Here is a 53,486-nt window from a genome sequence, read left to right as displayed (position 1 = left end):
CTAATAAACAATTTCTTCGTGTGTGCTGTAAAAAGATGTGTTTTACTATAACACAGCCTTAGTCCTAGGATCTACAATGCTTTCTTTAGCTCAATATTACAAGGATCTAAATGAGAAATCAGTATTTTCCCCACAGTTCAATACATGTCCTGGTTCTTTATGGTCAGAATGATAATGTGGATGCTTTGTCAGTACATCAGTTACACAGAGTGGTACAGAAATCTCCCTGGACTTTTGGAAGTCCTTTGGCATGGTCCCACATCACTTCCTTATCTCTGTGGAGAGATGTGTGAGATGGATTTGAAGGGCAGAGTGTTCATTGGATAAGAAATTGGTTGGAAGGTCGCAGCCAAAGGACTGTGGTAAATGGCTCTCTGGGAAATCGGCTCCACCAGGTGGAGGCTGATCACAAGTTATGTCCACAGGGGTCAGCCTTGGGACCAGAGCTGTTCAACGTCTATCAGAGGCATGGATGATGAGACAGAGAGCACCCTCAGCAAGTGTGCTGATGTCACCAAGCTGTGTGGTGCAGTTGGCATGACAGAATGAAGGGGTGCCATCCAGAGGGACCTGGCCAGGCTTGAAAAGTGGGCCCAAAGAAACAGCATGAGGTTCAACAAGATCAAATGCCAGTTTTTGCACTTGTGTCGGGACAATCCCAGGCATGAGGGTTGAATTCCTAGAGAGCAGCCCTGAGGGGAAGGACTTCAAGATGGTAGATGAAAACCTTAACAGGAGCCAGCAGTGTGTGCTTGCAGCCTGAGAGGCCAACTGCACCCTGGGCTGCATCAACAGAGAGGTGGTCATCAGAGCAAGGGAGGGCACTGTCCTTCTCTACTCAGCCCTCAGAAGGCCCCATCTGGAGCATGATTTAAAGCTTTTAGAGAAGGTCCAGAGGAAAGCCACGAGGGTGATCAGAGGGCTGGAGGACCTCTCCTGGAAAGACAGGCTGAGGGAGATGGGAGAAGAAACAGCCTGGAGGAGAACACATTGCAGCCTTCCAGTACTCACCGAGAGCTCAGAAACAAGATGGAAATCAACTTTTAACATGGGCACATATCACAAGGTACAAATGTTTTAAATTACAAGAGTTGAGATTTAGATTAGAGACTGGGAGGATCTTTTCAGAGAGAGGGTGGTGAGGTCCTGGCTGTTGTGGTGTTGTGATTTTTTTTTATGTCAGTATTCCACACCAAAACATCATGTGAAGCAGTGGGAGTTAAAGAGTTAGCGTTCTGGTTCCACTTGCTGCCTTTTATGGGCATTTTGAGCATTCTGATGGGAGGGGAGGGGCAGAATTCCCTGGAGCACATGGTGTGAAGAGGAAGAGAGGTGGAGATCTGGACCGCACCACAGTGGCTCTCCCTCAGGCCCCACTCAGTTTGCAGCAGACAAGGGCATGTGCTTCCCTTGTACTATCGTGGGGACTCACACTTTGGGCACGCTTTGGTTCAGTAGGATTTAGTAAATTACCATTCCTCCTCAGATTGTTGCTGTTGTGATCCATTTGTTAAACCCATCTACTAGCTCTTTCCCCTTCCACCTCTCCCAGAGTGCGTGGCCTCCCTGGGGCCTCCCTGCACCACCAGCATCACCAGAAAAGTCCCAGGTCTGGTTTGCTCCTCTGATTACTACCCATTCTTGATAGTTCAGGTAAGCAGTGATGAAATTGTTCAGGGAAGCCTGCGACCTATGCAAAAGGATTTCAGGGGTTAGGGCGAATGGCTGAGAGAGTGGCTTCACAAGTGGTATTTTTCTCTCTCCTTCTTCTGGGGTGGTGAGGGATGCAGAGCAGTCTAGGAAATGGCAGGCTTTGAATAAGTGGCAGAAAGGTTGGTGCCACCACAGAACTATGGGTTCTTTGACCATGGGGAGGACGGAAGAGAAAACTGGATGTGAATTGAGAGCAAATCTAAAGAAATGTGTGTGTAAAAACCAGAGTGAAGTATGGGTAAAGCACGTAGAGAAGTGTGAATAAAGCTGGACTAAAGTGTGAATAAACTTGAAGTGTGAGAAAGACCAGGAGCAAAGTGTGGGTAGACCAGGAGTAGAGCGTGAGTACACCCGGAGCAGGGTGTCAGTAAAAATCGGAGAAAAGTTTGAGTAAACCCAGAGTGAAGTGTGAGTAAACTTGAAGAAATGTTTCAGTAAACGCTGAGGAAATGTGAGTAAAACACACACACACACAAAATGTGAATAAACTCAGAGTAATGTGTGAGAGAACTTGGAGTAAAGAGTGAGGTGGGCATTTCAAGGATCCCTGCATTACATTTGTGATACTGTTGTGTGGGGAGGTGCAGCAGAAGTCATCTTCACAAAAGGAGAGCAAATAATCCAACTTCTTCTGCAAGCTGGTTTTGCTATTAAGCGAGGCAAAGTGAATGGACCTGCCCAGGAGATTCAGTTCCTAGGTATAAAGTGGCAAGATGGGCGTCATCACATTCCAGCAGATGTGACCAACAACATCACTGCTATGTCTCCACCCACTAGCAAGAGAGAGACACAGTCTTTTCTGGGTGTAGTGGGCTTTTGGAGACTGCATGTTCCAAACTATAGCCTTATTGTGCACTTCCTTCATCAGGTGACGCGGATGAAAAATGACTTTACATTTCAGAAGCAGCAGGCTTCTGAACAGATTGAAGAGGACATAGCCCGTGCCATGGCCCTAGGGCCAGTATGGCTGGGACAGGATGTAAAGAACATCCTGTACACTGCTGCTGGAGAGAAAGGTCCCACTTGGAGTTTGTGGTAAAGATCCTCAGGAGAGACCCGAGGATGCTGCCTGGGATTTTGGAGGCGAGTATAAAGAGGGTCCAAAGAGTGCTACACTGCAACTGAGAAGGAGATCTTAGCTGCATATGAGGGGATTCGGGCTGCTTCTGAAGTGGTCGGTACTGAAACACAGCTCCTCTGGCACCTCGACTGCCAGTGCTGAACTGGATGTTTAAACGAAAGGTTCCCTCCACCCATCATGCAACTGATGCCACTTAAAGTAAGTGGGTTGCACTGATTACACAACGAGCGCGGATGGGGAACCTCAGCTGATTTGCAACCCCTGGTTGGATAACAGTGAAACTGACACTCAGTGTCCAGACACAGGCATCAGTTTAATGTGAATCTGTGCACTACAGTTATCTGTAAGGTACTGGCACTTCTACACTTATTTCCATGTGCAGCTACACTTTGTGATGTTATAAGAAATCAAAGTAAGCCTTGTGTTACTTGACAACTTTGTGAGAGGAAAAGAAAGAAAAGGGAGTGACAGAGTTGGGGGTGGGGGGGGGTGGGGCGGGGGGAAGAAAGAGAAAGAGATCACAGGTCCTGGTTCCCGCTTTGATCCAGCAGAGAGAGGTGGGGGGTCCTTGACTTGTAAGCGTGCTTGTCTCATAGTTTTGAAGCAGGAAAGTCTCCAAACAGGACCTCAAGGATCTCTCTGGCGTCCTTCACTGGCTCCTAGGTTTACAGGTGCACCATCCAGGGCTGTGAGTGAGGTGGCAATAAACAAGCCCATCAAAAACAAGTTTGCAGTCAGAACTTCATACAGCACAATGGGAACGTTTTGGGCAGAGCAAGGCTGTCTCATTTTTCACAGGATTCCCTCCTCCACAAGTGTCCAGCCTTCAGTCTGTTGACATGGCAATGCTCTTCCAAGCCGTTAAAACAACTCCAGGCACACCGCAGGCAAAGCGTCCTTTTTTTGTTGGTCTGCTACGTAATGCAGGACCTGAGGGCTGACACAAGTGCAAGGAGAAAGGAGAACAGCGTGCAAAGGTGGTGCAAGGAGAGCAGCACTGAAAAGAGCACGTCCTGCTGCTGCCCATGGCCGTGGCTCCAGGGAAGCAGCAGCACAACTCCAAGGCAGCAGAGAGGGAGCGCCCAGCGGGCGGTGAGGGGCAGCCCCACAGACACCAGGGCTGCTGCAACGTGTGGCATTGGGCTCTTGGTTCCTGCAGCCCTCTGTGTGCAGGGCTGCTCTCTGAGATACAGATGATAATCTAAATTTTATTTTTATTATTATTTTTTTTAAATGTACTCAAACAGCCTAGTGCTTGAAGAATAGTAAAGATTTAAGGAGTAAGAAAAAAAAAAATGTACATGGGTAATATCAATTAATAATATTATTTAAGTGGAGTAAAAACTATTGCAAGAATTAAAAAAATTAACAGCAAAAAAAAAAAAAAAAGAAATATTACCTGATGCCATTCCCAGCTTTTCTTGAGTTTGTGGTAATCATGTGAAGATGATGAAGATATAATTAATGCTGAAAAAACATACACAGAAATAGTTTCTTGAGGGCATCGTTGAGCTCCCGGTTCCTCATGCTGTAGATGAGGGGATTCACTGCTGGAGGGACCACTGTGTATGACACTGCCAGCACCAGGTCAAGAAATGTGGAGGAAAGTGATGGGGGTTTCAGGTAGGCGAATGTGGCAGTGCTGAGAAACAGGGAGACCACGGCCAGGTGAGGGAGGCACGTGGAGAAGGCTTTGTGCCGTCCCTGCTCAGAGGGCTTCCTCAGCACGGCCCTTAAGATCTGCACATAGGAGAAAAGAATGAAAGCAAAGCACCCAGATGCTAAAGATATACTAAGAAGCAGAAGTGAATTTTCTTTGAGGTAGGACCGTGAACAGGAGAGCTTGAGGATGTGGGGGATTTCACAGAAGAACTGATTGATGGCATTGCCTTGGCAGAGAGGCAGTGAAAATGTATTGGCAGTGTGCAGCAGGGAATAGAGAACCCCAGTGCCCCAGGCAGCTGCTGCCATGGTGGCACAAGCTCTGCTGTCCATCAAGGTCGCGTAGTGCAGGGGCTTGCAGATGGCAACGTAGCGGTCATAGGACATGATGGTGAGAATGCAATACTCTGCCGATATCAGAAAGACAAACAGGAAGGTCTGGGCAACACATCCTGCATAGGAGATGTGCCTGGTGTCCCAGAGGGCATTGGCCATGGCTTTGGGGAGAGTGGTGGAGATGCAGCCCAGGTCGAGGAGGGCGAGGTTGAGGAGGAAGAAGTACATGGGGGTGTGCAGGCGGTGGTGGCAGGCTACGGCTGTGCTGATGAGGCCGTTGCCCAGGAGGGCAGCCAGGTAGATGCCCAGCAAGAGCCAGAAGTGCAGGAGCTGCAGCTGCCGCGTGTCTGCCAACGCCAGCAGGAGGAACTCGCTGATGGAGCTGCTGTTGGGCATCTGCTGCCTTTTGCCACAAGAACCTGTCCAAGGAGTACAAAAGTTAAAGACAGAGGTTTCAGTGTGGAAAATGTTCATTCAACCTCAATGATGTGAGCTACATTTCTTGACGTCGAGTTTGCCTTGAGGGCTTCTGCACTTTTTCTCTCCAGGGAACAGTCTTGTCCCCATAGGGACAGGAAAATGTGGTCATGTAGGGAATGGTTTTCATTTCAAAATGTGTCACATGAAGTCAATTCCAATAGGGAGGTGCTTGTCAGCATCTGTGGACTCAGTGCCAGAAATATGTGGGTTACAAATGGAAGTTGCAGTGATAGTTTTTTCTGCACTCAGTGTGTCCATGGAGTGTTTGCGGAATTGAGAAATTCGGAGCACTTCTGCTGTACTCAATATGCATGCCTATGAGACCTGAGAGGCAAAGGGATTCACCTCTGCTTAGTGTGGAGAAAGGGGAGTTGGTTGGGCTTGTTACTAATTGCTCTGAGATTGTCAGTTTTGAAGAGGAATAATGATTACACTCCCAAAACATTGTGAAAAGAAGGCAGACGGAGCTGAGAGCAGAGGAATCCACTGCCCATCACTGAATATTCATCATTTCTCAACGTACTTCAGCAGTGCCTCATCACCACGCGTATTGCAAAGGAAACCTAACATTCATTTCACCAGCCCCACAGCATTTCCTTGCATATTGCATCTCTCTGCAACTTCCCTCAAATTTGTTGTCCAGGCTATGGGAAAGATTTGCATTCTGAAGGTTGGGTCACGGCTCTGAAGGGCACCTCAGGGAGATGTGTCCTAATGATGGCATCTCATTAAGGGAAAGCCAGCTCCTTCCCAGCCTCACAGACTGCATTGCCCACAGCCCCAGGCAGTGGCTCTCAGCCCCTGTGCACTGCAGAGGGTGATGGACACGTGCCTGGGGAGATGCTGCTCTGCTCTGCTGGAGCTCTGCCTGCACAGGAGGTGGTTCACGCATCGGACCCCATGGTCATGTGGGCAGAAACGTTTCTAGGTGGGAGCTTGCTCAGAGGCAGGTCCCTGCAATGAAGGGGGTAATTCCCTGATCATATCTCTGTGGTCTGCAGATTTTCATCATGGGGGCTGTTTTCCTGCCATTTCCCAGACTGAGCATACAGACACCAGCCCAAACGCTCTGCATTCCTATTTACTGTCCAGAACCCACCCTGTTTGCAAGGCACTGTCTAAGTGCATGTTTATTTTTTCAAGTGAAAAAGGGATCCTAAGAGAACTCCCATGGCTTTATTGAAAGAATATATACGTTAAAGGAAAGCAGAGAGGTAAAATGCACTTTAGGGTTCTCTCTTGATGCGCCCTCCAGGCTGTGCGCTGATGCTGCAGCAGGGAAGCCCTCAGCTGTAACAACTCTTATTCCATGATAAAGAAACAAAGAGTATATGCAGCTTGATCTCTACTGGGAAGTGCCAGATTTGGTGATCCCTGTTGGAAAAGTGTTTGCATTACCTATGGTGAGAGACTTACCGTGTCAATGCTCCTGCAGTGAGGTCGCAGCCCGCTCACACCCCTTATATCCTGTAATCCCTCTCTCCTTTCTCTTCTATCTTCATGTCACCTGCAGAATGTGCCCCTAGTACTGATGCACAGTACACGGGAGCTGCTCTTAGTCAGAGCTGTGTCTCTGCAGCACTGCCCACTTGTAGGAGCTCCCTGTGTCCCAGGAGCTCAGAACAGCTCAGCAGCGGAGGATGTGATTTCTATCCTCCCAATGATCTCCCTGGAGATGTGCCTGGGTCTCCGTGGCCAAAAGCTCCTGAAAGACAACAGTGTCATGATTGTACTCTGAAATATGCTGAATTAACCACCAAATGCCCACTGGACAAGGACTAATTCCAGACATACTGTTAGTCCTTCATTGAGTGTTGCTGTAATGAAAAGAGCACACAGGCAAGGACAGGGATGGGTAGACTTGCCCTTAGCAGGGCAGTGATCCAGCTGAGGCAGTGCTGGCATCTCATCCCTAGATGGAATCCCTATGGTGGAAATAGGTTTGAGATTTCTCTGATTCAGTTCAGATGTGCACAAGGAGTTGCCTGCATGTGAGCTCTTGCTCTGAGTCCTTGGTCCTCCAGAGGAGTGTCAGTTGCTCACACACAGAGCCTGGGTGATGACCAAGGTGCCTGGGGTGCTCCCGGATGTGTGCTAGTGCTTGGGAAGTGCTTGGGAAATCCCTGAGATGGACACCTCCTTCCTGAGCATCAGATGAGGGCCAGAGATGGAACAGAGGTATTCTTGGCCATCCTAAATGACAGCAGACCACTATGTTTAGGGCACTGGAGTATGTCTTTTTTACTCATCTCCAAGGAGCATGCAGAGTTATTCAGCTGACTAAATGGATGAGCTCACAAAAGAAGAGGCAGATCTTCCTGTGTTCTCCATCTGCTGCCTATTCTGGGGCTCAAGGCACTACAGAGCTGACACACATCTGTGTTCTTCACCTGAAGAAGCCTCAGTTTTCTATGTGCTCTCATGTGAATGACATCAGAAGCAGCCTAGTGTCATACCCGTTCCCTGGGCTGTCCAGCACACTCACATGCAGCTGCAAATGCAGCACAGGGCCTTCAGGAAAGCCATGCCCAGGAGTGTCCATGCTGCTTGGACAACTTGGCGCCCCACAGTGGGTCCCATGATTATGTGCCGCCTTCATAGATACCATGGATGCACTGAATCCAATAATGCCTCCTGAACAGGATGTTTTCTTATGTGGTTTTACACGAATGAGAACAGCAATATGTGCTGGGCTAGAAAGCTTTGTACACTTGCAGGTCTGAGTTCTTGCTTGGATCACAGGGACGTGGTTTAATGGCTTCCACGACTGGACTGTAGCACAAGTCTTTATGATAGATGGATGAGGAGACAAGGAAGGGCAACTGCTCTCTGTGGGAGTGCACTGAGCTCTTCCTGGGGATGGCAGAGCAGCCAGGTCAGAGTGAATGGCAATGGCAAACCGAGGAGACCAGCAGTGTCTGCTCCTGGCTTCCTGATCAGGAAGAGCAAGTGGAAGGTGCCCTCTGCAGACAGATGGGAGCCTGATGTTGTCAGGCCCTTGTCCCCTTTGGGGGCCTTTTTCACTCCAGTATCTGCTGCAGGGACGGCACAGCAGGGCATACAAGATCCAGGATATCCTTGGACAGCGCAGCTGACAGTTTCTTCGCCAAACCTCAGAGGAACCAAAGAGGAGAGGTGCTCTGCTGCATCTCATACTCACCGGCAAGGAAGGGCTGGTGGAGAAGTTGAAGGTCAAAGTGAACCTGGTCTGCAGTGGCCATGGGATGGTGGAGCAGAGGAGTCTGAAGGGAGGGCAAAAGTCAACCTCACACCTTTGGGTTTCAGGAGAGCACACCTTGGCTTCTTCAAGTGTCTGTGGTGTACGGTACAGAAAGAAAGCAGATATAGGAATTGGAAACAAGAAGTGGTCAGCTGGGAGCAATGCAGTGTTTGTCCTAGTGCACCTGCTGAGATTAATTTAGAAAGTCTAAAGCTCACACAGAATTGAACCTGCCCAGACATATCAAAGACAGAAGGGCTTTCAGAAATTTATACACAGCAAAAGGAAAGCTAGGGTGAATGTGAGCTCACAGTGAAATGGGGCATGCTACCTGGCATGAAGGGCGTGAAGCGTCCTGTGCTGCATGTGACCTTCTAAAACAAGGTCTGAGAACGTGAGAAGATCTCAGTACCACAGTGTGACCCAGATAGTGGGAACACTGAGAGCTGCCATGGACAATTCTCGGCAGGGAAGTTCTGGGGAGCGCCAGGCTCTGTTCAAAACACAGATGGATTTTCTTTTATTTTTGAAGCTGTAAGTCTGAAAGATGTTCATGTCAATAAAACTGAAGCAATTGAACTGAATTGAATGGATTGAAGACCAAGACAGAAATCAGTGAAAATGAGTTAACACACCTCTCAAGTTCTGAAATACTCATGAGATCTGTTTTTTTTTTAAGTTGAAAATTCAAGTCTTTCAGGGGATTTTTGTCCTTTCTATCTTATTCCAAAAAGAACAGCATTTTGCAGAACTGTGTTAGCAGGAAACACAAGCCTTCAGGTACAGGGACACAGACTGTGTTTCATTGTTCATCATGAAGGAATTCTGTTTGTTGGAAAAAAGAGAAATCTTTCATTGCCCATGTGCAGCTGGTTCTCTGAGGAATTGGTGCCAGTGCCAATGCCCTGTGACCAATGCCCAGCATCCACCGCTGCTCTACCCTGCTGTGTATTTGATGTCCCTCATCCTCCAGGTGTCTCCAGCTCTCCGAAATCAATGACCATGGTTCAGGGCAAGTTTACTGCAAGCCAGCTGGACACATGCTCTTCCCACTGCTCTACAAATTTTTCCTTCCCTTGCTCTTTGTTCACTCAGATACCTCCCAGTTATCTGGCTGATCTGTGAACTTCAGGGAGATTATTGGAACTTGCTCCATCTCTGCAAAGTCTGATGGACTCTTTGATCAACTCCTTAACTGTCTATCTATGTCTTCCTATCTCTGCCTAACATATTTCTTGTACAGATATTCCCAGTAAAAGACAAACCTCATTAGGTGTGGCTTGGACAAGGCATGCAGTTGATTACATTGTTCTACTGTTCATTCAATTGCATGATGTTTACAGCTGATGGCAAAAAAAAAAAAAAAAAAAAAAAATCTGTCATTTCCCATGTGCAGCTGGTTCACTGAGGAAAGCCAGTGGGAGTTGGTGCAAATGAGGTTTAACACCGAGTGGAGGAATGCAGAGAAGTGTGATGTGAGAAAAACTGATGCAAGTCCCATGGGGCCAATGGGAGTAGAAATGGGGTGGAGTAGCTGGGGAGGACATTTGTCCACACAGTGATGGGGCAAAGCTCATTAGGGGACATCCTGGGTCAATATAACTTACAAAGTGCTGCTGCAACTTCTTGTTTAAACCCAACTATAAATAAATAAATAAATAGTCTTCATAAATGCCCATCATTGTCTTCCTCTTTAAGCACTTTCGAGATACCTCTCCAATTTGCTGTACAAGTTCTGAACACCTGAAGAAGATGACAGGAAGGCACAAGGCACAGGAGGGCTCTTCAGGTTGTAATGGGCCCCACGGGACTTTTGCTGCTGAGTCCATCCACCTCCAGTGCTGAGAGAAGATTGCACGAAGTGCTCAAGAAGCCAAAATCAGAAGGAACAGTGAAGTTTCCTGGAGTATTAATGGGCCCCACTGAGGGCCATGGACAATGCCACAGATGGAACAGAGAGGAAGATTTGGCTCTTCTGTTCTGAGAAGACATTTTTTTACACACGGGCACTGGAAAATGTTGCCAAAAGAAGCTGTGGATGACCCATCTTTGGAGGCATTCAAGGTCAGAATGGATGAGATTCTGGGCAGCCTGACCTGGTGTTTGGCAACTCTGGCCATGGCTAGGGACGAGAACTGGGTGATCTTCAAAGTCCCCTCCAGCCAAAACTTTTCTATGGTTCTGTAATGTTACGACTGCATTTACAAGTCATGAATGGAGCATTTCCAGATTTGCCATTTGTTTCTCTCATGATAAAATTTCTTCTTGTAGGAACAACTGTGCTTTCGGAATCCAGTGGATGTGTTGATTAATTGAGCTGACTTTGAAGTACATTCTGTAGCTATGACCCTACTGCGTTGCAGGAGCTCTCAGTTCAGGAGGGCCATGGATACCTCGAGGGAGAGAAGGAAATCACATTCTCTGCTGCTGAGCTGGGTTAGGCTCCTGGGACACAGGGAGCTTATAGAAGTGGGCAGCACAGCAGAGAGACAGCTGTGCCCAGGAGCAGCTCCTGTGCAGCACACAGCAGTGCTGGGAGCATGATCTGCAGGTGACTGGGACAGAAGGAAAGAGCTTACAGGCTGTGAGGTACGTTTGCAGGCTGTGAGATCACTGAAGGAGCATTGCTCACAACCCTTGACAAGGTAATTTCTCATTGCAGGCAATGTTGTGGCTTTTTCTGCAGGGATCACTATGCTGGTGACATCCCATTGCAGATCAGGCTGCAAACTCTGTTTCTTTATCATGGAAAAAGACCTGCTCCAGCTGAGGGCTTCTGTGCTGCAGCATCAGAGCACAGCCCTGAGGGCTGCGTGTCCCAGGACGGCTGCAGGCTGTGCAGCCGGGGCTGCAGCCGGGTGCCCAGGGCTGTCCTGCAGAGCAGGTCCCTGCTGTGCCCCAGGGGCTGTGTGCCAGGCCAGGGACTCTGCCGCCTGCCAGGCTCAGCACTCAGCACTCAGCACTCAGCACTCAGCACTCAGCACTCAGTTCTCAGCCTGCCCAGGGAGCTGCCCAGGGCACTGCGGGGAGACCTGTGGGGGAAGGAGCCCCCCGGCAGGGCAGGGCAGGGCAGGGGCCTTCTGCTGCCACAGCTGCTGCCTGGGCAGGGGGATCACAGCTACACTGCACTGTAGGCTGTTTCCAAAGGCACTTTGCAAGAGGAGTGAGAAGGCAGGGATTTTCCATTTTCTGTACATAGGAAAGGGGAAGTGTTTTAGACAGAAATCTGAAAGGAGCTGTGGAATATGAGCACTGAGAATCCTGAATTGTACATTTCTCATTCTGCTGTTATATGAATCATGTCCTCAAGTGCTTTCAGTTTCTCCTCTCCCAAAGGACAGCACCAGCTGAAATTATCGTAATTCTCTGCAGACGAGAACAATGCACTTTGTCTGCAAACAGGCAGCTTTCTCTAAGAGAACTTTGAATGCACAAAAGTTGAGATGGGAACTCTGTGTGCAGACAGGTAAAGACATGAGACATGGAAATGGCTTGTAAAATATCCAGGCAGCTGAGATATGATCAGAGAATGACAGGAAATAAGAGCCCCATAAACTTCTACTTATTAAGGTACGGTGAAGCTCATTAATATAAACTCCCATAATGGACTTAAATGAACATTATCCATAGACATAGAAAAACTTCTGTATAGCAGTGGGAAGAGTGTTTGTGCGAATGGTCTTGACTCGTCATTATCTTCTGCACTCTGCACAGGACTCCATGCCCAGGAACTGCAGATGCCCAACAGCAGCTCCGTCAGCGAGTTCCTCCTGCTGGCGTTGGCAGACACGCGGCAGCTGCAGCTCCTGCACTTCTGGCTCTTGCTGGGCATCTACCTGGCTGCCCTCCTGGGCAACGGCCTCATCAGCACAGCCGTAGCCTGCCACCACCGCCTGCACACCCCCATGTACTTCTTCCTCCTCAACCTCGCCCTCCTCGACCTGGGCTGCATCTCCACCACTCTCCCCAAAGCCATGGCCAATGCCCTCTGGGACACCAGGCACATCTCCTACTCAGGATGTGCTGCACAGGTCTTTTGCTTTTTGCTTTTGTTATCAGCAGAGTATTGCATTCTCACCATCATGTCCTATGACCGCTACGTTGCCATCTGCAAGCCCCTGCACTATGGGACCTTGATGGACAGCAGAGCTTGTGCCACCATGGCAGCAGCTGCCTGGGGCACTGGGGTTCTCAATGCTCTGCTGCACACTGCCAATACATTTTCTCTGCCTCTCTGCCAAGGCAATGCCATCAATCAGTTCTTCTGTGAAGTCCCCCAGATCCTCAAGCTCTCCTGCTCACAGTCCTACCTCAGGGAAGTTGGACTTATTATGTGTAGTGTCCTTGTCTTATTTGGATGCTTTGTTTTCATTCTTTTCTCCTATGTGCAGATCTTCAGGGCCGTGCTGAGGATGCCCTCTGAGCAGGGACGGCACAAAGCCTTCTCCACGTGCCTCCCTCACCTGGCCGTGGTCTCCCTGTTTCTCAGCACAGGCATGGTTGCCTATTTGAAGCCACCCTCCATTTCCTTCCCATCCCTGGACCTGGTGGTGTCATTTCTGTACTCGGTGCTGCCTCCAGCAGTGAACCCCCTCATCTACAGCATGAGGAACCAGGAGCTCAAAGATGCTCTTCAGAAACTGATGACCAAAAGTGTTTCGAAAGCAGTGAACTGCCCACCTTTTTCTATCTAAGAGTTGTAATACAGATTTTAACAGAATCAAACTGTCTTACTTGGTTTATATATTAGTTTTCTAAGTGTAATTTATTGATTGTTTTATTCCGTGTTTTATTTATTGTAATGTTTTTCACTTAAATGTCATTATCCACATCAATTACTACTCAGTTTGTACCTATGCAGTGTTGCCCAGTCACAGGGTACATAAGGAACCAGGATCTCTGTGAATCTTATCAAAACAAAAGGCATGCAATGAGTTTGTCTGTCTTCCTTCTTATGGAACATTTACGGAGCTGCCAGGGTCAGCTGTTCTCAGCACCCCATAATCCAGCACGAAGCATACAGCTGTTAATCAAACTGTGCAGTGACTGCAGCCTGCAATAGCTGACGGGCCATCCCTTGGTGCCTGGCTGGGGTCTGTGCTTTCAGGCTGACATCTGTCAGTGCCTCTGACAGGCCAGCAGCAGCACCTGGTTTGCACGCTGGTTGTCAGATCCCCTCTTCCTCAGTCTCTGTGAGACCTTGTGTAAGAAAATGTCTTGGATATGGGTTTTCATCTCAGAAGCTTAAACTTTTCCCTAAAGTCTCCCTTGAGTCTTCTTTCCATCTGCCACACAGAGGTGGGCACTGCCTCCACGATGACCTAGGGTAGCTGAAGCACACATGAGAGCCAGGGAAAGATTGCCCAGGACTCTCAGGAGACATTCTGGAGCATGAATTTGTAGGTAGGAAGTGCAACTGTGGGGTAGCACAGAGCTGCTGGGCAGGTGGTGCAGGTCCTCCTGCAGAGCTCTGTGTCCTTCTCCTTCCTGAGTCAGGTGCCACTTCCATCTCAGGAATGGAACAGCCAACAGAGGTGAGACAGAAACTTTTCAAGAAAAGGCTCAGGGTTGCATGAGAGACAGAATTCAGTGGTGTGGTGGCAGTGTTGTTGCTGCCAAGAACATTAACAAGTAATGGACTGCACAGATTCCCACACTTACTCTCCCGCTCATTCTAAAACCAAGCATTAGTTGCTAGCATTGTAATATTGTATTTAGAGCCTCTGAGATGAGAACCCATATCCAAACACTAATCTGTAATGTTTCCCTGTACCCTAACACTGTCCTGAAAAGCTTAGCAGAACACCAAGCCCTCTCACCAAACCTTTGCTTAATCTCTGCCCCTAAAGGCGACTTCTAATCTTTAATCCCAATTCTGAACACCCAACACCCACAGACCCTGCTCCTGCGCTCTGCCCTCTTGAACATCAACCCCTCCCCTAACCCTAAACTTTTGGTTCTTGGCTCTGCAGGGCAGAGCAGGACTGGTGGAGTCTTAGAGCAAATCCATGTAATGCAGTGATGAATGTGAGGCGATGTCTGTACAGGAGGTGACGCGTGACTGATCGGCTTGAGGCCATAAGGAGGAGGTGGGTAGGAATGCTGCCATGAGCTCAGCTCTACCTCAGGCCCTCATGGGCCTGCAGGTGGCACGAGGCTGTGAAGGTGGCTGTGAGGTCACTTCTGTGTGTGCAGTTGACAGGCCAGCCCCAGGAGCGTGTCCCAGAAAGGAATGGTGTGCTGCCTTCTGCCTGAAGCAGCTGGTGGTCAGCCCTTGACTTCTGGCTGGGATCTGTGCACACAGGATCACATCTGCAGTGTCCCTGAGAGGCCGACAGAAAGTGCCAGGTTGCCGTGTTGCCAGTGGGATCCTCTCTGCCTGAGCACCTGGCAGGGCCCATGGAGGAAGAAGGAGGTTTGTGTAAGGGATTGTGATGGCTCTTCTGTGTGAGGACACAACTCGATAGCAGGAGGGACGTGACTTGGTCGTGTCTGTCCATGAAGCTGGCACGTGCCTTGGAAGATGATGGTGAGGTTCCTTCTTCTCAACGGCTGACAGGCCACAAGAAAGCTGATGGGTGGCGTTTCCATGAGGAAGTGATTTCCAACATGATGGAGTTGACCTTGGTAGTGGAAATGAGCAAAGGGGGGAAAAAACTCCCTCAAAGTGCAGCTTGAAAGCTCGAGACTGGGCATGAGGAGGAGGAAATGTCACTGGAAGGATTATGATGTGGGGCCATGCTGAGGGATTACTCCATGGCTTTGTGTTTCAAGGGACGTTCAGAGGGGCTTGAGAGACATCAGTGACATGACTGCAGTGCCAGGGTCAGAGTGGGGCAGAGAGGAGAGGTGGGTGTCTGCAGACCACAGGGAAATAGGGGCTGGGCTGGAGCAGCATTGGAAATCCTGCAGAGAAGGCAGTGGGTGCTGGTGAGGATGGAGGGCCCAAAAGCAATGAAATCTTTGTCCCCTTGGCCATGGTTTGTGAGGAGATTTGCTATGGTTATGGTAATGGGGCCTCAATGCCTCCTTGCATCCCTGTGCAGAGGCTGGGAGGTGTCACACTGCTGTCCTTCACATGGAGTACAATCTGCCCCACCACACCAACCCCAGGATGAGCCCTGAGCTCATTCCCTCACATACGATGGATCTCCCCTCCGGGGTCTGGATGTCAGGCCTTGTCTTTCTTCATCAAACAAACCAGAAGATTTCTCAGCACAAGGCTTTACCTAACTATAATCATTACCTCCAATTCCCTGCTCTAACAAGTCCAAGGGAGGCTGTGTTGGTAATGTCCCTCAGTGGGCCCCATTAGTACGCCAAGATCCCTCCTCTTTTTCTTCCAACTTTACTTTCTCAAGTGCTTACAGCATTCTCCTCTCAGTACCTGAAGTTGATAGACCTGGCATCAAATGTACCACGCGTCTCTCTGCAGTGCAGAAAGTTGCAGTGAGCCATGTCTGTTTCATAATATGCTTAAAGTCAAGATTTATACAGCTAGGTGGAGAGGTTTCATAATGTAGTAAAGGAAGAAGATTTCAAAGGGCACCCAATATATATATATATTTTTTTTCTGATTTAAAGTAGTGCATCTTGTTGCTTTTGGAGCATCATTCACCAACTGATGTTGATCCAGAGAGTCTCCTAAGGAGAGCTGCATAGGCAGGAAAAGCAATTGCTTCAGGTCTGACACAGTACGGACAACCTGACTGCTCACCTCCCCAGGCCTGACGTGTCTGCTGTATGCCACCTGGCACTTGCATCACTTTTCCCGACAGCAGAATTCTCCACTGAAGTCTGCAGCTGGATGTTACAGTTCCTTCAGACCACTCCTTTACCTGCTTTCCTTAGAGAACTGTCTCCGCACGGGCACAGGACAGGTTTCCAACTTTAAAACAAGCAACAATAAAATACAATACAACTTCCCTAAAAACAGAGCATGCTCCTCAGCCATATCCCACCAGCGTGGTTCAGCTTCCCAATAGGAGAAGTACTTTACATAGGTAGATAGGAAATGATAAATGTTAATAGGAAACACATTAATTAAAGGATAAATGATAAGGAGCAAAACCCCACTGTGTGATCACAAGCATCCCACGCCATCTCCAGAGGCCTCAGAGGTCCTGTCTGGGACAGGCAGCTTTCCGATAGGACCTGCAGGAGACCAGAGCCCCCTCGAAACTGCAGCAGGAGGGCAAGCAGAGCATGTTCCTTCTCATCCATCCTCTAACTCAGAGCAATTCTCCATAGCCCTTCTTCACAGAGTCACAGAATCACAGAGTCGTAGGGGTTGGAAGGGACCTCCAGAGATCATGGAGTCAACCCCCCTCCCAAAGCAGGTTCCCTACACCAGGTCGCACAAGTAGATGTCCAGGCAGGTCTTGAATATCTCCAGAGAAGGAGACTCCACCACCTCCCTGGGCAGCCTGTTCCAGTGCTCCGTCACCTCACCGTAAAGAAGTCCTTGTGCACATTGGTGCGGAACTTCCTATGCTCCAGTTTCTGGCCGTTTCCCCTCGTCCTGTCTCCACATACTACTGAAAAGAGTCTGGCCTTGACACTCTGCCCCCCACACCTTAGATATTTATAGACTTGATTCAGGTCCCCTCTCAGTCTTCTTTTCTCAAGGCTAAACAGACCCAGATCACTCAACCTTTCTTCATAGGGGAGATGCTTCAGGCCCTTCACCATCTTTTTGGCCCTCCGCTGGACTCTTTCCAAGCGATCCCAGTCTTTCTTGTACTGCAGAGCCCAGAACTGGACACAGTACTCCAGATGAGGCCTTACCAGGGCAGATTAGAGAGGGAGGATCACCTCCCTCGACCCATTTGCCATGCTCTTTTTAATGCACCCCAGAATGCCGTTGGGCTTTTTGGCCACAAGGGCACACTGCTGGCTTATGGCCAAACTGTCATCCACCAGGACACCCAGGTCCCTTTCTGCAGAGCTCCTCTCCAGCAGCTCATCCCCCAACCTGTACCGGTGCATGCGATTATTCCTCCCCAAATGCAAGACTCAACACTTTTTTTTGTTAAACCTCATCTGGTCTCTTACTGCCCAGCTCTCCAGCCTGTCCAGGTCTCGCTGAATGGCAGCACAGCCTTCAGGCGTGTCAGCCGATCCTCCCAACTTCGTATCATCAGCAAACTTGCTGAGGGTGGCCACCGTCCCCTCATCGAGGTCACGGATGAAGATGTTGAACAAGACCGGACCCAGCACCGACCCCTGAGGAACACCGCTGGTTACAGGTCTGCAACCGGACTCTGCAGCGCCAACGACGACCCTCTGCGCTCTGCCAGTCAGCCAGTTCTCAACCCACCTCACTGTCCACTCATCTGTCCACACTTCCTCAGCTTTGTTATAAGGATGTTGTGGGAGACAGTATCCAAGGCAAGCTAGAGGTAATAAATAATTTAAAACATACAGATAGGCCAGTGACAACTTATGTATAGCCAGCATTGAAAATAGATGTCACGCACTGCAAGAGTATCCTGCCCAAATTAAAAGGACAATTTGTTACATGGCTCAGGGAGTGCCTGAAGAAGGTATTGAGGAAGATGGGGCACGTCCCCTCCGTACCCTTTGTTTAACAAGGACTCTGAAGAAAATCACCATATCAGTATGAACAAGAAGAGTTGAGACATCTTCAGGGCTGACACCAGATAACAAACAAAATAACAGTAATTAACAAATGTGAACCTTTGATACGATTGTGAACCTGGAGTACCCAGCCAGCGCGGAAACGCGGGAGGCAAGGGGGGAAGAACAGGGTATGCAGACTGTTGTGTTGTGTCCAGAGGTGCTCCTGCCCGTGGGACGCCCGCCGTTGCAATCGCGACTAAAATCTGCTTTTCTCAGAGATCCCGTCCTGACAAAAATCACTGGGATGTTTCCAGCACCTGCAAGGGGTGCCTGTGTGTGTGTCCGTGTGAGCGTGCTGAACGAAACTCACAGGGCCGTGTGCTGCTCTGGGTGCGTGGTTTGCTCGCCTCTGCTCCTGAGACAGCCTGTCTGTCAGCTCCAAACGTACCCTGGGACGGACAGACGGACAGACAGCCAAAGGCGGTGCAGAGCGGTGGGATTGCACGCGTGCACGCGCACGAGGACGTTTCCTCGACGGCATCTGCGTGTGAGCGTGCAAAAGGGCTGCGTTGCACACGCGTCTGCACGCGCGTGTGTGCCTGCATAACCACGGCTGGGAGCATCGGGGTCTTTGCACGTGGCTGCATGGCTTTGCACACGGCTGCACGCTCGTGGGCGGTGCGTGCACATGGACGCACGCGTGTGTGAATGCAGAGGGGTGCGTGTGAGTACGTCTTTGCACTCGTGTGCACGGTTCTGCACACACGCGCATACACACGCTCCCAGGGGCCGTGGAAGCGGAGCGGGCGCGCGGCGACAGGCATCGCCGAAGGCAGCCGGGCCGCGGCCAGCCGAGACGCGCGCGGTGATGACGCAAAAAACCGCGCGACCGCCACAGAAAGGACCCCGCGCGCAGTGCCCGCCCCGTTCCGCGGCCCGACCAATGGCAGCGCGGCGGGGGCGGGCCGAGCGCGGGCTCTCCGCCAATGGCGGCCGCGGCTGCGGCCCCGTCCGGGGGACGCCGGGCGGTCAGGGGGAGGCGGCGCGGGGCCGTCCGTCCCCCGTCGGCGCCGAGCCGTCCTCCGGAGTCGCCGTTCGGACGGGAGCCGGTCGGGAACGCGGTCGTTTCCGTTGATCGCTCTGCGCGTTCGTCGATTAAACGTCGAAGCTTCGTTTCCCGGCGCTTCTGCCCGCGGTCGTTTCTGCGGCTCCGATAACCCGCCCCGTCCCCGCGCCCGGCGCCGGGTGAGGACGGGGCGGCGCGAACGGCCGCGTCATAGGATGCGAGCGCCGGCCCCGTCGCTCCCCCCGCATCCCCTGCCGTCCTCGGCACCGCGTGGGAAATGGCTGGGCTGGGATTCTGGGAGAGCCGGGGCGGCTCAGCCCGCAGAAGAGGAGGCTCGGGGGGATCCCGGGCACGGCCGTCGGTCCCCGCAGGGAGGCGCGGAGTGGGGGATGTTGGGGTGGTTGCAGCGGGCCGAGAGCTGCGGCTCCTCCAGCTCCTCCTCGCTGCTGCCGCCAGTGCCCCCGTCGCCCTGCTTTGTGCCCGGGGAAGGAGATGGTCACGTACTGAGCGTCGGGTGTGTTGGCCCCAGTGGGGGCACTGGGCAGGACTGGTGGCCCTGGGAGGCTGTGGACGGCCGCAGGAAGCGCTGGGCACGTATGGAGCTCTGGGTCAGTTCTGGGCTCCGCAGCTCCAGGCAGCCTCTCCTGTGGAAGCGCTGCAGGGAAGCTGCTCTGGGGGAAGGTTGTACTGCGCTCATCTGCAGAGGTCCCTTCCAGCCCCTGTGCTTCTGTGACAGGCGGATGTGTGAAGGGAGACGGCCAGCAGGTGGAAGTTTGGTGGCTTTGCAGAGTCAGAGCACCGCAGCCCTGCGATGCCACCGCTTGTTTGAGCGTCATCAGCCACGTCCCTCCCTTTGTCTCCCTTCACTGCAATGGGAGCTGAGTCGAGTGCAGCTGCAGGGCTGGGGCACCCACGGCCTGTCTGGGCAGCAGTGCCAGGGCCTCGGCTGCCTCTGGGATGAACTTCCCTGACATCTAATCCAAATCTGCCCCCTTTATGTTAAAACCGTTCCCCTTTGTCCCATCACCATCTCGACGCGTAAAAAGTTCATTTCCATCAAGTTTATCATCTGCACTGAAACAATGGAAGGCCACAGTGAGCAGCCACAGCGAGTGTTGGTGACGGGGCAGGCAGAGAGCAATGCCTGTGACAGTGTCACAGAGAATCCTTGTGAGCTCAGGGGAGAGGGGCTGACCTCAGCGGTCACGGAACCCCCCACTGCCACTCTTGAGCTCCCGCGGCAGGTAAGGCAGCAGGCTGCTCTGCTCCTGGCACTGCGGCCCTCCGGGTGATCCCAGTGCCCCAGATCTCAGCCCGGCGCCCATTTGGGCATTTCCCCACAGAGAGAATCCCTTCAGGGACGCTGACGGTGCTTCCGACACCCGACGCTGCTTTCTTTGGATCCCTTGTGCCACCACCGGCCACTGCTGCAATGCAGCCCAGCATCGGCGGAGCAGTGCCGGTGTCACCGCAACCCCTCCCTGTCCCCAGTGTCACCCACGTGGCGCCTCAGGCCTCCGTCTGGCCTGGGCTACCAGGCGTCCAGGGACAGGGAGCGCAGCTCCCACCTGGGGAACCTCCAGCCGTGGTTCAGCTGCCACCCGGGGGACAGCACTTACCGCTGCTGCAGCTGCTACCCTGGGATCAGAACCCAGGCATGGCTCCCCCCACGGCCCCTGCCCACTGCTGGGGACATCCCCTGCTGGCATGGACGCCGCAGCCCCAGCAGCCGATGGGGCCGTGGCCTGGGGCCGTGTTCCATGGGGAGCCCCCGCAGCCCGCAGGCAGCTGCCCGCTGCAGGCCTCCGGCAGCCCCGTCCTTCTGCCAGCACTTTCGGTGCAGCAGCAGGTGCTCCCCGTGCCCTGCACGCTGCCCGCCAGCTGGGAGCAGGCGGTGGGGCCCTTTGGAGATGCCGTGGTGCTCACGGAGGACCAGGGGCACCCAGCGCCCACCGACGTGTGCCCCCATCCCACCACGGCTCCACTCACCTGCAGCACCGCAGCGCTGGAATCAGGTGGTGAGTTTGGGGGCTGCAGAGCGGGTGGCAGGCTGTCCGCACCGGCTGGCTGTGGGAAAGCTGGCATTGCCCCACTGGGGATTTTCTTGCTTTTCCAGCAGCGACAACGAGCGCAGACGTCTCGCAGGACACCATGGACATCGATGACCTCCTGACGTGGATGAACAGCGGTGAGTTTGGGGGCAGCAGAGCTGGCAGGGAGGTGTTTGCAGTGAGTGGGCATGGGAAAGCTGGAATTGCCCATGTGGGGATTTTCTTCCCTTTTCCAGAAGTGACATCCAGCACAGAGATCCCGGACGACATCCCGGACATGGATGACCTCCTGGCGTGGGTCAACAACGGTGAGTCTGGGGGCTGCAGAGCTGGCGGGGGGTGTCTGCATTGGGTGGCTGTGGGAATGATGTGATCACCATTCTGGGGGATGTTCTTGCTTTTTCAGAAGTGACAAGTCCTCTGGAGGTCCCCCAGCAGAACCAGGACCTGGTTGATGTCCAAGCAGAGGGGACCGATTGCACTGAGACTGTGGAAAACGGTCACAGTGAGCTGCTGCCAGAACTGAACGCCCAGGAAAGGGCAGAGCTGCTGCGGTGGATCGATGCCACGTGGCCACCGAGCCCAGATGTCCCCAGCAGCCTCGACAGCGCTCCTTTCATCGCAGCGCTCCCTGACTTTCCCTGGGCCGGCACGGAGCTCAGCGGAGAGGCAGAGGCTGATGCCAGGCCCATCAGCAACCTGTTCTGGAGGCAGCCAGCATGCTGTGGGCAGCTCTCCGAGTCGCTGCCCTTTGGGCATCTGACGGAAGAGGCGCGGCAGAGGCAGCCCCGGGTGGTTCTCACCCGCCTGGCACTGCCACCCGGCTGCATCTCCTGCCACGTGCCAGACGACCCCCACGGGGATGGCACCGAGCCGGCCGAGTGCCCAGCGCCCGCCTGCACCACCGGGAAAGGCAAGAGCAGAGGGCACGAGCAGCGCACTGGCAGCGTCCCAACCAGAAAGAGGGAGCTGCCCCTGGGCCAGGACGCTCCAGGACAGAAACGCCGGCGCTAGGTGAAGCTGGGTGGGCTCAGCACGAGCGGGAGCATCCGCAGAAACCGGCCCACGTGGTGCAGCAGGAGGCACGGCCATAGCCAACAAAGAAGCCTACCTGTAGCCCTGGGCTCCTCGCCGGCCCCAGTGGCACACAGAGAGCAGCAGCAGTGCTCCAGGGGCACCAGCACCGGCCCAGCCCTACCCCTCCAAACCTGGGCTGTCCACAAACGTCATCTTGGACTAGGATGATGTGGGACTGTGTTAAATTAAGTTATGTTAAATCCTGTTAGATTCTGTTCAGTTATGATCAATTATTTTACTTTACATTACGTTATATCATTAAATGTTTTGCATTCACTTTCCTACGCCTCCACCTGCAGTTGTTCATGCAGCTCCAAAACCCCCCAAGGCCCCCTACAGACACCTATGGGGCAGGATGGGGCAGCACAAAGGGCCGTGTCCCAGGCCTGCCCTCACTGGCCCAATTCCACCCCTCCAAAATCCCCTCTCCTCCTCAGTCAGCACTGCCTGGGAATGTAAGGATGGGGAATGGTTGGGGTGGGATTCTGGGAGAGCTGGGGCGGCTCAGCCTGCAGAAGAGGAGGCTCGGTGGATCCCGGGCACAGCCATCAAACCCTGCAGGGAGGTACAGAGAGGACGGAGCCGGGCTGCACCCAGCAGTGCCCAGCAGCAGGACCGGAGGCTTGCACTGCAGCACAGCAGGTTTCCCTGTATGTCACCACTGAGCCCCCAGCTTGGGTCAGCGCCGCTGAATATTTTTGCCAATGATCACAATGCAGGAGATGAGTGCATCTTCGTGAAATCCACCAGGCATCCTAAGGCATGAGGTGCTGCTGGCACTCCTGAGGCTTCTAAGGGACAGCAGGGAAAACCGGAGGGCTGAGGACAGTAGGTGGGGGCTCTTGAAGGGACTTTGAGGTGCCATGGGTTCAGAATTGCGTTTTTTCCTCATGTTTCACACAGAAGGTGGCAGTTTGGCTCAGCACCTCGAGGTGGCAGCAGGACCCCCAGCAACGGAAGCGTCCGCTGCCCAGAGCCCCGTGTGTGGCTGTGGGAAAGATGGAGGGTGGGATAAACGTAGAACATGCACAGGAGGTTATCAGATCAAACACAAAGTTGGCACCAAGCTTCCCCCAGCAGCTCTTTGCAGGCAGCTCAGTCATTGTGTTTTATTCTCTCCTGACTCAGTCCAAAAGCATTATCCTCATCTGCCAGCAGGTGTTACCCCCGACCTCGTCACTGGGCAGTGCTTCAGCAGCACCAAGTTGCCTCTGTGGCCCTCATTCACCTCACTGCGCTAGCACTCAGATGTTATTCTCATTAAACTACAGTCTTTCTTTCCTCCTCCAAATAAAATATTTGTCAGACTAGAGAAATAGAAAGCTGAATCTGGGACACCCACAGTCTGCAAAATAGTCTGCCACGAGGAAACAATGCTGAAGGCCGAGAGAGGTCTGTGCCAAGGAGCGCATCTGCAAGACAAAAGGGAAATATCACCCTGCAGCCTTCTCCTTTAAAGCAGAAGGGAACACCTTGGGTAGACAGAGCACACTTCATATGCTCAAAATCCAGCACGTCAGGCTGGCAAGAGAGGATTCTGAACTGCCATCCTTTACACTTCCCTCCACAGTGGGGTCTGTCACACAGAGCTGGGTAGGAACTTACTGGCACTGGCAGGGCCCTTTCTTGCAGCACCACTCCTGATATTTAGAATTAAAAGCATAAAGAAATCATAACAGAAGTTCTCTGTGAAAACTACACATAATGTTCCTTCCGCAAGCAAACAAGCCCAATACATGCTAGTAAAAACTCCTGCACCAAAAAGCAGCAAAGATGGCATGCAGGACAGAAATAGGTAGTGTGCGTGTTTAAAGGCATTTTAGAGCCCAATGGTTCTTGCTACAGCACACCTGACTCACGTTAAAAGCTGAACAGCACAAGAATACCTGTTTCCATCAGCAGCCATCATCCAGAACAGCCAGATTTCTGAGGCCACCTGGCCCAAACGTTCTTTTTGCTCAGCACATTATTCCTACAAGAGGGATCTGATCACAGCACGTGCGTCAGTCTTCAAACAGCCCGTCCTAGCAGCAAGGAGCGAGGAGTGGCACTAATACTTCTTCACTGGTGGGAATCTCAACAGAAGGTGTTACAAATGTGGCAGAGATTGCTGCATACAGCCAAGCACACACGGCTGAGCACGCTCTCCTGTCTCTGTCCCAGTGCTAGAAATACCCAGAAGAGCTCAGTGTTGTCCTGCTTTCATTTGCTTACGTGAACTGTTTTAAAATGTGTGTTGTTCCAGGCTGGCACAAGCTTTAGTGCCTAAAACCACCACTTGAGAGGCCGACACCAGCTCTGGGGCCTGAGAACTCAGCAGAGAGACCGGCACTGGCACCGGGGCCTGGAGCCACAGCCACTGCCTGAGAGGCTGGCACCGGCCCCGAGCACTGAAGCCACCGCCACAGAGGCCAGCACAGCCATGGGGCTTAAAGCCACATCCACAGCCAGACAGGTTGGCACCAGCCATGGGGCCTAAAGCTGCAACCAGAGCCCAGCACCGACCCTGGGGCCTGAATCCACAGCCAGGGATGCTGACGGCGGCCATGGGGCCCGGAGCCACAGCCAGGCAGAGCAGCACCAGCTCTGGGGCCCAAAGCACAGCACAAGAGGCCAGAGCCAGGCCAAGGGCCTGAAGCCACAGCCGCAGCACAAGAGGCCGGCACCAACCCTGGGCTGTACAGCCACAGCTACAGCCACAGAGGCCGACAGCAGCCCAGGGACCGAAAGCCACAGCCACAGCCAGTGAGGCCGGCACTGGCCACAGGGCCTGAAGCCACAGCCCGGGAGGCCGACATCGGCCCCGGGGCCTGAAGCCACAGCCAGAGGCCAGCAGCGGCCCTGGGGCATACAGATGTGCATTCCTAGTGCTGCTGCTGGTTCCCTGGGACTCCACTGACCACCACGAGGCCGTATTGGTCTTTCCTGGTTTCTATTGGGCTGCACAAAGTCATCCTCGCTTCTCCGTTACTTTACTGCACATAACCCCATTGGGTGACCCCAGTGTTTATTTCCCAAAAGCTGGATCTGGGAGGCATCCGTTTCCTTCCCTTGTGATGAAGGCACAGAAGCCATGCGGGCACTCGCTGAGGTCACAGTGGTTGCTGGGCTGGGAGCGTTTGTGCCACAGCTGGTGAGCAGAGCTGGTGCTCTGGTGAGCGTGCTGCACGCAGACTGAGCTGTGAGCCTTCCTTGGAGCAGATTTGTCACTTGTTGGTGCTTTCTGCAGGATTCCTGTCCAAAAGGAGAGTCTGGGGATCGAGGCAGTCTGAGGAAGAGTGAAGCCAGCTCTTTCCAAGAGCGGGGGAAGTTCCTGCGGAGAGAGCCCTCGGAACTTCAGTTTCCTCTGACACTTCACCGGTCATGTCTCAGCGAGGAGAGGACTGCTATTCCTATTTCTGCCTTGTGAGTGGAGAGGTATGGCTGGGTGTCTTTTGCTTGATATTTCTTCTTTTTTTCTCATTTTAAGGGACGGGATGGAGCAGGAGGAGCCCTTCTGCTCTTTTGTGACCTCAATAAGCGGTTGGATTCTGCGCTCACTGGGCTAATGATGTGCACATGGCTCAGGCTGTATTTTCCCTTAGTGATAATTAACATCTCAGCACTCTGATATCCTATCTCTGGCACGATCTGGAAGCTCTCTCTTCAAACCTTGGCTGCCGTTTCCTCCAATGTTTATTCCAGCGCGGCGATTACTGTCGTTTCTGTTTCTCGTTGTATTCTCAGATAGGTTATTAAAAGCTTTGTGTTTGTGTTTTGCTACGTCCCTCTGCCTGCAGTCATTTGTGCTGTGTCACAGCCCCCCAGCTCCCCACGCCCACCTCCGGGGCAGGATGGGGCACCACAGATGGCCACGGTGTCCCTCAGCTGCCACCAGCAGCCCCAGCCCTCCTCTCTCCCTGCAGTCCTTTGTGCAGCGGGATGCAGAGGGCGTTTCACACAGCTCGCCTGCTCTGCCCAGTGCTGTGAATTGCCGTGGGGATGGGCAGCAGGCAGGGCACGGGCGGATGGAGGGGAATCGCATCGGCTCACCGTGGCCAGCAGAGACTCCGGCAGCGGCAGCAGGGGCAGTTCCCATGGAGGGGGGAAGCAGGGGCGGCTGGGCCTGCCGTGCAGACGGACAGACAGGCATCAAGACGCCTCCCACGTCACGGCTCTTCCGCCCCCACACCGTTTGGCTCCTGGCAGTTTTGTCTGCAGACGGGGACCCGGCCAAGTCTGTACACCCAGAGCAGGATTTTCCAGCTGGCGGCCGCTCACGAGTGCTGTCCCCCAGGGCTGGGGACTGGGGCCACTCCTACTGAACACCTTTATCAATGACCTTGAGCAGGGCACTGAGTGCACCCTCAGTGCGTTCACAGACGGCACTGAGTTCAGACGGAGCGCTGCTCTGCCAACCTGAGCCGTTCTGTGCTTCTAAGCTTCCACGCTCGCTGCCATATCCATTCCAAGTCCATCCCGTATGCAGAGCCCAGCCCATATATATCCCATTTCCCGATATCCCATCCCGTATCCATCCCATATCCATATTCCCGCACCCCACATCCCAATGCCACATCCAGCATCCCAACTGCACATTCCAACCTCACATCCAACATCCCAACTCCATATCCCAAACCCATGTCCTATATCCCACATCCTATATCCCACATCCCAATCCCAATTCCAAATCTCATTCCCCATCCCTCATCCCAACCCCATCTCACACCTGTCAATCCCAATCCCTCATCCCAAATCCCGATCCCAATCCCAATCCCAATCCCATCCCCTACAGCAAGAGGGAACACTCCGCGCCCCGCCCCCATCGAAGCTCCGTCCCGCCCCCGGGCTCTCATTGGTCAGGGGCAGTTCCGGCTTGTCGCAGCATCTCATTGGTCAAGTGCAGCTCTGTCCCGCCCCCGAGCTCTCATTGGTCAGGGGCAGTTCCGGCTCATTCGTGCCTCTCATTGGTCAGCGGCAGCGCCGCCGGCTCCGATTGGCTGAGGCGCCGCGCGCGGGAACGGCCGTCGGCAGCCGGCTCTCCCCTCGGACGGCGCCGGTCCCACAGCCGCTGCGCGCCGGAGCTGTCCGGGCAGCACCGAGACGGAACCGCGGCACGACGGGAGCGGTGCTGAGGACAGCGGCGCCGGAGGTGCGCGGGAGAACGGCTCCGGGCCGGGGCCGGGGAGAGGAGCCGGCAGCGCTGCTCGCGGTGCCCCCCGGGGCTGAGGTGGGCTGTGGGTGCGGGGGGCGGTGGGGGAGATCCGGGGGGATGTGGGAGTTTAGGGGCTGTGGGGATATTGGGGGGTATTGGGGGATGTGGGGTACTGTGGGGCTACAGGGGGGCATGGAGTAATGTGGGGATATTGGGGGCTGTGGGGGGTCTGTAGGGGTGGATATGGGGGGATATCGGGGGCTGTGAGGAAAAAGGAAGTTCTGAGCAGAATGTAGGGGTGATGGGGGCTGTTGGGGGCTCTGGGGGATATGGGGTATAGAAAGCTGTGGGGGACTATAGAAGGGGTATAAGAGGATATGGAACAAAAGGGGGCTGTGGGGGTGATATGGGGAACTGTGGGGGGGGGATCGATATGGGGCTGTGGGTGGCTATAAGGGGTGGGGGGGCTGTAGGGAGGGTTTTAGGGCTATGTGGGCTCTATAAGGGGCTGTTGGGATCTCAGGGGGCTATCGGGGTGAAATGGGGCTGTAAGGGGCTATACAATTCTATTGGGGAGGTACAGGGGTTGTGGAGGGATATAGGGAGATATGGGGCAATAGGGGGGGTGTTATAGGGGGATATAGAATTATAAGGGGTGTTATAGAGGGATATAGGGTTATAAGGGTTTGTGGTGGGCTGTGAGAGGGTTTGGGGTGATAGGAGGCAGGGGGCTACAGAGAGGGATGTTGTACTATGAGGGGTTGTGAGGGAGGCTGTGGGGAGGATATAGGGTGGCAGTGGGAGGCTATTGGTGGGTATAGGGAGAATGGGGCTGTAGGGATTATATGGGGGATATGGATTTCAAAGGGGCTGTGTGGGGCCATAGGGTGATACGGGGCTATAGGGTGGGCCATAACGGGATGTGGGGCTAAAAGGCTGTCCCTACCTTTGCCCCCATACCTTTGCCCCCTCCCTTTCCCCCTTCCATAGCATGGTGGATGAAATGCTGGTCATGAAACTTAAATCAGAATTGAAGTTGTATTGGAATAGAATATGATTATTTTGTGGTCTTAAATCTGAAACGTGTTTTCTCCTTAGATGCAGGTATTGTTTAATAAGGACTTTGGAGAAGGTTTCAGTATGAAGTCTCCTGATCAGGAAGAAAGAGGAATGTTTTGGAGGACTTAATCACGAGTGGAGCTGCTGCTGACCCTCCACTTGCAACCAGCAGGCAGGTGAGGATGTTGCGCATCTCAGCCTTTCCTCGCTGCAAGGTACCAGCGATTCAGTCTGTGCTGTGCGGTGATTTTCCACCAGCACTTCTGCTTGTATGTGAGCATCCGCTGACGTTGTCTGGTGGCTTTAGGCTGGGCAGACACGGGAAGCACTGCTTGCAGCAGCAGCAGCTGAGCTCTGTGTGCCAGAGGAAGGAACGCAGCAGGAGGAGGAGAGCCTGCATGACTCTGCGTGTTCTGCAGGGCCGTTCCTCACAGACTGCCACTGACAGACGTTGGGGCACTGCAGAGCCTGTTGGTGCGGAGGAGGTAAAGCGGTGTTGGTGTGTAATGCCAGTTGATCTGTGTGCATGCAGAATGTCCCCATGTTTGTATTTCTCAGTGTTTGTGGCCCTGCTTTTGTTCAAAGGTGTCAGACCTCCGTGCGTCTTTGCTCGCCCTCCAGCTGGATTGGAGAAGTGTCTTTTTGGAAGTGTTTAAGATGGTGAATTTTGCTAGACAGAGTGCTTGTCTAATCCAACCTCTTAACTGCAAGGTTTGTTCTGCAGGTCCTGATGATGGCACAGGCATTAAACAGCCCGGAGCTCATCATTGGAGAGAGGCTGTGCATTGCATTGTGAAGGGAGAGATGGAGGAGGGGTTTGAACAGCGGTGTGCAGGCATGAAAGAAGCTGGTAAGAGAAGAGGTGTGTGTTCTGAGAGCAAGGGTTGTGCGGCTCATCTCTGTGTTCTCCCAGGAAATGTGAGGCAGAGCTCTCTGCTCTCTGTTCTTTCTCGCAAGACTGCGGCCCTTCAAAGTGCGCTGTGGATGGGCGGCACGATGACAGCCCAAGGATGGCAGCAGGAGATGCAGCGCAGCCCTCTCCAGCAGCAAGGTGCATTGGTTTGTCTTGCTTATTCTTGAAGTAGAAGGAGTGTTTAGCTTCCACAGTCGGTGGCTTGATAGCATGTTTTGAAGGCTTTGGGGCCCTTCCTCCGTGTTACTCACATCCTAAGGCAGTGAAGGACTTCCCTTGCTGTGTAGGAATGGTTCCTGTGCAAGGCCATGGTCGTCTGCCTGTGGCAGAGACTGAAGGTGATGGTTTTGTGACTGCAATTATGGAGTCGGCTTTTTAATGGCAGCTACACCCTGCTAACACGCAGCTCTTTCTGACACAGGCAGGACGTGGGCAGCGGTACTGCAGCTCCTCTGGCAGCTTTGCAGCTGAGTTGGGAAGCAGAAGATGTGGATTTGAAAGAAGAACTCAGTTCCTGGGACATTCCCCTGTTCTTCCCCTAGCTGTTCCCTTGCCTCAGCCCGAATTCCCTTTTGCATTCCTGTTTCCCTTCCATCCTACTGGCTGCCCCTTGTTTTCCCCAAGCTTTCCCTCTCCTTTCCCATGACAGCCCACCCATAATTCCCTCAGAGCCCCAATAACCCCCTCAGCATTTCCCCAGCAAGATCCCTGTAGGCACCTCACAGCCCCCCACAGAGCCCCATAGCCCTTTCAGGACCTCCTCAGACCTGGTACTCCTCCCCCATAGCTGGCTGGAAACATCGCAAACCTCCACAGTCCCCAGCAGCACCCCATGTCCCTTAATGGACTCCCACTGAGCCCCCTTATTTCCTCCCTCTGTCCTCCCTTGCCACCTCCAGGACCTCCCTGGGATCTCCCCCACAGTCCCTGACACAGGACCCAGGTCACCATTCCAGGAATCCCGTAGCCCACCTGGGGCCCCTCCCCTCCTCACCTCCGTGTCCTCCCAGATCCCATACAATTGCACAATAATGGGTCAGGGCTGCCTGCTGCAGGAGAGGAATTTGGAGCTGGAGAAGGGGTACAGATGTGGGTAACAGTGACGTGTGGGGCATTAGAGATATGGGGGCACAGGAACATGGGAGGATATGGGGATCTGGGCCACAGGCTGCAGGAGCAGAGTGCTGCACAGCAGAAGGCAATGTGTGAGGTAAAGGTGGGACTTGTGGGCACAGGGATATGGGGTGGCATGGGGACGTAGCGGGTCTGGGGGCACGTGGGGAGAGGTTTGGGGTCAGAATGGGGGATGTGGGCCATGTTGGAATGCATGTATTGATTTCTTCCTGAGAGGGGACTGGGGTTCCCTGTGGCCCAAAGGTGGAGACGTGATCCATAACCCCACATGACCCCATAACCCCATAGAACTCGGCGTGACCCCAAGGCTCCACGTGACCCATAGCCCTATGAGCACCATCAGCCCATATGAGGCTGTGGACAGTGATGGGTCTGTTCTTGGGTTCTTCAGGGAGTACTGTAGGGTGGCTGTGGGGCTGCTGTAGAACAGCAGTCTCTATCTGCCCCGACCCTCATCTTGCCCACATGTTGGGGGGCAAGATGGGGGTCAAAAGGGCAATGGGGGGCTATGGAGGGGGTCCCATGATCAGAGCAGATTCCCCACCAGCTGCGTGTGAGGGAACATCAGCCCCACTGAGCTGTGGGTGTGTCCCATAGCTGCCCCATAGCAGCCCCAGAGCCAACCTAGAGCAGCCCCAGAACAGCCCCATCACTGCCCACGGCCCGTGGCCAGCAGCAGTTCCACCAGAGCGGTGTGTTGGTTAAAGGCAGCTCCTAGGTGTGGCTCTGCCCCATAGCTGCCCCAGAGTGCCCCTATAGCCCTCCCATAGGCGTCCTTTAACTGCCCCACAACCCTCTACGACTTACCCACATCCCAGCAGATCCCCCCAAGTGCCTTTGGGATGTGCAAGAAACGCTCTCATCTGATGTTCCATTAGGCACAGTTCTCGGTGCAGCAGCAAAGCTCATTTCTTATTGCTCAGATGATTTCCAGCAGCACACAGGTGACACACACAGCCATGCTGACCACGGCAGGGTGCAGCTTCTTGTTGCAGAGTCCCATAGTGCTGGGTGACCGTGCAAAAGGGGAATCCCACCGCTGATGTTCTCCATCCTTCTCCTTCTGCACCACCATGCATTCCTTCCTCCTCGTGCTGCGCTGCCATCAGAGTTCTTTGTCCATTCCTGCTCCAACAGCCCCAATCTGGGATACCTTTTTTTTGTAAGGAGTTCTGCTGTTTGTTCTGCAGCTGACTTGGATTTCTTCTCCCACTGTCTTGTGAAGGAGTTGATTTGCTTCAGTCCATCCCAGCTCCATTCCTGGTTCAAGTCTCCCTCATTGCCACGCAGCACTGCAGGTCCTGTCCCTTCCCCAGTCTCAGTGGGATCAGTTTGTTCTGTTCTCGTCCACTTAGAGGAACAGAAGCTACCAACCCACCAACCCTTGTGACAGGTATTTCCCTCCAAAGCATTCTTGTCCTTCTTGTGGCCCCTTTGTCCAGTTCCCAGCTCTCCAAACAGACGTATGGCTGCAACCCGCCCCATGTCTTCCTTGGGGCAGCTCTGGGGCAGCCCCACTCTGAGGAAGGAGGAGATGCCTTTTCCCCACACACAGCTGGTTCTATGGCCACATGGGGTGAGGACACGGGGTCGTGGGTCACATGAGGGTCCTGGAGGGTCACAGGGTTATGCGGTTACGTCGGGTTATGGGGTGGCTCAGTGTTATGGGGTCAGATGAGATTGTGGGTCACAGTGATGGGGTCATATGGGATGGTAGGGGCATTTGGGGTGACATGGGGTTATGGGCCACATGGGGTTATATAGTCAAGTTGAGGTGGAGGCAAGGATCCCAGAGTTCTGGAGCCACATGTCAGGGGTTGCAGCGTGATGGGGGCAGGCAGGGTCAGGGAGTCACAGTGTGGTGTGGGGGGTATGGTTCACACAGGGCTGTGGGTCACGTGCAGCCATGGGGTCACACACATACAGGGTTACGTGGTCCTCTTGGGTTCTGGCTCATGTGGGGTTATGGCTCAGGGCCCCACCTTTGGGTCCAGGGACCCCCTGTACAGTCTCACAAAAAAAGAAATGCGCTCCAACACTGCCCCACATCCCCCCTTTTTACCCCAAAATGCTCCCCACATCCCCCCGTTCCCCCCGTGTCCCCATACAACTCCATACCCCCGTGTCCTACCTTCAGCCAACATCCTGCCTACTTGAGAGCAGCATTCTGCCCCTGCAGGCTGTGTTTTCATATCCAGCCCATGTCCCCCATCCCCCATAGCACCCCACAGAGCCCCAGATCTCCTCAAGGACTTTCTCAGACCCAGTACACCTCCCCCAAATTCTGCCTGGTACCTCACAGAGCCCCACAGTCCCCAGCAGCACCCCATGTCCCCCACTGGGCTCCCTTTCAACCCCGTATTTCCTCCCTTGGACCCCCCTGACCCATTCCAGGCCCCCCCAGGGATCTCACAGCCCCCCACAGTCCCTGACAGGACCCCCATCACCGTCCCAGGCCCCCCATAGCCCACCCAGGGCTCTGGTGCTGAACCCGGCGTCCTCGGGGAGCTGTGCCGCAGTGCTGCGCCCTGAGCCCTTGTGCAGTGCTGCAGATCCCAGGGCAGTGGGCGCTGCTCTGCATGTCCCCGCCCGGCCCAGGAACGCCACCCCTGCGCTGTCTGTGAAAGTCTTGTCTTGGCTCCTGGCACATCTTCCATCTGCAGAGCACATGAGGAGTGTCCCTCAGACTGCGGCTCCGGGTTAACCCCGCAGCGTCCAAACGAGGAATCCCGCAGCAACCCGCATCTCGGGATGGGGCTGCAGCTGTGCCCCAGTGCCTTCATTACAGGTGTCCTTGCACACGCGCGTGCGTTTGCACAAATGGTGTGTGCGGGTGTGTGGATACACGTGCGTGTGCATGCACAGGGGTGCAGCAGCTCTGCCTCAGAGCCTCGTGGGCCCGCAGGAGGCACGTGGCTGTGGAGGTGGCTGGGAGCGCACTGCTGGCTGCAGAGCTGCTGGGCGGTGACAGTTTGAAGGGTGAGCGGGGAAGGGGGCCCCTTCCATAGCATCACAGAATCACTCAGGCTGGAAAAGACCTTCAAGATCATCGAGTCCAACCTAACCATCCTACCCTAACTCTAACATCCCTCAGCTACATCACGTCCCTGAGCACCACATCCAAACTGTTTTTAAACACATCCAGGGATGGTGACTCTAAGACTCCACCATTCCTGCTCTTCCCTGAAGAGCCAAGTACCCAAAGCTTAGGGTTGGGGGAGGAGTTGAAGGTGAGGAGGGCAGAGCACAAGAGCAGGGTCTGTGGGTGATGGGTGTTCAGGATAGGGATTAGGGGTTAGAACTCACCATTTTGGGGCAGAGATTAAGCAAAAGTTTAGTGAGAGGGCATGGTGTTCTGCTGAATTTTTCAGAACACTGGGTACAGGTAAGCATTACGGATAGGTGTTTTGTTTTGGGCTGCAGGGAAGGCTAGAGTTAAATACAATATTTTAATGCTACCAATTAAAGCTTGGTTTTAGCGTGAGTGGGAGAGTGGGAATCTGTGCAGTCCATTCCTTGGGAATGTTCTTGGCAGCAACTTTTAAAGAAGCCCGGAGCCTTCAAGCACTGCCATGAGGAAATCTCCATTAACAATGGACTTGCTGTGGTGGAAACAGTCTGTGTGACAGAAGTGCTCACTGCGTGTCCTTGCTTGTGTTTGCAGCCACACAGCAGCACTGTCACCAAGCCACAGGAGCTGCACGGCTAAGGGGCTATGGGGCTGAGTTTCAGCTCAACACACCGCCACCACACCACTGAATTCTGTCTCTTAGTGCAACCCTGAGCCTTTTCTTGAAAAGTTTCTGTCTCACCTCTGTTGGCTGTTCCATTCCTGAGATGGAAGTGGCACCTGACTCAGGAAGGAGAAGGACACAGAGCTCTGCAGGAGGACCTGCACCACCTGCCCAGCAGCTCTGTGCTACCCCACAGTTGCACTTCCTATCTACAAATTCATGCTCCAGAATGTCTCCTGAGAGTCCTGGGCAACCTTTCCTGGGCTCTCATGTGTGCTTCAGCTACCCTAGGGCATCGTGGAGGCAGTGCCCACCTCTGTGTGGCAAATGGAAAGAAGACTGAAGGGAGACTTCAGGAAAAAGTTTAAGCCTCTGAGATGAAAACCCATATCCAAGATATTTTCATACACAAGGTCTCACAGGGACTGAGGAAGAGGGGATCTGACAACCAGCGTGCAAACCAGGTGCTGCTGCTGGCCTGTCAGAGGCACTGACAGATGTGAGCCTGAAAGCACAGACCCCAGCCAGGCGCCAAGGGATGGCCCGTCAGCTATTGCAGGCTGCAGTCACCGCACAGTTTGATTAACAGCTGTATGCTTCGTGCTGGATTATGGGGTGCTGAGAAGAGCTGACCCTGGCAGCTCCATAAATGTCCCACAGGAAGTAAGACAGAAAACGTCATTGCATTCCCTTTGTTTGGATAAGCTTCACAGAGATCCTGGTTCCTTATGTACACTGTGACTGGGCAACACTGCACAGGTACAAACAGAGTAGTACTTGATGTGGATAATGACATTTAAGTGAAAAACATTACAATAATTAAAACACAGAATAAAATATTCAATAAATTACACTTAGAAAACTAATACATAAACCATGTAAGACAGTTTGATTCCATTAAAATCTGTATTACAACTCTTAGATAGGAAAAGGTGGGCAGTTCACTGCTTTCGAAACACATTTGGTCATCAGTTTCCGAAGAGCATCCTTGAGCTCCTGGTTCCTCATGCTGTAGATGAGGGGGTTCAGTGTTGGAGGCAGCACCGAGTACAGAAATGACACCACCAGGTCCAGGGATGGGAAGGAAATGGAGGGTGGCTTCAAATAGGCAACCATGGCAGTGCTGAGAAACAGGGAGACCACGGCCAGGTGAGGGAGGCACGTGGAGAAGGCTTTGTGCCGTCCCTGCTCAGAGGGCATCCTCAGCACGGCCCTGAAGATCTCCACATAGGACACAACAATGAATACAAAGCACCCAAAAAACACAAGGACACCAACCACAATAAGCACAACTTCCCTGAGGTAGGCATCTGAGCAGGAGAGCTTGAGGATCTGGGGAATTTCACAGAAGAACTGATCCACTGCATTGCCTTGGCAGAGAGGCAGTGAAAATGTGCTGGCAGTGTGCAGCAGAGCATGGAGAACCCCAGTGCCCCAGGCAGCTGCTGCCATGGTGGCACAAGCTCTGCTGTCCATCAGGGTCCCGTAGTGCAGGGGCTTGCAGATGGCAACGTAGCGGTCATAGGACATGATGGTGAGAATGCAATACTCTGCCGATATCAGAAAGACAAACAGGAAGGTCTGGGCAACACATCCTGCGTAGGAGATGTGCCTGGTGCCCCAGAGGGCATTGGCCATGGCTTTGGGGAGAGTGGTGGAGATGCAGCCCAGGTCGAGGAGGGCGAGGTTGAGGAGGAAGAAGTACATGGGGGTGTGCAGGCGGTGGTGGCAGGCTACGGCTGTGCTGATGAGGCCGTTGCCCAGGAGGGCAGCCAGGTAGATGCCCAGCAAGAGCCAGAAGTGCAGGAGCTGCAGCTGCCGCGTGTCTGCCAACGCCAGCAGGAGGAACTCGCTGATGGAGCTGCTGTTGGGCATCTGCAGTTCCTGGGCATGGAGTCCTGTGCAGAGTGCAGAAAATAATGACAGAAGTCAAGATAACTTGCAGACACTCTCCTCCTGCTATACTATAGAAATGTTTCTTTCTCTTTGAAAAATGTTCATTTAACTCCATAACTTCAATTTCCTTGCATGAGCTTTAGTGTACCTTAAGAAGTAGAAGCTGAAAGAGCTCTTACTTTCCTCTCATTTCCTAATCATATCTCAGCCTCCTAGATAATTTCCTCTTACAATCAATTTCCATCCCTCATATCTTTATGCTGTCTGCACTCACAGTGCCCATCCCTACCTCTTTTCTGCCCTTAAATTTCTGTTAGAGAAAGCTGTCTGTTTTCAGGATAAGAGCATTATTCATGTCAGCAGAAAACGATAGCAATTTCAGCTGAAAGCACTTTAGGAGAATGTTCATATAAGGGCAAATTGTGAATGGTACAATTCAGGATTCTCAGAGATGTGTTCATATTTCACATCTCCTTTCAGAATTCTGCCTCCAACTCATTCTCCTTCCCTAAGAACACGTGTTGGAAAATCCCTGCCTTGTCTCTCCTCCTGCAAAGCACCCTTGGAAAAAAAAACACCCAGTGGTGAGTGTAGCTGTTATCCCCCTGCCCCAGGCAGCAGCTGTAGCAGCAGAAGACCTCTGCCCTGCCCTGCCGTGGGACTCCTTCCCCCCACACATCTCCCCGCAGCGCCCTGGGCAGCTCCCCGGGCAGGCTGAGTGCTGAGTGCTGAGTGCTGAGTGCTGAGTGCTGAGTGCTGAGCCTGGCAGGCGGCAGAGTCAAAGCCTGCAGTGAGACTTACCTTGTCAAAGGCTGTGAGCAGTGCTCCTGCAGTGAACTCAACACCTGCTCAAACCATACACATCCTATAAGCTCTCTGCCCTTTCTCTCCTCTCCTCCTGTCACCTGCAGGCTGTGCTGTGCAGAAGAGCTGCTCCTGGGCACAGCTGTCTCTCTGCAGCGCTGCCCACTTGTAGGAGCTCCCTGAGTCCCAGGAGCCCAGCCCAGCCCAGCAGAGGATGTCATTTTCTCTTCCTCACTGCTCTCCCTGGAGATGCCCTTGGGGCTACAGGGCTGGCAGCTCCCGATAGACAACAGATTCATCTCTGCAAAACGTACTTTGAAGTCAGATGAATTAATCACCAGTAGCCAAGCTGATTTCGGAAGCATTGTTTGTCCTAACAGATTGTGTGTGCCGAGCAAAGCTGCCAATGCCCCATCTGGTGTCATGGTTTTATGATTCTTGTTATCAGTATTCCACATCATAACATCATGTAAAGCACCGGGAATTAAAGAGTTAATACTCCAGTTCTGTGGACGGACAACTTTCTGGATACCTGGTTCTCAGAAGAGAAGAAGAACCGCATATCCCAGGGGACTCTGAGTTCAGAGGGGAAGATAAGCCGTGGGAGGAAGACCTGGATCTCTCACTTGCTCGCTGCCTGGCAGTGTGTGGCTGCGCGCCCCAGCCGTGCGCCTTCAGTTCAAAGTAAGGCTTTTGGTTTCAGACACTTGCTCTCTCATTATATTTGAGTTATTACCCTAAATTCCAATTTTATTTTATAACATTGTGTTATCTTACATTCCAGTATCATGTTTAGTAAAAATAAGTTTCCTTCTTCAATCATTGATGCTGTTTTTTATTATTTTTATTATTATTTTATTTCCTCATTTATTATTATAATTCATTTATTATTATAATTTTTTTATATTTTATTTTATTTTATTTTATTTTATTTTATTTTATTTTATTTTATTTTATTTTATTTTATTTTTTGGCCATTGGCCGTCCAAGCCTTCAGCCCTCTGTCACGGACACACATTGATCCAGATAACTCCGTAACAAGACAACACACTCAGTCATATGCTCTGCTTTTAGGATGGGTGTGTGGAGCCAAACGTTGGACCTGATGATCACTATGGGTCCTTCCCATTGTGGGTTGTCCTAGGATTCCATGACAAGCTGGATACAAGCACGGTGGGTTGGAATGACTGTGGTGTCACTGTGGGTAGGAGTTCAGTAACACAGTCACGATGTTCTCTCAAAAGTGTGGAGAGCAGTGATGTCAGAATTACTGAGTTATGGCAGTGATCATTATTACAGTGATGTCAGAGTCACTGTGCTGGAAAGGGGAGACAAGCTCAGTGATTTCAGCTCCACTGTGTCGTCACAGCTGATATGAGCATGGTGGTGTTGCAGTCAGACAGGAGCTCTGCATGTGGGTGAGCATCAAACACGGCATCCCCAGAACCAAATGCTACCAGTGAGGAAATGGTGCCTCCACCTTGGGCCTAGGAGTTCAAAGTTCTGTTGTGATTGACTGCTTGTTCAGACTGGGCCCCTCTCACATCCCACATCCTGGCATAAGACACACTGCCCACATGGGACTTGGGCCTCACGGCATCCTTGCACCCCATGCAGAGTCTGGCAGCTGCTGTGCCCTGGTCTTTCATTTGACATCAGACAAACCTCCATCCCACTGCCCCAGGAAGGGCCCTGAGCCAGCAGGAGGGACACGATCTCCCTGCCAAGGCTCTGGGCATCAGGCCTTGGCCTTTCTGCTTCAGAAGACAAAGGAGGCTTTGCTCAGCATCACAGCCACCATCCCAGTGCCTTGGTCTGCCTGCAATCATGGCTTCCAATTATCTGCTCTAACGAGTCCCTGGGGAAGCTTGCTTGTCCATGGCCCTCAGTGGGGCCCATTAATACTCCAAGAAACTTCACTGTTCCTTCTGACTTTGTACTCTTGAGCACTTCTTGCAATCTTCTTTCTGCACTGGAGGTGATGGACTCAGCAGCAAATGCCCCCTGGGGCCCATTACAACCTGAAGAGCCCTCCTGTGCCTTGTGCCTTCCTGTCATCTTCTTCAGGTGTTCAGAACTTGTGCAGCAAACTGGACAGGTATCTGGAGACATCTAAAAGAGGAAGAGAACAACAGGCATTAATGAAGTCTATTTATTTAGTTAGTTATTGTTCAGTTTAAACAAGAATTTAAAGCAACACTTTGCTACTGATATTGACCCAGGATGTCCCCTAATGAGCTCTGCTCTGTCACTGTGTGGACAGATCCCCATCAGGCTTCCGTTTTCCTTGCTGGACAAGCCCAGCTCCATCAGTCTCTCCTCACATGTGAAGTGCTCCATCCCCAGTCACCTTGAGTGAACCTTCCCAAACTCACTTTGTCTTGCTCTCATCTGCCTTGTGTTGGGCATCTGAACTGTAGAGGCAATGCTCTGGATAATGCCTTCCCTCCATCTTCCACCCATTATCTTCTTCATATTAAAAAACTGGGAACTTGATTTCTTACCAGATTTCCAAATTCTGAAACAAGGAAGAATTGTTATTGATTACAGGAGATACTAACATTAAACATTTGGAAGGAATTCTTAACATTTCTAAGATCATGATTGCGAGGCATGGAACAGCTGTGGAACAGGTAGCCCAGAGAAGTGGTGGATGCCCCATCCCTGGCAAAGTTCAAGATGTCAAGGGCCCCAAGCATCCTCATGTACTGGATGACAGCGCTGCCCACAGCAAGGGAGCTGAAACTGGATGGTCTTTTAGGTCCTTCCGATCCAAGCCATTCAAGGATTCTGTGGTTCCTGTCAGTCTCGTCCAACTCAGAATCCTGCTTGCTTAGGTATTCCCTGATCACCTCTTTTTTCACCAAGGACACATCTGCCATGCACCAACAATTCCCACCTGTCTCTGCCTCCTAGGATTCCAAGAAGACCAGACAAACTAATAAATCGTGAGGTCAGGAAGGAAATGAGTATCATTGCTGCCAGGTGATCACTTCTTGTTTCCATTTCCTGTACGCTTCCTTTCTGTGTTTGGGTTAGAGCAACACAATCAATTCACAATAATGCAGGATTTCTGACATCTTAACTTGCCTTCCTCTTCCTCGGAATGGAAATATTCTGCTTGGAAGCCAAGTTGCTTAGATAGTTGCCACATTTTTTGACCCTATTCCCTCGGTGCCTTTCCCTGCTGTTCTGTACACCACAGACACTTGAAGAAGCCAAGGTGTGCTCTCCTGAAGCCCAAAGGTGTGAGCTTCTCATTTGCCCTCCCTTCAGATTCCTCAACTCCACCATCCCATGGCCACTGCAGACCAGGTTCTCTTTCACATTCACATTCCCCATCAACCCTTCCTTGGCAGTATGAGATGCAGCAGAGCACCTCTGCTCTTTGGTTCCTCTATGGCTTGGTCAAGAAGCTGCCAGCTGTGCTCTCCAGCGTTCTTCTGGATGGTGCATGCCCTGCTCTGCTGTCCCTGCAGCAGACACTGCAGTGGAAAAAGCCCCCAAATGGGACAAGGGCCTGACAACACGAGGCTCCCATCTGCACGTAAAGGGCACCTTCCACTTGCTCTTCCTGATCAGGAAGCCAGGAACAGACACCGTTGGTCTCCTCTGTTTGCCATTGCCATTGCCATTCACTCTGACCTGGCTGCTCTGCCTCCCCCAAGATGAGCTCAGTGCACTCTCTGAAAGGGCAGTTGCCCTTCCTTGTCTCTTTTGGAAGCCATTTAACCACATCCCTGAGATCCAAACAAGACCTCAGGTCTGCAACTCTTCAAAGCTTTCTAGCCCAGCATGTGCTGGTGTTCTCATTAGTGAAAAAGCACAGAAGAAAACAACCTATTCAGGATGGGTCATTGGATTCAGTGCATCCATGGTCTTTATGAAGATGGCACAAAGGCATTGGATCCACTGTGGGGCGTCAAGTTGACTAAGCAGCACAGACACTCCTGGATCTGTCTTTCCTGAAGGCCCTGTGCTGCATTTGCAGCTGCATGTGAGTGTGCTGGACAGCCTGGAGAACTGGCATGACATGACATGACGTGGCTGCTTCTGACACCGTTTACTTGAGAGCCCATAGAAAACTGAAGTGTTTTCTGTTAAACAATACAGATGTGTTAGCTCTGTCGTGCCTTCAGCTCCAGAATATTCAGCAGATGTAGAACAGAGAAAGATCTGCCTCTTCTTTTGAGAGCTCATCCATTTAGTCAGCTGCATACCTCTGCATGCTCCTTGGAGAAAAGTGAAAAAAGACACACAAGTGCCATAAATTGCCATAAATGCAAGGGCCTGATATCATTTAGGATGGCCACGAATATCTCCATCCCCTCTCTGGCCCTCAGCTGATGCTCAGGAAGGAGGTGTCCAAGTCAGGGATTTCCCACGCACTTCCCAAGCACTAGCACACATCCAGGAGCACCCCAGGCACCTTGGTCATCACCCAGGGCCTGTGTGTGGGCAACTGACTCCCCGCTGAAGGACCAAGGACTCGGAGCAGGAGCTCACATGCAGGCAACTCCTTGTGCACATCTGAACTGAACCAGAGGAATCCCTGAAACTCCTGTTGGTCCGTGGGGAGCAGAATCTGATTTCAGCCCCAGAGTTTCCAACTAGCGATGAAATGCCTGCACTACCTCAGCTGGATCAGTGCCCTGCCCAGGGGAAGTCCACCCTTCCTGACCTTCTCAGTGTGTCCTTTTTGTTTCAGCAAACACTCTCTAATCATATGTCTGGAATTAGTCACTGTCCACTGGACGTTTGGTGGTTAACTAAGCAGATTTCAAAGTAAAGTCACGTCACTGTTGTTTTTCAGGAGCTGTTGGCCATGGAGATGCAGGGACATCTCAAGGGAGATTACCTGGGGAAAAAAAAATCACATCCTCTGTTGCTGAGTTGGGCCAGGCTCCTGGGACACAGGAAGCTCCTACAAGGGGGCAGTGCTGCAGAGAGACAGCTGTGCCCAGGAGCAGCTCTTCTGCACAGCACAGCAGGGCTGGGGGCATGATCCGCAGGTGACATGAGGATAGAAGAGAGAGGAAGGAGAGTTACAGTCTATGTGGAGTGTGAGCAGGCTGTGAGCTCACGGAAGGAACACTGCTCACAGCCATAGACACGGTAAGTCTCTGGCTGCAGGCAGTGCTGCTGCTTTTACTGGAGGGATCACTAAATCAGGGACTTCCCCTTGCAGATCAGGATGCAGAGAGTCTGTGTTTCTTTATTATGAAAATGACTTGTTCCATATGAGGGCTTCCCCCCTCAGGGCAGGGGCCTTCAGCTGCCACAGCTTCTGCCTGGGGCGGGGGACTCACAGATTCCCTGCATGCCAGAATGTTTCTAAGGACACTGTGCAAGAGGAGAGACAAGGCAGGGGAAGGGAAAGGACTGGAGGCAGAAATCTAGATGGGGCTGTTCACTTAGAACACATCCCTGAGACTCCTGATTCACACTATTCTCACTCATTCTGTGAACAGTCACACAATGTGCATTCAGCCTCTCCTCTCTTGAAGGATAGAACAAAATTACCATACTGTCATATTCTCCAGACATGAATAATGAAATTAACCTGCAGTCGGGCAGCTTTCTCTAACAGAAATGTAATGGCACATAGGATGGGACTGGGTGCTTTAAAAGCAGTTGGGATAAAGACAGGGAAAGAGATGAAAATATCCAGGGAGATGGGATAAGATTAAAAAATGAGAAAAATCTATAAGCTGCATACTCGTCTTCTGCTTATGGAATGCTAAACTTCATGAAATTAAATTGAAGTTATGGAGCTAAATGAACATTGTGCAGAGAGAAAGAAAAAAAAAATTATAGCAGAAGGAGTGCCTCTGAGAATGATCTTGACATTATTTTCTGCACTCCGCACAGGACTCCATGCCCAGGAACTGCAGATGCCCAACAGCAGCTCCATCAGCGAGTTCCTCCTGCTGGCGTTGGCAGACACGCGGCAGCTGCAGCTCCTGCACTTCTGGCTCTTGCTGGGCATCTACCTGGCTGCCCTCCTGGGCAACGGCCTCATCAGCACAGCCGTAGCCTGCCACCACCGCCTGCACACCCCCATGTACTTCTTCCTCCTCAACCTCGCCCTCCTCGACCTGGGCTGCATCTCCACCACTCTCCCCAAAGCCATGGCCAATGTCCTCCGGGACACCAGGCACATCTCCTACGCAGGATGTGCTGCACAGGTCTTTTTCGTTTTCTTTTTCTTTTCAGCAGAGTATTCTCTTCTCACCATCATGTCCTATGACCGCTACGTTGCCATCTGCAAGCCCCTGCACTACGGGACCTTGATGGACAGCAGAGCTTGTGTCACCATGGCAGCAGCTGCCTGGGGCACTGGGGTTCTCAATGCTTTGCTGCACACTGCCAGCACATTTTCTCTGCCTTTTTGCCAAGGCAATGCAGTGGACCAGTTCTTCTGTGAAATCCCCTACATCCTCAAGCTCTCCTGCTCACACTCCTACCTCAAAGAGATTTGGCTTCTTCTGATCAGTGCCTCTTTAGCATCTGGCTGTTTTGTTTTCATTCTTTTCTCCTATGTGCAGATCTTCAGGGCCGTGCTGAGGATGCCCTCTGAGCAGGGACGGCACAAAGCCTTCTCTACGTGCCTCCCTCACCTGGCCGTGGTCTCCCTGTTTCTCAGCACTGGCCTGGCTGCCTACCTGAAGCCCCCCTCCATCTCATCTCGATCCCTGGAACTGGTGGTGTCATTTCTGTACTCAGTGGTGCCTCCAGCCGTGAACCCCCTCATTTACAGCATGAGGAACCAGGAGCTCAAGGATGCGGTGAGGAAAATGATGCCCTGGTCACATTTCAGCAGGCATAAACTTCACATGTCTCAGCAAGTGACTCAGTCTGTACAATAACAAACTTATGTTCCTTACTGATTATAATATTTATTTATGTTTATCACTTCATTTTTCTTTGCTGTTCATATATATATGTGTGTGTGTATAATTATCATTAGTGGTTATCATGGTCCTACACATATGTTTGGCTTCCTTCTACTTGTACTGAGGCATCACCGTGCTCTCTTTCTCCTGGAGCCCATAGGAACTCTGGCTCAGTGCTGACTTTCTCACAGCCTCCATGTTCCACCTCTGTGTCTGCAGGCAAATGAGATGCCAGCAGGCACCGTGGAGCTGATATAGGCTTGATTAGCAAATGGGATCAATGTATTAGCCGGTTGAACAATATATTACTTTAGCAGAAGGAATCAGTGTGTGCTCGTCGTAAAACTTCTGTGTTTAGCTTTGACTGGTGTGTGAACAGCCCTGTTTTTTCAATGATCCTGTTTCACAGAAGCTCTGAAATCACTTTTTTTACCTCCACCAGGTGCAAGGGCTTGTTCTTGGGTTTGATATAACTGTTTGCACTTACACCAGACCAAGATAGAAAGTTGTTGATTGTGGCAAGACAAGCAATGGAAGTTTGCCAAACTGGGGGGAAAGAGCTAAAAGGTGAGCCAGGGTGCACCGTGATGAAGAGGAAGATGAACTAAAGGGGAGGAAGTAGGTGCTGTGAGAAGGAGGACATGTGGTGTCAGGGGCTGTGCTGGGGGCCCATCTCTGTACCACTGCAAGCATGCTGCCCCACACAGTGCCTGCACTGAGCTGCCAGGGGCTGCCTGTGGGGCGGTGGGGTCGGGCTGTCCTGCAGAGGGGAAGGCACACGGAGCCTCATGCTGCGGGGCTGGGACCCCAAAATCAGCCTGGAACTCAGCGCCCAGCTGCGCTGTGCTCACCTTGCCTGGCTCCCAGGTGCCCCCTGTGCTGCTCTGTCACTGCCCCTCTACAGGACAGGGGAGAGAACACATCTCAGCAATTCCTGGGTTGAGGCACAAAGCGTTTTATTCTTTCTTTGCTTAAAACCCAAAGACAACAAACTGTGTGTGTCAATGGCTACATATCACTGCAGGGTTTTTTGTTGTTGTTGTTTGTTTGTTTTTTTCTGCACACTTGGGATCAGCTATTGAATTCTGCGTCCCTTTCACGTTAATATATTGTTTGAAACTGCACCTAACCCACAACACATGTTTCTGTTATTCTATATAATATAAATTATTTCCAACACATACTTCTGCTCACTGTTAGTTAGGATTTCACATCCTCTTCTTCCTTTCCTATTTACTCTAATCCAAGTGATATGCCATGTTTCTATTTAATCTTTATTGTCTCATGTCCTGACTTTTTTTCCCTAATATTTAATAATAACTTCCCAAATTACCCCTGTGTACAAGTTGTTATTTCTGTTCTTGTTGTCAGACCCAGTCATTGTGTCACTGCAGCTCTGGTAATGATTCCTTTGCTGAACTCCAGACCATTCCAATAACAGTTCTCTGGGTACTGAAGGGAAGGTTGCTAAGTTACAGAAACACACTTATCTACCAGGTGCCACTTGTAAGCAAAGAATCAATCTAATAAACAATTTCTTCGTGTGTGCTGCAAAAAGATGTGTTTTACTATAACACAGCGTTAGTCCTAGGATCTACAATGCTTTCTTTAGCTCAATATTACAAGGATCTAAACGAGAAATCAGTATTTTCCCCACAGTTCAATACATGTCCTGGTTCTTTATGGTCAGAACGATAATGTGGATGCTTTGACAGTACATCAGTTACACAGAGTGGTACAGAAATCTCCCTGCACTTTTGGAAGTCCTTTGGCATGGTCCCACATCACTTCCTTATCTCTGTGGAGAGATGTCTGAGATGGATTTGAAGGGCAGAGTGTTCACTGGAGAAGAAATTGGTTGGAAGGTCGCAGCCAAAGGACTGTGGTAAATGGCTCTCTGGGAAATCGGCTCCACCAGGTGGAGGCTGATCACAAGTTATGTCCACAGGGGTCAGCCTTGGGACCAGAGCTGTTCAACGTCTATCAGAGGCATGGATGATGAGACAGAGAGCACCCTCAGCAAGTGTGCTGATGTCACCAAGCTGTGTGGTGCAGTTGGCATGACAGAATGAAGGGGTGCCATCCAGAGGGACCTGGCCAGGCTTGAAAAGTGGGCCCAAAGAAACAGCATGAGGTTCAACAAGATCAAATGCCAGTTTTTGCACTTGTGTCGGGACAATCCCAGGCATGAGGGTTGAATTCCTAGAGAGCAGCCCTGAGGGGAAGGACTTCAAGATGGTAGATGAAAACCTTAACAGGAGCCAGCAGTGTGTGCTTGCAGCCTGAGAGGCCAACTGCACCCTGGGCTGCATCAACAGAAAGGTGGTCATCAGAGCAAGGGAGGGCACTGTCCTTCTCTACTCAGCCCTCAGAAGGCCCCATCTGGAGCATGATGTAAAGCTTTTAGAGAAGGTCCAGAGGAAAGCCACGAGGGTGATCAGAGGGCTGGAGGACCTCTCCTGGAAAGACAGGCTGAGGGAGATGGGAGAAGAAACAGCCTGGAGGAGAACACATTGCAGCCTTCCAGTACTCACCGAGAGCTCAGAAAGAAGAGGGAAATCAACTTTTAACATGGGCAGATATCACAAGGTACAAATGTTTTAAATTACAAGAGTTGAGATTTAGATTAGAGACTGGGAGGATCTTTTCAGAGAGAGGGTGGTGAGGTCCTGGCTGTTGTGGTGTTGTGATTTTTTTTTATGTCAGTATTCCACACCAAAACATCATGTGAAGCAGTGGGAGTTAAAGAGTTAGCGTTCTGGTTCCACTTGCTGCCTTTTATGGGCATTTTGAGCATTCTGATGGGAGGGGAGGGGCAGAATTCCCTGGAGCACATGGTGTGAAGAGGAAGATAGGTGGAGATCTGGACCGCACCACAGTGGCTCTCCCTCAGGCCCCACTCAGTTTGCAGCAGAGAAGGGCATGTGCTTCCCTTGTACTATCGTGGGGACTCACACTTTGGGCACACTTTGCTTCAGTAGGATTTAGTAAATTACCATTCCTCCTCAGATCGTTGCTGTTGTGATCCATTTGTTAAACCCATCTACTAGCTCTCGGCCCTTCCACCTCTCCCAGAGTGCGTGGCCTCCCTGGGGCCTCCCTGCACCACCAGCATCACCAGAAAAGTCCCAGGTCTGGTTCGCTCCTCTGATTACTACCCATTCTTGATAGTTCAGGTAAGCAGTGATGAAATTGTTCAGGGAAGCCTGCGACCTATGCAGAAGGATTTCAGGGGTTAGGGCGAATGGCTGAAGGAGTGGCTTCACAAGTGGTATTTTTCTCTCTCCTTCTTCTGGGGTGGTGAGGGATGCAGAGCAGTCTAGGAAATGGCAGGCTTTGAATAAGTGGCAGAAAGGTTGGTGCCACCACAGAACTATGGGTTCTTTGACCATGGGGAGGACGGAAGAGAAAACTGGATGTGAATTGAGAGCAAATCTAAAGAAATGTGTGTGTAAAAACCAGAGTGAAGTATGGGTAAAGCACGTAGAGAAGTGTGAATAAAGCTGGACCAAAGTGTGAATAAACTTGAAGTGTGAGAAAGACCAGGAGCAAAGTGTGGGTAGACCAGGAGTAGAGCATGAGTACACCCGGAGCAGGGTGTCAGTAAAAATCGGAGAAAAGTTTGAGTAAACCCAGAGTGAAGTGTGAGTAAACTTGAAGAAATGTTTCAGTAAACGCTGAGGAAAGTGTGAGTAAAACACACACACACACACAAAATGTGAATAAACTCAGAGTAATGTGTGAGAGAACTTGGAGTAAAGAGTGAGGTGGGCATTTCAAGGATCCCTGCATTACATTTGTGATACTGTTGTGTGGGGAGGTGCAGCAGAAGTCATCTTCACAAAAGGAGAGCAAATAATGCAAATTCTTCTGCAAGCTGGTTTTGCTATTAAGCGAGGCAAAGTGAATGGACCTGCCCAGGAGATTCAGTTCCTAGGTATAAAGTGGCAAGATGGGCGTCATCACATTCCAGCAGATGTGACCAACAACATCACTGCTATGTCTCCACCCACTAGCAAGAGAGAGACACAGTCTTTTCTGGGTGTAGTGGGCTTTTGGAGACTGCATGTTCCAAACTATAGCCTTATTGTGCACTTCCTTCATCAGGTGACGCGGATGAAAAATGACTTCACATTTCAGAAGCAGCAGGCTTTTGAACAGATTAAAGAGGACATAGCCCGTGCCATGGCCCTAGGGCCAGTATGGCTGGGACAGGATGTAAAGAACATCCTGTACACTGCTGCTGGAGAGAAAGGTCCCACTTGGAGTTTGTGGTAAAGATCCTCAGGCGAGACCCGAGGATGATGCCTGGGATTTTGGAGGCGAGTATAAAGAGGGTCCAAAGAGTGCTACACTGCAACTGAGAAGGAGATCTTAGCTGCATATGAGGGGATTCGGGCTGCTTCTGAAGTGGTCGGTACTGAAACACAGCTCCTCTGGCACCTCGACTGCCAGTGCTGAACTGCATGTTTAAACGAAAGGTTCCCTCCACCCATCATGCAACTGATGCCACTTGGAGTAAGTGGGTTGCACTGATTACACAACGAGCGCGGATTGGGAACCTCAGCTGATTTGCAACCCCTGGTTGGATAACAGTGAAACTGGCACTCAGTGTCCAGACACAGGCATCAGTTTAATGTGAATCTGTGCACTACAGTTATCTGTAAGCTACTGGCACTTCTACACTTATTTCCATGTGCAGCTACACTTCGTGATGTTTCAAGAAATCAAAGGAAGCCTTGTGTTACTTAACAATTCTATGAGAGGAAGAGAAAGAAAAGAGAGAGACAGAGTAGGGGGGTAGGGAGGAAAGAGGGACAGAGAAAGACATCACAGGTCCTGGTCCCAGCTTTGATCCAGCAGAGAGAGGTGGGGGGTCCTTGACTTGTAAGCGTGCTTGTCCCATAGTTTTGAAGCAGGAAAGTCTCCAAACAGGACCTCAAGGATCTCTCTGGCGTCCTTCTGTGGCTCCTAGGTTTACAGGTGTGCCATCCAGGGCTGTGAGTGAGGTGGCAATAAACAAGTCCATCAAAAACAAGTTTGCAGTCAGAACATCCTACAGCATGATGGGAACGTTTTGGGCAGAGCAAGACTGTCTCATTTTTCACAGGATTCCCTCCTCCCCAAGTGTCCAGCCTTCAGTCTGTTGACATGGCAATGCTCTTCCAAGCTGTTAAAACAACTCCAGGCACACCGCAGGCAAAGTGTCCTTTTTTTGTTGGGCTGCTACGTAATGCAGGACCTGAGGGCTGACACAAGTGCAAGGAGAAAGGAGAACAGCGTGCAAAGGTGGTGCAAAGAGAGCAGCACTGAAAAGAGCACGTCCTGCTGCTGCCCATGGCCGTGGCTCCAGGGAAGCAGCAGCACAACTCCAAGGCAGCAGAGAGGGAGCGCCCAGCGGGCGGTGAGGGGCAGCCCCACAGAAACCAGGGCTGCTGCAACGTGTGGCATTGGGCTCTTGGTTCCTGCAGACCTCTGTGTGCAGGGCTGCTCTCTGAGATACAGATGATAATCTAAATTTTATTTTTATTATTATTTTTTTTAATCTACTCAAACAGCCAAGTGCTTGAAGAATAGTAAAGATTTCAGGAGTAAGAAAAAAAAAATGCACATGGGAAATATATATTAATAATATTATTTAAGTGGAGTAAAAACTATTGCAAGAATTTAAAAAATTAACAGCGAAAAAAAAAAAAAAAAGAAATATTACATGATGCCATTCCCAGCTTTTCTTGAGTTTGTGGTAATCATGTGAAGATGATGAAGATATAATTAATGCTGAAAAAACATACATAGAAATAGTTTCTTGAGGACATCCTTGAGCTCCCGGTTCCTCATGCTGTAGATGAGGGGGTTGACTACAGGAGGTACCACTGTGTATAACAGTGCCAGCACCAGGTCCAGAAATGGGGAAGAAAGTGATGGGGACTTCAGATTGGCAGATATACCAGTGCTGAGAAACAGGGAGACCACGGCCAGGTGAGGGAGGCACGTGGAGAAGGCTTTGTGCCGTCCCTGCTCAGAGGGCATCCTCAGCACGGCCCTGAAGATCTGCACATAGGAGAAAATAATGAAAGCAAAGCACCCAGATGCTAAAGATATACTAAGAAGCAGAAGTGAATTTTCTTTGAGGTAGGACCGTGAACAGGAGAGCTTGAGGATGTGGGGGATTTCACAGAAGAACTGATTGATGGCATTGCCTTGGCAGAGAGGCAGGGAAAATGTATTGGCAGTGTGCAGCAAAGCATTGAGAACCCCAGTGCCCCAGGCAGCTGCTGCCATGGTGGCACAAGCTCTGCTGTCCATCAAGGTCCCGTAGTGCAGGGGCTTGCAGATGGCAACGTAGCGGTCATAGGACATGATGGTGAGAATGCAATACTCTGCTGAAAACAAAGAGAAAAAGAAAAAGACCTGTGCAGCACATCCTGCGTAGGAGATGTGCCTGGTGCCCCAGAGGGCATTGGCCATGGCTTTGGGGAGAGTGGTGGAGATGCAGCCCAGGTCGAGGAGGGCGAGGTTGAGGAGGAAGAAGTACATGGGGGTGTGCAGGCGGTGGTGGCAGGCTACGGCTGTGCTGATGAGGCCGTTGCCCAGGAGGGCAGCCAGGTAGATGCCCAGCAAGAGCCAGAAGTGCAGGAGCTGCAGCTGCCGCGTGTCTGCCAACGCCAGCAGGAGGAACTCGCTGATGGAGCTGCTGTTGGGCATCTGGTACTTCTGGGCACCAGGACCTATTCAAGGAGGAAAAAAGTCAAGGACAAGTCTTTCTATGTGGGCTGTGTTCATTCAGCTCCCTGATGTGATCTACATTTCATGAGTTTGTGTTTGCCATGAGGGACTCTGTACTTTTTATCTCAATGAAGCAGACTTGTCCCTGTGCATAGGAACGTGGTGATCGTGTGTGGGAAGATTTTAGTTTCAGTATGTATCAGATAAAATCACTACTAATGCAAAAGTGCTGGTCTGCATCTGAACCTTAATGCCAAAAATATGTAGGTCAAAAATAGAAGTTATAGGGATCGCTTTTTCCTACAAATTCTCATCCTGCTCACCATGCCCAAGGAGTGTTTGCTGAAGTCTGAACAGCTGTAGGACCTGAGAGGCAAAGGGATTCACTGCTTCTTAGTGCAGGGTAAGGGGGGCTGACTGGGTTTCTTTCCAACTGCTCTGAGCTTGACTACTTAGCAGCTGCAAGACAATTGCATTTCCATAAAATTTTGAAGTCAGACCCACTCAGAAAACAGGAGTCCTCTGCCCATCACTGTGTATTCACCCTTTCTCAATGTACTTCAGCAGTGCCTCATCACCACACATCTTGCAAATGACCCCTAACACTGATTTCACCAACCCCACAGCATTTGCATATTGCATCTCTCTGCTTCTTCCCTGCACTTTGATCGCCTGACTAGGGGAAATATTTGCATCCTGAAGGTCAGCTCACGGCTCTGAAGGACACCTCAGGGAGATGTGTCCTACTGATGGCATCTCATTAAGGGAAAGCCAGCTCCTTCCCAGCCTCACAGACTGCATTGCCCGCAGCTCCAGGCAGTGGCTCCCAGCCCCTGTGCACTGCAGAGGGTGATGGACACGTGCCTGGGGAGATGCTGCTCTGCTCTGCTGGAGCTCTGCCTGCACAGGAGCTGGTTCATGCATCGGACCCCATGTCATGTGGGCAGAGACTTTTCTAGGTGGGAGCTTGCTCAGAGGCAGGTCCCTGCAATGAAGGGGGTAATTCCCTGATCATATCTCTGTGGTCTGCAGATTTTCATCCTGGGGGCTGTTTTCCTGCCATTTCCCTGACTGAGCATGCAGACACCAGCCCAAATCTCTGCATTCCTATTTGCTGTCCAGAACCCACTCCGTCTTCAGATTCATTTTTTCAAGTGAAAAAGGGAACCTAAGAGAGCTCCCATGGCTTTACTGAAAGAATATATACGTTAAAGGAAAGCAGAGAGGTAAAACGCACTTAAGGGTTCTCTCTTGATGTGCCCTCAGGGCTGAGCTCTGGCACTGCAGCAGGGAAGCCCTCTGCTGGAACAGCTCTTATTCCATGATAAAGAAACACAGAGTGTATGCAGCCTGATCTGCACTGGGATGTGCCAGATTTGGTGATCCCTCTTGGAAAAGTGTTTGCATTACCTATATTGAGAGACTTACCTTGTCAGTGGCAATGCTCCTGCAGTGAGGTCGCAGCCTGCTCACACCCCTTATATCCTGTAATCCCTCTCTCCTTTCTCTTCCATCTTCATGTCACCTGCAGAATGCGCCCCTTGTGCTGAGGCAGAGTACACGGGAGCTGCTCTTAGTCAGAGCTGTGTCTCTGCAGCACTGCCCACTTGTAGGAGCTCCCTGTGTCCCAGGAGCTCAGAACAGCTCAGCAGCGGAGGATGTGATTTCTATCCTCCCAATGATCTCCCTGGAGATGTGCCTGGGTCTCCGTGGCCAACAGCTCCTGAAAGACAACAGTGTCATGATTGTACTCTGAAATATGCTGAATTAACCACCAAATGCCCACTGGACCAGGACTAATTCCAGACATACTGTTAGTCCTTCATTGAGTGTTGCTGTAACGGAAAGAACACACAGCATGGATAGGGATGGGTAGACTTGCCCTTAGCAGGGCAGTGATCCAGCTGAGGCAGTGCTGGCATCTCATCCCTAGATGGAATCCCTATGGCGGAAATAGGTTTGAGATTTCTCTGGTTCAGTTCAGATGTGCACAAGGAGTTGCCTGCATGTGAGCTCCTGCTCTGATTCTTTGTTCCTCCAGAGGAGAGTCAGTTGCTCACACACAGAGCCTGGATGATGACCAAAGTGCCTGGGGTGCTCCTGGATGTGTGCTAGTGCTTGGGAAGTGCTTGGGAAATCCCTGAGACAGACACCTCCTTCCTGAGCATCAGATGAGGGCCAGAGATGGAACAGAGGTATTCTTGGCCATCCGACATGACAACAGACCACTGCGTTTAGGGCACTGGAGTATGTCTTTTTTACTCATCTCCAAGGAGCATGCAGAGTTATTCAGCTGACTAAATGGATGAGCTCACAAAAGAAGAGGCAGATCTTCCTCTGTTCTCCATCTGCTGCCTATTCTGGAGCTCAAGGCACTACAGAGCTGACACACATCTTTATTCTTCACCTGAAGAAGCCTCAGTTTTCTATGTGCTCTCATGTGAATGACATCAGAAGCAGCCTAGTGTCATACCAGTTCCCTGGGCTGTCCAGCACACTCACATGCAGCTGCAAATGCAGCACAGGGCCTTCAGGAAAGCCATGCCCAGGAGTGTCCATGCTGCTTGGACAACTTGGCGCCCCACAGTGGGTCCCATGATTATGTGCCACCTTCATAGATACCATGGATGCACTGAATCCAATAATGCCTCCTGAACAGGATGTTTTCTTCTGTGGTTTTACACGAATGAGAACACCAATATGTGCTGGGCTAGAAAGCTTTGTACACTTGCAGGTCTGAGTTCTTGCTTGGATCACAGGGACGTGGTTTAATGGCTTCGACAACTGGACTGTAGCACAAGTCTTTATGATAGATGGATGAGGCGACAAGGAAGGGCAACTGCTCTCTGTGGGAGTGCACTGAGCTCTTCCTGGGGATGGCAGAGCAGCCAGGTCAGAGTGAATGGCAATGGCAAACCGAGG

General features: G+C 51.7%; 6 protein-coding genes and 1 long non-coding RNA gene across 11 annotated transcripts; 4 read left to right on the top strand and 3 right to left on the bottom strand.

Moving 5' to 3' along the window:
- Window positions 1–4,255: 4,255 nt before the first annotated feature.
- On the bottom strand, window positions 4,256–5,188 carry LOC149914501 (olfactory receptor 14C36-like). Its single transcript, XM_090126387.1, has one exon. It carries the CDS (start codon window positions 5,186–5,188, stop codon window positions 4,256–4,258), a length of 933 nt encoding a protein of 310 aa, XP_089982513.1.
- A 7,041-nt stretch (window positions 5,189–12,229) lies between these two features.
- LOC149914500 (olfactory receptor 14A16-like) lies at window positions 12,230–13,186 on the top strand. Its single transcript, XM_090126641.1, has one exon. The coding sequence runs from the start codon at window positions 12,230–12,232 to the stop codon at window positions 13,184–13,186; it is 957 nt and encodes a 318-aa protein (XP_089982767.1).
- A 5,932-nt stretch (window positions 13,187–19,118) lies between these two features.
- LOC116234974 (uncharacterized) lies at window positions 19,119–22,839 on the top strand. The gene is made up of 4 exons (XM_031602828.2): window positions 19,119–21,158; window positions 21,257–21,328; window positions 21,428–21,499; window positions 21,598–22,839. The coding sequence occupies exons 1-4, from the start codon at window positions 20,573–20,575 to the stop codon at window positions 22,203–22,205; spliced, it is 1,338 nt and encodes a 445-aa protein (XP_031458688.2). The 5' UTR covers window positions 19,119–20,572; the 3' UTR covers window positions 22,206–22,839.
- A 2,246-nt stretch (window positions 22,840–25,085) lies between these two features.
- Window positions 25,086–33,948, top strand: LOC149914499 (uncharacterized). 5 transcript variants are annotated; one of them, XR_016460380.1, is made up of 6 exons: window positions 25,088–27,477; window positions 28,501–28,637; window positions 28,769–28,946; window positions 29,186–29,512; window positions 29,796–31,901; window positions 33,172–33,948. It is a non-coding gene; the product is annotated as an uncharacterized LOC149914499 (long non-coding RNA). The 5 variants fall into 5 exon arrangements; XR_016460379.1 differs by having other exon boundaries at window positions 32,010–33,948; XR_016460377.1 differs by having other exon boundaries at window positions 25,394–25,422; window positions 25,498–27,477; window positions 29,796–33,948.
- A 1,212-nt stretch (window positions 33,949–35,160) lies between these two features.
- Window positions 35,161–36,117, bottom strand: LOC149914498 (olfactory receptor 14C36-like). Its single transcript, XM_090126386.1, has one exon. It carries the CDS (start codon window positions 36,115–36,117, stop codon window positions 35,161–35,163), a length of 957 nt encoding a protein of 318 aa, XP_089982512.1.
- Window positions 36,118–42,836: 6,719 nt separating this feature from the next.
- On the top strand, window positions 42,837–43,811 carry LOC149914497 (olfactory receptor 14C36-like). The gene has a single exon (XM_090126385.1). It carries the CDS (start codon window positions 42,837–42,839, stop codon window positions 43,809–43,811), a length of 975 nt encoding a protein of 324 aa, XP_089982511.1.
- A 5,799-nt stretch (window positions 43,812–49,610) lies between these two features.
- LOC149914496 (olfactory receptor 14J1-like) lies at window positions 49,611–50,555 on the bottom strand. The gene has a single exon (XM_090126384.1). The coding sequence runs from the start codon at window positions 50,541–50,543 to the stop codon at window positions 49,611–49,613; it is 933 nt and encodes a 310-aa protein (XP_089982510.1). The 5' UTR covers window positions 50,544–50,555.
- Between the last annotated feature and the right edge of the window lie 2,931 nt (window positions 50,556–53,486).

This window comes from Phasianus colchicus, chromosome 29 (genome assembly GCF_987193195.1).
Source record: "Phasianus colchicus chromosome 29, bPhaCol1.hap1.1, whole genome shotgun sequence".
NCBI lineage: Eukaryota > Metazoa > Chordata > Aves > Galliformes > Phasianidae > Phasianus > Phasianus colchicus.
The sequence above is the reverse complement of the archived record's forward strand: the minus strand, read 5'-3'. Positions and strand labels throughout refer to the sequence as shown.

Excerpts from the sequence above, each read along its gene's own strand:
- LOC149914501 (XM_090126387.1), bottom strand. The coding sequence starts at position 5,188 with ATGCCCAACAGCAGCTCCATCAGCGAGTTCCTCCTGCTGGCGTTGGCA.
- LOC149914500 (XM_090126641.1), top strand. The coding sequence starts at position 12,230 with ATGCCCAACAGCAGCTCCGTCAGCGAGTTCCTCCTGCTGGCGTTGGCA.
- LOC116234974 (XM_031602828.2), top strand. The coding sequence starts at position 20,573 with ATGCAGCCCAGCATCGGCGGAGCAGTGCCGGTGTCACCGCAACCCCTC. Across the intron at positions 21,329-21,427 it reads CCTGACGTGGATGAACAGCG|AAGTGACATCCAGCACAGAG; the intron begins GTGAGTTTGGGG and ends TCCCTTTTCCAG. Across the intron at positions 21,500-21,597 it reads CCTGGCGTGGGTCAACAACG|AAGTGACAAGTCCTCTGGAG; the intron begins GTGAGTCTGGGG and ends TTGCTTTTTCAG.
- LOC149914498 (XM_090126386.1), bottom strand. The coding sequence starts at position 36,117 with ATGCCCAACAGCAGCTCCATCAGCGAGTTCCTCCTGCTGGCGTTGGCA.
- LOC149914497 (XM_090126385.1), top strand. The coding sequence starts at position 42,837 with ATGCCCAACAGCAGCTCCATCAGCGAGTTCCTCCTGCTGGCGTTGGCA.
- LOC149914496 (XM_090126384.1), bottom strand. The coding sequence starts at position 50,543 with ATGCCCAACAGCAGCTCCATCAGCGAGTTCCTCCTGCTGGCGTTGGCA.